Below are 70,732 nucleotides of genomic sequence, written 5' to 3'. Positions count from 1 at the left end.
ATCGTCATCAACACGCACCACCGCTCTCCCAGCACGCACACCATGCCTCCTTGGGTCCGCAAGGTATTATACTGCAGAGGGCAGTGTCACTCAGACTGAGGTCCAGTGAAATTAATAAAACTCGTGTTTTTTTGTGATGCTAAATCATCTTACGCAGAGTTAACTTTGGCCCACAATACGGCCTGCTCGGACTCCAGCTGCAGCCAGATGTTGAATAGTCTGATAACTTAAAACCTGGAACAGGCAAATAAAATTTTAATTAAATTTTAAATAATCGCCTGTCATTCAGTTCCGCTTGCCATAAGAAGTTCTGGAAAAGCTCGGCCGCAATCACTTAATTGCTGCTTAATTAGAAGATCAGGTCGATCTGGTCCAAGCTTTTTTTCTTTTCTTCGTCCAATCGCCTTGCGAAGGGGTATTTCAGCAAAGAAATTACAGAAATTCCTCTCATCTTTATATGGCTTCCACATCAATCACTACTTAATACATTAACTAACAATCTGCGGAGCGTTAATAAGACCCGTTGGGAATGGTCCAATCACATGAGCCCTAATATTTTAAAAATCAACAATGTGATTTGCTAAGAACAAAAGTGCGAGGGTTCGAGGCGCACAAAGCTGGACCCCAAGGATGATTTGAAAAAATCCAAGTAGAGCTCAGCCTCAAATCACATGCTTTTCAAAAATGTACGTGCCTACGTAGACACTCGTTTGTCCGGCGCACCGCATACACCAACACAGATGAACGTAATACAGTTTAGATTTTTTCTTTATTGTAAATAAATTATCTTAAGAAATACTTCTCTGCCTAACTTTAAAGGGGTGGCGCCCCAGTGCCCCTTATTGACCTGCCGCCACTGGTGGAATGTCATTTAGAGGATCTTACTGTACACTATGTGATTTGTATTACAGCAGTTAGTAGCATGGACTCACCATGGTAGGTCATAAGAGAGGAGAAAGGGAGTGACACCAATATTCTTGAACGAATGGATAATATTTTGCTACAGTATATTACAGTAGATGAAGAAATCACTTTATTCCAAAGTCCTTGTTTTTTTTTCCCCGCCTCAGATCTTCATCGACACCATTCCAAACTTCATGTTCTTCTCCTCCATGAAGCGGCCGTCTCAGGAGCGGAAAGTCAAACGGCCTTTGCAAGTCGACCTCGACATCTCGGACATCTCTGGAAAACCGGTGCCTACGTCCGTCACATTCCAGTCACCCATCATCAAAAACCCGGACGTTCAGGGCGCCATTGACGGTGTCAAGTACATCGCTGATACCATGAGGAGTGATGAAGAGTCCAACCATGTAAGAGCGATCTTTCTGTTCCTCATTCGCTCTCTTCTTTATTTTTTATTTTATACATGTTGCAATCATTTTCTTTCTCGTCTTCTTCTGCTTTTTTTGCTGCCCCCCCCCAACCTCCCCCGCCCCGCACAGACTTTAGACTTGCCCAAATTTCAACCTTAATGGAATTTCCCGTGTTCCAAACCACATTAAAATCTTTCTCTCCTCTGTAGCTCTTCCTTTTTTGACGCTTTCTTATGCGGTCCTTCTCTCCTCAGGCTGCTGCGGAGTGGAAATTTGTGGCCATGGTGCTGGATCACATTCTGCTCTGCGTCTTCATGGCTGTGTGTATCGTTGGCACGGTCGGAGTCTTCGCCGGACGCCTCATCGAGCTCAACATGCTGTGAGAAGGACACTGACTTGAGGCCGGAAGTTAAGCCAGGGGCTGGAGTTTAGCACCGGCTCCCCGTCTTACAGTGGTGTGCTGGGCCACACGGGCACCGAGGTCTGCTCGGATTGGATGCTAAAGGCACGTTAAGTTTGGTTTACTGACAAAAGCTCAGATAATAATGATAATAATGATAATAATTTTCTTGAACTGAAACATATTTCCAGGAAAAATCCACCCTGAACGCTGCCAATCTTGTTTTATATACATTGTCATGATCTTTAAGTGCGTCCACACTTTTCATCTGTAATGGCAACCTTGAGAAACCTTGTGTTTTTTAGTTTAAATGTCTTTCAGGGTGAACCCTCGCTTCATTTTTTAATCTGCACTTGTACACGATGCAGCAGCGCTACACCTCTCACCCCTCCTTACACTCGTCATCTCATAAAGAACCGGTCTAAAGTTTGGACACACCTTCTATTTTTTTGGTTCCGTTACTTAATACTAAAGATTTCAAATCTATGAAATAACACATAAAGGAATTATTTAAACCCATCAAGCTCTATGATGAACCATCTCTCATGAAGACCTTCCCACGTACCTCTGCTGCAGAGAAGTTCATTCTGTTACCAGCCTCAGAAATCACCAATTAACAAACAGCACCTCATTAAAGCCATAAAAAAGAAATTTAAAAAATCAGGAAAGACCATGGAGTTAAAAGGGGTGTACAAACTTTTGAGCGGTAGCAAAGTCCACAAATTCACCTTATATACTGTTGCATTATATAAATGAACTTTCACTAGTAAGTTTCCACCACTTCTTTTTTCTATTAGACTACCTTCTCAAAGGATTTGAGAAAAACAGCACAAACTGCTAAACGTGAGGGCTGAACAAAAAGGATGTTTTTAAATTTAAATCTAAAAGTAATGCAAAAGTTGTCAGAACTTTCTTTTAAATACCTGACATACACTATATGGACAAAGGTTTTTGGCCAGACCTGCAATGACATTGTATCCAAGTTCATCTACTTCAATATGGAGTCGGTCCCCTTTTGCAGCTAGAACAGATTCCACTCTTCTTGAAAGGCCCTCCACAAGATTTAGGAGGGTTTCTGTGGGAATTCATGCCCATTCATTCTGCAATTATGAGCTCAGGCACTGATGTTGGAAGAGAAGGCCTGGATGCCTGGCTCACAATCTCTGTTCCAGTTCATCCCAAAGGGGCTCAATGGGGTTGAGGTCAGGGCTCTGTGTTAGGGCCGGTCGAGTTCTTCCACACCGAAACCGAACTCAATAAACCTTGTCTTTATAAAAGTTGTGGACTGGCGCACATTCATGTTGGAATGGAAAAGGGAATTCACCAAACTCTCGCCAAAAAGTTGGAAGCATAGCATTGTCCAAGATGTCTTGGTATACTGAAGCATTAAGATTGTCCTTCACTGGCGATAAGGGGTCTGATTGATTGATTGAAACACATGTTCACACAACACACAATTCAATAATTAACAGGTTTAAACAAATACCTTTGCCCACATAGTGTAGGTGGTTGAAATTGGACATGTTGGTAGACGCTTCCTCTATACTAAGGTCCTACAGTACTTATCATAGTCTCCATCACAAATGATGCATTTGCGCTACTGTCAAGCCCAACTCTCGAATCCTCTTTGGAAATCCCCTTTGTCATAGTTCGATCTGCATCATTTGCTTTCAATGCTGATTTCCCCTTCTTTTAACTTCATCATCCATCCATCTGTGAACTTCGCTCATCAAGTCTTACTCTATCAACATGTGCAATTTGAACAACTTGCATCAGTTAATAAAAAAGTTCTGCCCATGTCTGCATGACTTTCCGTACAGCCGTCGTACTCCAACGTAAATGAGTTTTAAGCGTTTTTCTTAAATTGTGAAATGGCGTTTTTTTCTCGTGGTTTGGTCTGATTGGCATCAGTTTGATTTATCAGAAGTCCTTGGTAATGCTTCGACCACAGATTCGTCACATGTTCAGTCTGTGCCGAGAAAAATGAAGATGTCTGAAGCAGCACAGGAGTCTGCTTTGTGATGATTTACTGTGTAAAAGGGTTTCTTGTTGGTCTGGTTGGAGGATTCACAGGCGATGCACAATAACTGATGATGATGATGTGTTTTTCCTACAAAAGTGTTTATTTTACTTATTTTAAATTGTTTTTTTTTTCCCTACAAAATCATTGACGTGACTGAGTTCTGTGATGAAACAAAAACTGCAAAATGAAAGCCTTAAGATTTTGGGGAAACTGTATTTCTTTCTGCAAAACAGTTAACATGACAATGAGAGCAGGGAGTTTATTTTTTTATTCCGTGCTTTTGAGTTTGCATCGAGATATTGTATTTTATTAACTTTTTATACTCATCACTAAAAACAGAATTGAAGAAATTTCTTTTTTTTCTTTCTTTCTTTTTCTTCTTTCTGTCTGTTAAAGACTCTAATCGCAGAACTCCACACGTGTACACTCCAGAATGAAACCTTCCACTGTGTAATGAGCATTATTTGATTATCATATGATTTGATTTAACTTGTGTCATTAATGCAGATTTGAAAGTGTGTTTTAATAGTTTTTTTTTCCCTTTGATTATGAGCTTGCGAGCCTTTTTTTTTTTTAACAGCTTCTTTGTTTTCACAAAAGTGTGTGGACTGATTTGATGACATTTTTCTACCATTTGTGATGATTTGTGTATTTCCTGTTGGTGTTGCATGCAAAACATGGCAACAGCAGAGCCTTTGTATTGTCATATGAAGTATAGTTAGACATCAATGACTTCTCTGACTTTTAAAGGTAAACACAGGTTTGTAGCTTAAATCACTTTAATATGTGAATGAATAAAACCCTTTTTTCACCTAACGTGTGGTATAAATTGTTTTAACATGTTTATGTTTGTTCTATTTCAGTTTTGCAATAAATGATTGTCTTAAGCTGTTTGTTATATAAATGTTATTTGTCCAGAAATTTGTCCCAAAAGGGCCACGAGCACTTAATTATAATTTCATTGAACTAAAAAAAGGAATCAAACACAAGAAAAATAATAAAAGCAAAAAACAAATAATAAATAAATAAAAGTACTGTATATAAAATAAAAGAGTACAGGCATTTAGTCAGAGATAATATATACCACTTATCTTGTACAGGGTCTCAGAGGGCCTGGAGCCTATCCCAGGAGACTTTGAAAGTCAAATTATATTTTTTTTACATATCCCAATTGGTAAGCTGTTGGGTCAGAGTTCAGGGTCTGCGAGGATACAGCGCCCCCTGGAGCAGATGGGGTTAAGAGCCTTGTTCAACAGGGGCAACTTGGTGATGTTGTGTCTTGAACCCCCGATCAGGAACCCATGGTTTAGCTGAGAAGCTTGCACATTTTGACACGGATTTGCAGGTCCCACCGAGATTTGAACTCGGATCCAGGATTTAGAGTCCAGACATTCAGAGTCTATTACACCATGGAACCACCCTGTCTTGGCCTACACTGCATGTCCTCTGACTGTGGGAGGAAACCCATCAGGAACACGGAGAACATGTAAACTCCACGCACACAGACCCGAGGCAGGCCTGGAACCCTCAACCCTAGACATGGAGTCATAAAAGACGTTCTACAGATGACCTGAGCATAGGCTAAGCTACTATATGCAGATGCAGTGCTGGTCCAAAGCCTGGATAAAATGAGAGGAGTGTGTCGGGAACATGTGTGCAGATCGACCCCGGATAGAAGCCGGCGAAAGACTATCAATCTCTCATACAGATATAGTTTTTAGAAAAATCTAGAATAAATAAAATAAAATTAATAGGAGGTGGTGATGATTTTTTTTTTGTTCACTCAGCCGAATATTCTGGGACTAGCTCAAGTGATACTGGAAAGAGAGATTGAAAGAGAGAGGAATATTCTCATATTTTCATATTGATATATTGATAATGATAATGCACCTTAAATTTGACACAATTCGTATCTCATAAATGCACCTTAAATTGTAAACAGTGTTCATTAATGCAGCTTAATCTCAAACTTTTTTTTCTCCTCCCTCATTGCAATTCTTGAAATTCTTATTTGCTGCGTACTTGTTATATAGTATATTATGGGACCTGGCTGCTAAATATCTGTACTCTGTTTATTTGATATACATTAATTTATGATTACTTTTTCTAGCCGTTTTTTTCTTTACTATCTACTCCTGATATTTTCTTGTGACTTATTTCAAAGCTGGCGGCACGGTGGTGTAGTGGGTCTGGGTTTGATTCCCGGCCAGGCTCGATTCCCATCTCTGTGTTGCATGTTCTCCCCGTGCTTGGTGGGTTTCCTCCAGGTACTCCAGTTTCCTCCCACAGTCCAAAGATATGCAGGTAGGCTAATTGGCATTCCCAAATTGACCGTAATGTGTGTGTATGTGCCCTATGATGGATTGGCACCTTGTCCAGGATGTACCCTGCCTTGTGCCCTTGGCCTACTGGGATACTGAATACAGGATAAAGCGGTATAGAAGATAAGTGAGAGTGAGTAAGAGTATTTCAAAGCTTTTGTAATATAAATGTAAATATTTGTCATGTTTAATAAAGCATCCTTTGAATCTTGGGAGAGTGATAGAGAGATGCGAACAGAAAGACAAACAGTCATGGAGATGCACAGGGGAAGTGAGATAAAGAGAGGCTTAGAGAGATACTGTACATTTAAAAACAGGGACACAGTAAAAGAGAGACACAAGGACAGAGACAGACCAAGAGAGAGAGAGAGAGAGCACTGCATGGTCAAGGCGAGAGATATAGATACAGAGAGAGAGAGAGAGAGAGAGAGAGAGAGAGAGAGATGTACACAACATGAGGGTTTTTCTATTCCTTTAAAATTCATTTCATCCATAGTAACTATATATACTATATACTGCCCTGACTTTATCAGCTACATTGTATAAACCTGACAGAACTCTCTCTCTCTCTCTCACACACACACACACATACACACACAGATGTTGCAGCTCCACATCTGGAATCTGAGGAAGAAAAAAAAAATCCTCGGAAAACTGAACACGTCAGAGGCTCTGGATAAACCTCCACACACACACACACACACACACACTCAGCTTCCGCTTTATTCTCAGGCGTGTTTCCGTCCCTATAAACTTCTTTATTTTATTGTGTGAGGGAATTTTTTTTTTAGTTTAGTACAGGCTTTGGGCGGAAACTGTGAGTGTGTGTGTTTGGGTGCACGCGCGTGCGTGTGTGTGTGTTTTTGCGGGAAGGAGTGGCTCCAGCGAGGGTTTTCTCATCTCTTCACACACACACAGAGATGTCAAGCGAGCCTCTAATGGACTGTACCGCTTAAGTGTGAGGATTGTTTATTTGTTTATTTTCTTTAGAAGAAGGAGGATTGAGGATTAAAAACAAATAAACAAACAACCGGGCGGGATTTAAAAAGAAAAAAAAAACTGGTGAGTGCAAACATTCCTTTCTAAGGCAACTTTGTATCTTCTAGACCAGACGTTATAGATGAAACAGAACATCAAAAGAAATTTTAAATTTTTGTTTATTATAGAACTCCCCCCCCCCCTTTTTTTTTTAAATGTATCTTTTGCTCCTGTTCGCTTCCTGAGCAGCGTGGTGTGGTAGTTACTTCTCTCTCTCTCTCTCTCTCTCTCTCTCTCTTTAACACTGTTTAATCTGTAATCCACTCCAAACTCCACTGCTGTTTTTTTTCTCTTCTTCTTCTTACTGTTCTTGTGACTTTACTCTCATAATCATCTCATTCTATCTGGAAGCAAAAAGACACATTGTTTTCACAGCCTTGGCTCAGGTCCCTCTGATTCGCGCATGCGCAGGTTAGCCGAATCCTGTTGGGTTGATTTAACATTTAAAGTAGATATTTTGTCCCAATTTTTTTTTTTACATGTTTATGTGTGGAAAGTAGTAGTGTTTTATAAAGAGAGAGAGAGAGATGGACAGAAGGAGAGACTGACTGTCGCAGGGATGCAGAGAGAAAGTGAAATATACAGTAAAGAGGCTTCGAGAGACAAGTTTGTCAAGGGGAGAGACACATTGAGAGAGACATTTTTCATAATTCTGATATTGTGCCGATGGAAAGGACGAGAGAGACAGACCCAAACAAAGATTTATACTGTATTGTTAAAGATGGAGAGAGAGAGGAAGGAAGAAAAAGTCAAGGACAGAGAGAGAGAGAGAGAGACTTTTATTTTATATACATTTATTTATCATTGCTCTTTATATCCTTTTTTTTTAATTTATCCACTCCTGTTATTTTCTTGTAATTGATTTCTAAGCTTTGGCAATACGAATGTTAATATTTGTCATACCAATAAAGCACCTTTGAATCTGTTCACGACAGAGATACAGACACATACAATTTTTTGTAATCCTGATCTTGTGCAGAAACGTATCAGGATGGAGAGAAAGCGATGGACAGAGACATAAGGGGGAGAGAGACACAAACAGAGCCGTCATAGATGCAGAGAGAGAGAGAGGGGCAAAGAAAGAGAGATGCAATGAGCGAAAGACACAAACGGATACACAGAGAGAAAGAAGCACAGAAAGAGAGATACAGTGAAAGACAGTAGATGGACATGTAATGGCAAAGAGAGAGAGAGCTACATGGTGAAGGAGAAAGATAAAGACAAATAAAAATATTGACAGAGAGAGACACACATCGAGAGAGACAAATAGAGGGAGAATTTTTTTCGTAATTCTGATCTTGTGCAGAAATGTATTAGGGTGGAGAGAGAGAGAGAGACACACACACACAAACAGAGCAGTCATAGATACAAAGACAGAGATATTGACCTGGAGAGACAGTACGGTCAAAGACACAAATACAAGCAAAGAGAAAGAGAAAGACAAGATGGTGAAAGACAGAGTAGAGACAGGCAGTGAGGGAGAGAAAGAGAGAGAGAGCGCTACACAGCCAAAGACAGAAGGCCTAACAGATATATAGAGAGAGCGACGGACAGAAAGAGAGACAGTTATGGAGATGCAAGGAGACAAAGTGAGATATAAAGACCCTTGGAGTGATGCAGTCAAATTAATGGAAATTAAAAAGTATACAGACACGAGACACAAGGAGCGGGACAGACAGCGCTATAGACAGGGTGAGAGCTAAAGGTAAATGATAGATGGACAGAGAGACTCACACATCGAGAGAAACATAGAAAAGAGAACAAGAAACAAAATCTTTTGATCTTGTGCAGCCATGTATCAGGATGGAGAGAGAGAGAGATGGACAGAGACAGAAAGGTAGAGAAAGACACACACAAGACATAGTCATAGATGCAAAGCTCTAGACCTAAAGAGAGACAGAGACAGAAAGGTGGCAGTGGGAGAGAGTTACAGAGTCAAAGACAGAGGGACAAACAGACAAAAAAGTGAGGTTGTTTTCATAATTCTCATTCTGCTCAGAAATGTGTCAGGATGCATACCGAAGCACTAACCTGGGGGGAAAAAAAAACGCCCGCTGTATTTACCCTGGGGGCAGATAAAACAGTCACATGTGGCGATTAGTGATGCATGCTAACACGCTTCAGCTGAGTTTCTGACTGTACACTGGCTGAACACCAGTCTGTAACGGTGGCCAGCTCTGAACTCTGCGGCTTTCAGTACGACAGACCTTCACACACAGGCACGCATGAGGTCAGCGGGTGTCGGGGTGTGAGTGTGTGTGCGTCGTGTTGTGTAAGTGAGTGTGTGTTAAAGCTGCAGCCGATGCGCTGCGCTGCGCTGTGCTGTTTGAGGAACTTGTGGTTGTCTGCGCAATAAACACCTACATAATAACACGTACACACGCTTCCTCTTCTTCCACTGATTAGCGCGTTACGTTAGGCCTCCAAGTATGGCGATTATGGTGGAAGTCGTTATGAGGTCGGTGTAAAGTAAAAAAAAAAGTGAACCAGATCTGATGCATTGATTTGGATACTGATAAACAGTATTGATGCATAGTGATGCTAACTTTTGATCACTCAGGTGAGGTGATACAGTGTGTCAGGGTCTTTATTTCTGTTCAATAGCGGCCTGCTTTTTTTTAAACTCGGAATACAAGGGGGAGGAAGAGGGGGCGCAAACTTTTAAGCATTCACCTGTGATTAGTTTCTGAAGTCAGGCCGCATTCGTCGCTCGCTCTTTAGTAAATATAGTAAAAATAAAATAAATAAAAAAAACCTTTACCAGTTTCATCAGCTTATTCGCGATCGTTCAATCATAGAGATTCTGTGTGAAGGCGTATAACTGCTTTGCGTTACTCAAGAGCACTCATGACCTGACTCGTGTAGAGGAAGCGTAACCGTTTTTGTAGAGGAAGTGGAAAGAAATGTGAACGAAAGAAAGACAGAGAATCATTCGTTCCTACTTCCTGGCTGGTGTGTGCTGACGGTGCACTACCTGAGTGAGTTTTCAGTGTTGCTTCGGATGTGGTAAGCTACACCGGCACCCAGCGTTTTCTGCCCCCTTTTAAATGTGTGTGTGTGTGTGTGTGTGTGTGAGAGAGAAAAACTAAGGTTGAGGTTAAGATTATGCCACACTACATGGGTGGCTCTGCTTCTGTTATTATCCGACACCTAGTGATGGTCTGAAAGTGACTTGACTCTGAGGTGTGGGGTGTGAGGCTCTACCCTAGACATGGTCAGAGATAGACATCAAGAGACGGAGACAATGAGAGATATCGAGAAAGATATTAAGGGTGATTGAGAGACACTGAGTGAGAGAGAGAAAGAGAAATGAAACTGACAGGGACTCGGAGGTAAGCCTAGAGAGACAGCGTGATGGAAAGACACAGAGGGACAAATACCGTAGCACGGAAGAAGTATACAGAGAAGGACAATCGGAATGAAAGAAAGAGGGGACAAGAGACACTTGGGGAGAGATCGAGAGAGGGAAAGGTACTCTAAGAGAGACGAAGAAGGATAGAGAAAGAAAGAGGGAGACAGGGAGAGAGAGACACTTTGAGAGGGACAAAGAGCGAAACAGATTCCTTTAGACAGGGACAAAGAAAGAGAGTGTGAGAGAGAGAGAGAGAGAGAGAGAGACGCCTGTAGAGAAAGCAGGAGATCGAGACAAGGGGAGATAAAGAGGAAGAGTGGGAGAGATGCTCAGAAAGAGAAAAGAAGGGGAGGGGGAGAGAGACACTCAGGAGAGGGACAAAGACTAACATCGAGACACTGGTAGAAGTTTTTTTCCCCCTCATATGCTCTTTATTTTTTTAACATTGTCGCAATGGTTTAAATCAATAAACTATTTACATTTTTTCATCGTAACATATACCGTATTTAAAAAGCATTTGGAGAGACACCAAGAAATCGATTCAGAAACAAAGAGGAGAGACACTTAAAAAGGGACAAAGATACCCAGAGAGCGATAATATGGAGAGAGACACTCAGAATAATGATAGGGAACGAAGAAGACGCGATACAGAGGGACAGGGCGATGACGTGGGACAGAGGCAGATACACAGCAGTGAATTCAGGCATGAAGAAAGAAAGTGGACGAGAGAGACACTAAGAAAGAGAGAGGCAGAGAGACACGCAGAAAAAGCAAAGATAGACTTGGAGACAGAGACATTGTGGCATAATGTAAATCAAAGCGCTTTTATTAAGTTTATTTCATGCTGTTATTCTCGCTGTACCGTTACAAGATCCATACCGGCTGCTAGTGTTGAACCTGGGCTCAGCTTCAGTGTTTATATCCGTGTGTGTGTGTGTGTGTGTTCTCTCTATCAGGCGATTTCTTTCTCTCATTACTCGGCTTAAGTGTAACATGAGACAGGGAACTAACCCTACGATAAAGCGTCACGGTTTACTAGAATTCCCAGAAGCCATCAGGCTGTGAGCCGGAGCCCGGAGACCGTCCGGATAACGAGCACTTTGCGAGCGCAGGCCACGCCTTCGATCAATAGTGGCGTGAAGACGGATTACGGGACGGTACGAGCGGAGAGAAGAAAAATCGATGGAGAGCTTGATGAGGGGAGGAGCTCAGGCATCCAAATCAGAGCGATTTAATAACTCCAGCGTGTGCGTGTGTGTGTAGATGAGGGAACTTTTTTAATGGGAATACTCCGTATTTGTGTGCTCACGGCGCTTCTATAACGCCTCTTAGCTCTCGTTCCTGTAACCTGAACCTTTCTAACAGGTGAATCGAGTTAAGTGAGGTTCCCCGCTCAATTGGAGAAATATTGTGCAAGTGCCGAGCGCTGTTCCTGGTGTCACGTTACATCATGTTGCTGCTTAAGTAAGAGCTTTAGTTTAAAGGGGGATGAGTGCGTTTCCTAACAGTCTGCGAGGCAACGCTTGCGTGATGTGCGTTACCTCATCGGATCCCCAGCTCATCCCTAGCTTTAGTTGCAACATTTGGTGGCGTCATCGTCCGAAATATGACGCTCCGCATGGCCATTTTAACCGTTAATTAGTTTATTTATTTATTTTTTCAGCGTACTTAAATATTACGTTTGCGACGGAGGCTGACATCAAACTGATTTGGTCTGAAATATCAGAACTAATTCTCATTAGAAATCTTGCCACACTGACTCCAAAATCTATTTCTAAACAATACATTTTCTGTAAATAATATTTTTATTCAGGGTCGAGGATTAGATTTCCACCTCCGGGTACTCCGGTCTCATGCGATAATCTCCATCCTGTATAGGATATAAGGTAGAAGATGGATGAATGAATAAAATATATTTGAGGTGGTAAAAAGGCGCTACAGTTGGTGCACAATAATACAAATCACAGCAAATCCCCAACATACAAACGAGTTCCGTTTCTAAAGCTTGTTCGTAAGTCCAATTTGTTCGCAAGTCCAACAAACATTCTTTAGGTACTAGGATACTAACACAATTGTTTATACTCAGTATGAAACGAACATGTTCCATGATCTTGTCCTGTTTATGTTCATGATGTTTGCCATCTTTTCACCTCGCTTCCTTCTCTCAATTTTTTTCACTTTTATCTTCATTGTTATTGCTCTATCACTGCTGCTTTTTTACGCTAGCTTCCGGACAACCGAGGATGTGCGCTGCACGCTTGTGACAATGTGTGCCAGACATGTGATCAACTTTCATGATTTAACATGCATAAATGCTTGTTCGTATCTTTGAAAGTTCGTAACTCGAACGTACGCATGTAGGAGACTTACTGTATTTGCACGTCGGCAAATTGTTTACGAATGTTGTTTTGAATTGTTATGAAACCTGATGGACGAAAAAAGACTATAGAATCAGGAGATTTATAAAATCGCGATACTTTTAAAATCGGCACAGAGGTTTCGTGATAATATTGTATAAACCGTCTTCAGTATTGTGTCTATAATATAAAAATCAGAATAAAAACAATCGGAATAAAAGAATTAATAAGTAAAATAAAATAACAATATCATCGAAATCTGTGTGAGAGGTTTTTTTTTTATCTCGCTGTCGTACACAAGGCTTAATGATTGATGCTTCAGGTTTACTGTGTTTGTTTAAGCCGTGGTACAGGGAATCGTTTGATTACTTTGCTCACGGTGCATATTTTAATAGCTTAACACACACAAACACAGTCTGAGAGCCCACAGAAGACACACAAACACACTCTGAGAGTCCGGTATGTTTTATTTTTAAGATATCTAAAGAAGAAAGTTCATGATCTTCATGCATCAATCATCACTCCATCCAGCGAAGGTTTCATGCGTAGACATCTAGTGATGGACTTGACCGTGTTTATGCACGCCCGTTATAGAATCCCCGTCTCTAGGGGAATGACGTCGTGTTGAGGTGGTGTGGGCTTCAAAGATAGTCCTCGATGCAGAACCAAAAAGTCTGGGCGGTGGAGCTGGATGTGATCCAGGGCCTCATATAATAAGAATAATCACTAACTCGCACCACGAAACAGCACGTTAAACACTACAGCTGTGGCTCAGAGATTAGAGACTATCTTTTATAGTTTCTTAATGCTGTGTAACTTCCCGCTTCACACTCCAGGCCAGTAGGTGGCAATGATGCACCAACTACCCATAATCTCAAGAAGAAGAAGAAGCGGTACTTTATAAAAACATAACATGCGATCGCTTTATACATACAACACCTGGCCAAAAATAAATAATGAAAAGTCACACATTCTGTTAATTACATTAAGTTAATGTAATCACCTTCAGCTTTGATTACAGCACACACACTGTGGTGTCTACTTCCTGTCTAGAACCTGCTGAGATCTGGATGATTTCCGTGGCATCAGGAAAGAAAAGCTCCATGTGATAACCTGGTCATTCGGTACGTTCAGGTCGTCAGCTGACTTCATTTTATTGCCCCATAACGTTGCTGAGTCTCGACCTGAGCAACTAAAGCAAAACGCTTCCCGTCTGACCCTGACACGCCCCCTCGCTCTGGAATAGGGTCAGTCCGGACTCATCAGGTCACATGACCTTTTTCCATTGCTCCTCTTTGCTCTCTAGCAAATTCAACCTAACTCACTAACAGGTGGTTTTCTTATGGAGACACAGTGGTTCAGTCCCAGTCCTGTGAGTTCCCATCACATTGTGTGTGTACGGAAAAGCTCTTACTTTCGCTCTTAAACACAGGCATTTAATCTTGTTTTCTTCGCTCGATGCAGCCCAATAAGTAGATCCTTCTGCAATTTTGCACGAACTTATCCATGTCCGTTTAAAACACGCTCCATGTCCGTGGACCTTTGTATGTACGCAGCTGTACACAGTACCTCCTCAGGGAGCTCGAGCTCCACCCCATGTGGTGTTCTGTTCGACAGAGAGCGGTCTTGGCGAGGCACAAAAAAAAAAAGTGAAAACCACTAGAGTACGTTTCCGTCATAGACGGAAATGGGTTTGGCGTAACTAATCTTTTCATACATCATGACTAACTGAGAGACTCTGTCGCTATAACCGTCCTGGTTACTGCATGAGCTCACTGTAACAGTGTGAAGTATGAATATGTGATAAAGATCGGACTCATCAAAAATCATCAACAGCTTACACCATACATGAGCTCATAGACACCCACGTCTTTGTGATCGACAGGGAAACGACTGCCCCTCCCACCTGCCGGACACGCCCTTTTTACTTCAAACCTCACAATCTCCTGACATTAGGGGAAACTTTGCTTATTAATCTGATTGTTTTTGATCGGCCTTTTGACTAACCTGTTTTAACACCCGCCTACTACCTATTTACATTACATTCCAGACATGACCAAGATGACCTCCATGTTCGAGTCATGATACCGCACCGGGTGGGTTTTTTTTTTGTTTGTTTGGTTTTTTGTTTGTTTTTTTCCACATAACAGGGATTTTACCATCATGCACGTCTGATCAACCTCGTCATGACTGAAACAAAACCCACAAAACTTAACATTAGTTTCGTTTATACTATATGCAATGCGCTGGTGTGCAAAAGTTTGTGCCCACCATGCATGGTAACAATTGAATAGAGATAGGAGGAAAAAAAAATGATTCAGTGATGCATCGCCAGTGATGAATGTTTGCATTTGAGATGGTAAAATGTTGCAGTTCCTCTGAACTCCTGCAGGTGGTGCACTCCAAGGGTTCACATATCGACAGGCAGCGAATTATTCGTGCATTTTATTTGAAAATGTAACGAAATCTGAAATATTTTTTAATATTTATATGTGACATTTATAGAATCGTAATACATATCGAATCGGTACCCGGGTATCGTGATAATGTCGTATCGAATGCTCCCTGGTGATTCCAAAAACTAGTTTCATCACGTTAGCGTGAAAAATAAATTGGCAAAGACAAAAAGAATATTTATTCATTGTTCACTGTTAATATTTTATATATTCTCCAAAAACAAACAAAAAAACTCATTAACTGTTGCATTGAATTCTTCATTTTGTTCAAACTACGGCATGCAAACTTTTGCACTCAGTTGTGTAACCACATTAACAGTCAGCATAAAACATCACAGCAGGGAGAAAAAAAGAAAACAATATTCTGCTGTAGCAGTAATCAGGAAACCGAGGACGGCTTGGAAAGTCCTGTTTATCGTCCGAGATAAAGTGCTGAGATAAATCTATAATCTTAATCACGTCGGTATCTGATCATGTGATCGTTTCAGTGCGTGCATCGGAAAATAACTTTGCAGCCGTTTAAAGGAACGGACCGAGAGAGGGGGGAGCGTGGAACGGAACAGGAGACGGTAAGTCTCGATTGTCGTGGTGTGTGAAACTGAGAGCGAGGGAGCTGGGTGGAAATCCTGTGCACAGGGTGTAAACGGGGTCCTCGTGGGGTGAAGGGGGGTGGGGTGGGGTGGGGTGTGAAGGGGGGTGAGGATGTAGGTTTGGTTCTCTGAAATCGAGATGCAGTGAGGTGTGTTGGAGAAAAAAAGCAGAAATGAGAGCAGTGCTTGTACTGATGAACTCTCCACCGCAAGCGAGTGCATTGTCTTTTACTTCTGTTTAAATTGTTGATTTGCATGTGTTTGTAATATTTATCTATTCAAAAGTTCATGTAAGCGCGTCTAATGTAAACAAGATGTGTTAATACACGCTAGGCATGGGCGACATCTTCACACTGTTATTATTTTACAGTTTAAAGGATCAAACCAGTACAAAGCTTTAGAAACCAAGTATATATATATATATAAAGGATATTGCATCATAATTTATATTAAATTAAAAGTTAAATTGATTACGCCGTTTAATCGGTCCTTTGTCGTTCGATTCATTGTATCAATGGGCCGAGTCACACTTTTAAAATCATTCAAGCAATCTTTAAAATGCCTTAGAAATTGCAAATTTCCTGAAAAATACTTTACTCCTGCTGCTATCAGAACATACGGCCCGCCTGCATCTTTTGCAAAGTAGCAGCTAAATCGTCTCATATTGCAAGATTAGCTTTTTTTTCTTTTTCTTTTTGTTTTTGTGATCGGTTTGAGCAATACCACCACCTACTGGCCTGGAGTGGAGGATCAGCAGGGGAAAAAAGATTCACACGTCCAGCTATCAGAAACAACAACAAAAAAAATCCCAACATTGAACATCTGTCGATCGACAGTCTGGCTATGACTCGCAGCTCTATTATCTCGCAGCGTTTCTGATGCGTCAGACTGTTCTGTCCTTTCTCTGGAAATGCACAGAAAATCCGATGACTTGGTATGATAAGGTTATTTATTATGATGATTGCTACGGGTTAGTTATAAATAGATCGATGAATCCCTACGGAGAGACCTGCAGTGATGCGGACAGTACTATGCAAAAAATCTTCATTAATCAGTCAGTACAAAAGCATTTCTAATTTCAAAACATGATTATCTTACAGGAACAGATTTAAATTCAAATGTTATTTGTCACATACAGTCATACACAGTACGATATGCAGTGAAATGCTTGTACGACCGCCAGTGACCTTAAAAATAAAATAAAAACTTTATGTAAGAAATAAATATAAATAAAAAGAAATATGAAAGAAAGTAAATTTAACTAGTAAAATGAACTGTACAAATAAGGGTATAATAAAAATATTACAAAATATAGAAGTATAGGAATATAGGGGCGGGGAAGTATATATAAAAATTTTAAAGTGGCAATGGCTGTGCAAGATCTCACTCTCACTCTTACTCACTCACTCACTTATTGTCTGTGGTTGTGGGGAGCCTGGGCGGGGTTAACCCTGGACGGGTTGCCAATCCATTGCAGTTAGCCTAATCTTTGGACTGTGGAGGGGAAACCGGAGTACGCTGGAGGAAACGGGTAGAAGCAGACTCTGCAGGATGTTCAGTAAAACTAAGGACACGAAAGTGCTTTACTTCAGTTATTTGCAAGACTTTTGCACAGTACTGTACATCATTCCCCAGTGTCCACTAACTTACATTCTGTTACTGATTTTAACGTCTTAACGTTGGTACGATCCCGGGACCTCAACCTCCATGCAGTCACGTGACGTGGTGCCTCGTAATATGACTGGGTTCTGTATCCTGCAGCTCCCTTCGCTTGGCTACAGAATGCCGCACATCATTACTGTCGAGTGAGACCCAGTACGACACGATCTTACGCACATGTACAACAGACCTACAGCTAATCGGCATTTGTGAAACTGTTGCAGTTCAAGCAAACTCCATGAACCTGGGAGCTGTGCTGCAGTGCCCACACTGTCTACTGAGCATGTGCAGTGATGAGGAAGCCATAATGGATTGAGTTTAGCTGAGTGTGAATCGCTAAATTAATTCAGCGTTGGGGCCGAGGGGTACGATGATATCAGGTGATAAGTTACGGCACAATCTGCTTTTCTAATAAATTTTTTTTGTTAATCTTTTTTTTATATATATATATATATATATATATTCATTATTATATATTCATTTATTTTATATTCACTATATATATTCATTTATTTTTTTATATTAAAAAAACTAAACAAAAATAAATAAATAAATATATTAAAAAAAATAATAATAAATGAATGTTGGACATGAAAATTGTATAATTTTAAATTAATTAATTTATTGATTAATGATTCATAATAATACATTATAATAAAGAAAAGTATAAAAAAATCTTTAAATAGAAATGTATATATAAATTATTCAACCATATACATATTTATATATAAAAGTTTTTTTATATACATAAATGTATTATAAATGTATGTAAATGTTTTAATCTCTAAAATTAATTCATATCTTTAAGGGTTTAAAAAAAAAAAAACTTTTTGAAAGCACAAGCCGATGTCAAAATGTTGGACATAAAAATTGTAAATTAGTTGATTGATTTAAATATTATTAATAATAAAAATTCATTTTTATAAAAATATAAACATACTGTATATAAAACATTCATATATATTCGCCAGATAAAAAAGATAAAACCCTAGATAAATTATACTATATTATTATTATTATTATATTATATCTTTAAAATAATTTTAAAGAATAACTTTATATAGTTTATAAACAATTTATAAACAATTTCCCTCTGGGATTAATAAAGTTCTTTGAATCTTTAATCTTGAATGAGGTATTTTTTTAAAGTATTTTTAGGGCTAAAAATGTTTACAAAGTGTAACAATTTTTAAAAGAAAATGTTATGAAAATAACAAAATTTTTGTTTTATATTGTTAATTAATTTTATTGCGTTTCATTTAATATCATATAGTGTAAACAGGACAAAATGTTCTCACAAAAAAAAAACTGTTTAAAAAGTTTTTTTATTTAAATAAAAAAGGAAAAGATTTTGTTTTGGTTACTGAGATTAAGGTTGTTAGGGTTTAGGATGCAGACATATCATAACCGTCTGCAGTAATCTGTGCTGATGTGTGTGTGTGTGTGTGTGTGTGTGTGTGTGTGATGTGTTTAATGATGTCCGTGTCCTGGGTTTTGAAAAAACCTGCTTAAACGTCTACTGCTTTAGACATTAGGACATTTACATGTGTGTAAAATATTTGCTCTGTGTGTGTGTGTGTGTGTGTGTGTGGAAAGATTCCTTGTAGAAACGTGTCCCGAGTCAAGAGCTTACGACACTGGAATGAAAACAAGCTTCAGTCCAGACCTTTTAAAGGACACGCTGTCTTTTCTTGTGCACGCGCGTGCATGTGTGTGTGCGCGCGGCGTGTGCCTGCTTTAGAGCGCGTGCGTGTGCGCGTGCCTGACTGAGTGCGAGTGTGCGCGACTGAGTGTGCGTGTGCGCGCGCAAGCTCTGACAGCGTCCAGTCAGCAGGAGGGGAACTGTGTAAAAATAGTGTGTTAGTCAGCCACTGTGTGTGTGTGTGTGTGTGTGTGTGTGTGTGTGTGAGATCAGCCGAGGTTCTTCTGAACCGCTGCTATAAATAATGCCCCTGTGCTCCACTCAGCATCATATTTGCCCCAGCGTGCAGAAGTTTTGGCACACTCAGCGGATGTCCGCTGGCTGCAGTGAAGAAAAAAAAAGTGCTTCTCCAGAAAGACAGAGCGAGGAGTGGAGGGGGAGGAGTGCAAAAGAGGAAGAGGGAGACAGAAGTGATGTGGCAGGCTGGGAGGGGGGGGGGGACGCGCTAGTGATGAAAGAGCGAGTGTTTTACTGAGCTCATAAAAAAGACCAAAGGTAGTGTGTGTGTGTGTGTGTGTGTGTGTGGCGACTCTAACGACCAAAGTTTTCCACACTACATGCTGCACTGCTGCAACGTGCCGTGAAGTATCGAAAGGGAAGCAAGAGCTATATCTGTTTTATTGTTTCCTGTTTATGGCCTGCAGCGGATGTTAGCAAAGAAAGAAGGGAGAGAGAGAGAGAGAGAGAGACAGAGAGAGAGAGAGAGAGAAGAGATGCTCATGGAGAAAGAAACAGCTTAAACATGCCGAGAGAGAGAGAGGTTGATCTAGAGACAGAGAGACACAGAGTGAGACACACACACACATGGTGAGATAGATATGTAGAGAGAGGGAGCGGGCGAGTGAGATAAAGCCACAGAGAGACGCACGTGGAGAGGGAAAACGAAAGAGAAATGAGGGTCGGTAAGAGACGAAAAAAACCCAGAGAGACACGAGAGAAAGAATATGAGAGAGAATGAGATGGAGAGAAAAAGAGAAAGAAGGTAGAGCGAGACATGGAGAGAGACAGAAAGAGAGAGACCGACCCATTGAGTGACACGCATGGTGGGACAGATAGAGACTGAGACATACATACTCAGAAGGGATGAGGTGGAAGAAGAAAAAAAGTGAGAAACAAAAGAGACAGAGACACAGAGGGAGACACATACACATGGTGAGATGGATAAAGTGACGGACGCGGAGAGAGAAATAGATATAAAGAGAGAGAGAGAGAGAGAGACATGATGAAACAGGTAAAGAGACAAAGACAGAGAGAGAGAGAGACAGAAGCAGAGCGTACAAAGAGAAAAGGGAGATATAGGGACACAGAAAGAGTCAGGGAGACACGTGATAAAACAGAAAAAGAGAGAGAGATTCAGAGAGACTTGGCAGAGACAGAGATAGAGAGATGGGACTAGAAAGACAGAAAGAGTAAGAGAGACACATGCTAAAACAGGTAAAGAGAGAGAGAGTGTGCAAGACAGAAAGAATGGGGATAGGGAGACAGGTAGAGTCAGAAAGAGAGAGAGATGGACATGGTGAAATGGAGAGGGAGTAAGAAAGAGAGAGACAGAGAGACACATGTAGCGAGTGAGACGGGGAATAGAGAGACACATATTGTGAAACGGATGAAGAGAGATGCTCGAAAACAAGTAGACCGAGACAGAGAGAGGAAGTGAGAAGGGAGATAGAGAGACACAGAACGAGTCAGAGAGACACACATGGTGGAACAGATAAAGAGACACACACACACACACACACAGAGAAAAGGAGAGAGTGAGAGAGAAAGAGGAAGACAGGGGACAGGACAGAGAGAATCAGATGCATGTGTCCTAACGCTGCCCTTCATTCGCATGGTTTTGTTTAAAGGAGAGCTGCGCATACATCCTGATGTCCTCCCGCTCGTCCACTCCGGCGCTCAGACTCAGCACTTCAGCTTCTTCTTCTTCTTCTCCTCCATATAAACGTTCCGCACACTCCCGGAAACACACACACACACACACACACTGAGTCGGGTGTGACTTAAAGGATATATCTATGACATGGTTTTATAAATAACTTGGAAATTCTGAGATCGCCACTTACTTCCTGTCCTCTCAGGACTTTTTGTAACTCCGCCCCCTTCCAACCAGCCAGGACCGAGCTGATTGGTTAGACAGGGTTCGAACTAAGGATGAGGGAAGAGGAACGCGTGTTAGAGTCTTCAGTTTTCAGACTCGACACAGAATCCCTTTGTGACCCAAAGGATGTTGATGAATAATGTAAATATGTTTATTAATATGTTTGTTTGTTTGTTTGTTTGTTTGTCCTGGTGGCAGATGTTCGATTCTCTTACTTTTGTCTGCTGGCTGTAAGAGGAGACACTGAGGAGAGACCATGCCGGCTCCCCCGCCGCCCGCTCCCCCACCACCCCCGACCCTGTCTCTGGTAAACTCTCTCATACACGCACCACTTAAAGACACACACACACACACACACACACACACATAAATGCACATCTATAATTTATATTAAGTAGAACAGTGCTTTTGCACTGAAACGTAAATGATGCCAGTGTACTTCTAAACAGCACCACTAGGGGTCGACAGAGAGCAAGTAAGTAAAGACCAGTTGTAAGGAACGAAAATGCTGAAATCGTAGGACGTCCGTCTACATCTGGTTTAAATCAAATCCATGAACCAGCAGAGTTGTCAAGCATGTAGATGTCTGATGTATCGCACTCGTGTCCCACAGAAACATAAAGTGTGTGTGTGTGTGTGTGTGAGCAGGCCAACACGGAGAAGCCCGTCCTGAACAGGTCCGAGCAGCAGGGCAGGAACGCGCTCCTGACCGACATCAACAAAGGAGCCCGACTCAAAAAGACTGTAACTAACGACCGCAGTGCGCCTGTTCTCGACAGTAAGGAGCTACCCTCGCTTACACACACAAACACACACACACACTGTTTAAAGCAGTTCATGTTGCGTCGTCTCGTCTCGTCTCGTGCCTGATGCTCAAAACCCACTAACATCCCAGTGAACCCATATTATAACAGCGTGTGTTTTTTGTTTTCATAAAACGATCTTCATTTATTTTGTCAGAGCCCAAAGGAGGTGGAGGAGGAGGAGGAGGTGGAGGAGGAGGGGGCGGGTTTGGGGGCGGGGCTTCAGGAGGCCTTGGAGGACTGTTTCAAGATGGAATGCCAAAGTTGCGGTCTGCTAGGGATGGTAAGGGTTCACACCCATCCACCAACACACACACACATACCCACACACACACACACACACACTCACACACATAATATCATAGAATGCAATTGTGTTGCAGTATAATATAATAAAAAGATCTTTACTGTAGTGTAATAGAATAAAAGAGCTTTATTCCAGTATAACAGAATAAAGCTTTATCGCAGAACATTATAACAGAATTTAACTGTATTGCAGTATAATTAAATAAAATATATCTTTATTACAATGTAATAGGGCTGCGTTACCATATAATAGATTAAAATAATGGTTTATTAAGGAGAATTTGTATAATTAGCGTTAGAGTGCGTTTGTAGAAAGAGTTAAAAGGCTAAAGGCTAAAAATAGTCTGATCAGCATTAATGTAATCAGTGTTACAGTATAATAGCATCCAGTGATCCAGTATTGAACCTGAACCTTAATAATAGTTCAATAAATATAATATAGCTTTATTCACAGACAGTAGACTCGAGAAAATCGAGATATTAATATATTCATATATTTTTTTTCTCTCTTTGTTTCTCTTGTTTTCATCATTTCTAGACACTGGTGGCGTACGACCCCCCATTCTCCCTCCTGGAGCCCGGAGTTCCGGTCCGCGGCCGTTCGCGGGTGGTGCTAGCTCCACCCCACGTTTCTCCGTGCAACGCAACGGTCCTTCTGACTCACCCCGCCCTCGGATGACTCCTCCACGCTCCGATGGTCCGCCTCCACCCGTTCCGAACACTCCGCGCCCCAATCAGAGCAGCTTACAAAACAGAGGGCCTCCCCCTCTCCCTGGAGGACTCCGCCCTACGCCTACCCCGCATTCTCCGAACCCTTCTGGCAGGCAGATGGCTCCACCACCTGTTCCAGGCGGACGTCCCTTCTCCGGTTCCTCAGGCCCGCCCCCTGTGCCTCATTCCAACCGCCCTCCTCTTCCTCCAGCTCCTGGTCGAGGGGAGGACCGCCCCCCTCCTGTTCCCCCTGGAAACCGCCCATCCATGGCCCTCCAGCGGGACAGCCCGCCTCCTCCTCCACCTTCCGCTAACAGCAAGCCACCTCCACCTTCTTCTTCTTCATTCCGGGTCCCTGCAAGCTCTGCTCCTCCGCTGCCACCAGGACGACCAAAACCCAATGACGAGAACATGCCTCGGCTTCCTCAAAGGCACATGTCACTCACTCCTCATGGCCCGTCTCCTCCTACACCTGGCAGGTCGGGTCCACTTCCTCCACCTCCCTCCGAGAGACCGCCCCCTTTGGGTCGGAGTCCGTCCGGGCGAAGCGGTAACGATTTTATTTCAGGACGTCTTTTTTCATTTTTCATTGTGTTTTATATCTCTGAGATTGTTTTATTATCTGCGTGCGTGTATTTAGGTCCCCTCCCACCTCCACCGCCTGCTGGACGACCAGGAAGCGGAAGCGTGAGGTCCCCTGCGGCCCCGCCTCCTCCGAACAGAGTGGGCTCAGAGCCTCCTCGTGCAGGCAGCAGACCGCCCCTACCGCCAGACCGACCCTCTTCCGGAGGACCGCCCCCTCCGCCTCCTCCAATGGGCAACGGCTACCACAGTCAGGGTGCAGGTACGACACGTTCCTAGGCGTACATGTATACGTTTTCATTACCAAATGTCTGACAAATGTCTAAATGTAAATCTAACGTTTTTGGTATTTGGTTTATACAGATGAGTGGGAAGCGCGCTTCAGTTTCCGACCGGTGTCGGATTTCCCGCCTCCTGACCCGTACATGCCCTTTCAGAAAACGTATCCCAGCAGACTGTCCAGAAGTGACGGCAGAAGTAAAAATTCATGACCTTAATCTTTTTGTTGATTTCTAATTCTATAATATATATTCTCATTCTCATAGGTGTTCTGTTTATACCTGTTTATATGTGATTCGTAACGTCTCACCGTCACATGTAACGCTTTTCTGGCCTTTTTTGTGTTTAAGGTTCGATGAAAAAGGAGCGCGGTGCTCCCCCGTTACCGCCCATTCCCAGATGAAGGAAGTGGACTGGACGCTCAGGGAACACCATGACTCCTCCTCTTCTGTATTTGCCGTTTGTTATTATTATAATTTTTTCCCTTAAACATTATTTTTGCATGTGAGGCACTTCCTTGCTGTTTTTTTGTTTTGTTTTTTTTGTATTGTTTGTTTGTTTCCTTTTTTTGAACATACTACGCTATACGTTTACGTACGGCGAGGTCACGTTAGTGTCGGCGCTCCCGCCGGAGTTTTATGCAATTGTACACTCGTTGTTTTTGTTGTTGTTGATAAAACACCATGCAGTGCCTGATCTGTTCACATTGCTGGGCCAATGTGTGAGGTTTTTTTGTGGGTACTTGTAGCTCATAGTTTCACACACACACCTACTACACCATGTAACAAACGAATGATCTGACAGGGCCGGAAACGGGCTCCGCTGCTTTAAAAAAACGTCTACCATAAATATATGCCCTTATATACCTAATCTACTTTATTATTCTGTCTGTTTTAGCGTTTACTCTCTTACTTCCCATGTTTATTAAATTTGTTCATCAGGATCAGGTTTGATTGGTGGAAACGTTCGAGATGTTATATATGTTATATGTATGTATTGTTGATGGAGATATACTTCTATAGATTTCTATATACACAAGGCTCCAATGATTAGCACAAGCTCTACAATGCTAAAGTTCTTTTCCTTTATTGGTTATTGTTATTTGACTCTTAAAGGAATAATGCAGCATCTTTCCAACCTAATCTGTCTCGTAAACCATCAAACCTGTAGAACATGTGGGATTATTCAAATGTATTATTATTATTATTATTATTATATATAATACTTATAATCCAAGTCTAAGGGCAGATGTTTGGAATTTGGTCAGTAAGAATTTATGGTAAACATCATGGTTTAACAAAACTCCAACTTTGACACTATAAATGATGCACTGGGATGAAACAGAACCAGTACCGCTGTCTCCTATGGAGTTATGTAGTTTTAAACATTAATGAAATACAACTTAATTTCATCATAATTTATGTCTTGTTTTATTTCAGAAGATTTGGGTTTTTTTTGTAAAATAAATAAATAAATACAGTTGTTTACTTTAAAAAGTAACTTAAAAAACAAACAAACATAAAAAAAAAACACTCAAAAATTATTCTGTGATTCTGTTTTTTTTTTTTTACTTTGATAGTTAATTAAAAAAAGTTCTACAAAATGTTAAAATACTGCCTTTAGACTTGCATTATTTACAACTTTAAAGGAAACTGATTTTTTTTTTTTGTGGTCCATTTCTTTGCGTTTTTTTTTGTTTACATTTTTATTTTGATGATTTTTTTCGGTTGTTTTATTTTTTGTTTTGTTGTTGTTGTTTTTTAAAATATTGTCTTTTGTAATTATGCCCAAGCTATCATTTATGATCGATAGAGACGGGTTTGAAAATCTCTCGATTACTCCTTTAATCCCTGCATCCGTTTTGTTTCTCGCTGATGAGGCAGGAGTTGGAAATCAGGTGTGCACTTACTGCCTTGTCTGATTACAGAAACACGCCATACGATACTCTGTGCGAGTCTTTATTATATTATATTATATTATATTTGGTAATTTGATATAATGAAGGATGTGCCTTATTAAGATCATCGCGTCTACATGTATAAGGAAATTTGTCCAAAAGAAACAAAGAAGACCACAGAGTGCCTAAAACAAGTTTATTTTTAGTGCAATCCTTCATTTTTTTTGCTCCATGTTCATTTCTGTACGTTCAGTATTATTCTGACTTGTACAAATAACAATGTGTTTAAGAAGTGCAAATTTATTTTGTATGCACGTATCATATCCATAGACTGAACCATGCACTTAGTGCAGTATGTACTGATAAGCAAAGGCCATTTTACGTCAACACGTCACCTCTTGCCGCGGAATCTGATTAAGGAAATAAGCTTACATGTGTCGTGCGTTAGCTTTGTTAAGGCTTATGATTTTCATGCACTTGTTTACAAGCCATTTCTGTGGCACGAGCTTTCACTGAAGGATGAGACGAGAGTGAGCTACTTCCTCGGAATATGCAAAAGAGAGTGTGAACCTGAATCTTGTAATAATATTGAATATTGTCAGGCCCTGCGGTCTCCTCTGTCTAGAATCTACATGGGTTTTGTGGGATTTTTTTTTTCTGTAATTATGAAACTTGTATATATTTGCACAAACGCTTGTCACACAAAGTCATGAAGCAAAGACCAAAAATCAAACCGATCCTCTGGATGGAAGCGTCCAATTCTAAAAAGATGAAGGTTTATGAAGTTATTGTAAAAGGGCAGGATTACAGTTTCTGCCCGAGTACGTTTTTGCACCCGTGCCTGTCAGCGATGCCTCGATGATGTCACTGTGACCGAGGCTCATGCAGCGGTACTTAGAGACTGTTCTTCGTTTTTTTTTCTTCTTCTTCCCCATTGTTTTATGTGTGCTGTTCATTTTCTTGGATTTGTTACAGCTTGTGCCTTTGTTTTTTTTGTGTGTATGTGTGTGTTTGAAAATGAAGTCATGTTTAAAAGTTTAAGGTTTTCTAAATAAATGGACATCAAACTTTTATCTTGTCTTATGCATGTTATTGTTTCTGGAAAAAGGAGTAAAAGGAACAATCTGTCACCGTTTTTCTACAAATCATCAAGTTATGAATTAGTCCAGATTTTAAACACGTCCTGCCTGGATGTCAGCTTACGCAAACTTTATTACGCATGTTTATTTTATCATTTTTTTTATAACTGATTATCCTGCAGAACCAGACAACTTCACTCAGTACAAATAACATTACAGGAAAATATCCCAAGGTCAGAAAAGAAAACATCTTATGTAAAAGACCAAAAAAAAAAAAGGAAAAAAAGAAAACTTTTGGATTTTACTCCTTGAGAAAATAAGCAGGTGCGACATAGTCATCAGAAGGAATTTGATGGTATAAAAAGTAAGCCATGATTTGGTGTTACAGTTGTTGACGTCCACAAATAATTTTAGGGTTTACAGACACACAAGTTTTATTACAATAAATGACTGATAAACACAGAGTGTTTTTATGAGTTCAAAAAGGAAAGGATAATTCTTTAGTTATTAGGGTGCATGTGATGTTGACAATCATGTACTGTATAAGGGAAGAAATATAATTATGTTGAAACGTTTCATAATGTAGACTTACGTTTCCAAAAGTTGGACCAAAAGATAATTTTTTACATTTTCTTTCACTTTCACCACAGTGCTACTAATCACAGCCTACCGTTATTAAATGTATTATACATATAAATAATGTAATGTAAAATATTTGAATGATTTAAAGTGGAACAAAAAAATTGCAAAAATGTAATTAACATTATTTTTATTATAATAATTTATTTTTTATTATTCTTTTTGTAGAAGTAGTATTTTCTAAAACAAATTTAGGGGCTTGATTAAAATTATTTATTAACTGTAAAACTAATGCAGAACTTTTAATCTAAAAACAATACTTATGGAAAAAAAAGATTTCTTTATATACTATATATTTATATGTAATTCACATATAACTGGAATATATATATATTCTATTGCCCCTAAATTTGTTCACTTGTTTCTCACATTCTAAAACAATACTGGGGATTTTAAAATTATAAAATAACACATCCTGTATGTAGTTCTGTAATTATGTAACAACAACAACAGAACATATATACATTGAAATTTAATATCATATCATTTACATTATATTAATATAATACACATCATACTTTTTTTCTTTTCCTGAAGTTGTGTGTATACATTTTTTGTCTGACTCTGCGTGTATACTGTACTGTACATACTCACTCATCTATCAGCCCATCCCAGGAGACATAGAGCAAGAGAGGTGGTACACCCTACACATGGTGCCAGTCCATCACAGGGCACACCAACATACAGTACACACACTTACTTACGCACTCATTCAGATACGACGGGGAATTCGGGGATCTGCATGTGTTTGGACTGTGAGAGGAAACCAGAATACCCAGAGGACACCCACCAAGCATGGGGAGAACATGCAAACTCCATGCACACAGACCTGAGACGGGAATCGAACCCAGACCTTGGAGGTGCAAAGCCATAGTGCAAACCACTAAGCCACTGTGCTGCCACTATATTAATATAATATATTAATATCTTATATATAGTATTATAACCAGTTAAATACTGTTAGATACTGATTGTTTTATAACCAGTTAAATACTGTGTTAGATACCGATTGTTATATTAATGTTTTATATATAATATTATAACCAGTTAAATACTGTTAGATACCGATTGTTATATTAATATCTTATATATAATATTATAATCAGTTAAATACTGTTAGATACTGATTGTTATATTAATATCTTATATATAATATTATAACCAGTTAAATACTGTTAGATACCGATTGTTATATTAATATTTTATATATAGTATTATAACCAGTTAAATACTGTGTTAGATACTGATTGTTATATTAATATCTTATATATAATATTATAACCAGTTAAATACTGTGTTAGATACTGATTGTTATATTAATATCTTATATATAATATTATAGCCAGTTAAATACTGTTAGATACTGATTGTTATATTAATCTTTTATATAGAATATTATAACCAGTTAAATACTGTGTTAGATACTGATTGTTATATTAATATTTTATATATTATATTATAACCAGTTAAATACTGTGTTAGATACTGATTGTTATATTAATATTTTATATATAATATTATAACCAGTTAAATACTGTGTTAGATACTGATTGTTATATTAATATTTTATATATAGTATTATAACCAGTTTATAGCTCTGTTAGATACTGATTGCAATCTAAGTACATTTCTCAATAAGATCATAAAGTATAATATTATGATATGAATAAAAAAAACAGTTGATATTTATATAATAAACACTTTATCTGATCATTTTTGTTCATATTATCTTCTGACTAAATCATCCTCGACCAACCGCATACAAAAAGCAGCGGTTACGTCAGACAACCAATAGCGGAGGAGAGTGGGTGGGGCTTGTTGTTAGCTGCATGTTGATAGGCCAACTCTGCCGTCAATCAATCAATCAGCGCTTGCAATATAACGGTAACTAAGGCGGTGAGTAAAGATGGCCAAATAGCGACACATTCACGGTTAGTAAAGATAATTATAACATTCATAATGAGCGCGTGTAGATGTTTTTTACGGTGCTTTAAATGAGAAATAGTAAACGCTGTTTCTTGCAGGTAGAGTATATAAACCATATTATGTCACTGAGGTAATGTATATACTGTACAGGCGTCAGCTGTTAACTAGGAGTTAGCATTTTAGCTAACTAGATAACTTAACTAGCAAGTGTGTAAGTCAGGAGAGTGCGCGGGAAATAAACTGTAACATAAACTCTGTCATGTGTTAGAGTGTGTGGTTATTTCTACAATCATGAGTCTTTATATATATATATATATGATCTTTATATTATTTACTGTATAAATTAACTAGTTGCAAAATATGTTTAGGGGAAAATTCTGTCCAGTGGTCGATTTACTGATTCAAAACCGAACATGGGGTTTATAATCTGCCACGTAACTGCTCATAACTTGATTTCAGGTTTAACCTCAGGCGGGTATCAAACTAAACACTGGCAAATTTAATTCAAATCTGTCCATCCAGTTTTGCGTAACGCTGTGTCGGGTTCATTTCCTCTGGCTTTCATCAGACGTCCTGTGACTATGGAAGGAGGTCCTTATGTCACCATCCATGGCCAGAACGTTACCCACAATCCTCTGTCAGCGCCGGCCATGTCCATCGACAGACTGTTCCCGGCGCTGCTCGAGTGTTTCGGCATCATTCTGTGCGGCTACCTGGCTGGTCGCAGTGAGGTCATCAGCGTGGGACAGGCCAGGAGCCTGGGCAGCTTCGTGTCATGCTTCGCGCTTCCGGCGCTCCTCTTTAAGAACATGGTGCAGCTCCGGTTTGGCAACGTGGTGTGGGCGTTCCTGTGGAGCGTCCTGATCGCCAAGTTGTGTGTCTTCGTCCTGGTGTGTGTCCTCACGCTGCTGGTGGCGAGTCCGGACGGCAGGTTCGGCAAAGCTGGGCTGTTTGCCATCTTCGCCACGCAGAGCAACGACTTTGCACTGGGGTATCCCATAGGTGAGCGACTGACATCTCTCTCTCTCTCTCTGACACACAGTAATTCTTTATCATTGAATCCCTCTTCCTGTTTCATCTCCTTCAGTGGACGCTCTGTATCGCAGTTCTCACCCCGAATACACGCAGTACCTGTATTTGGTGGCTCCGGTGTCTCTGATGCTCCTGAATCCGGTGGGCTTCGCTCTGTGCGAGCTCCAGCGCTGGAGGCAAAGCCCTGACCTTAACCACAGCAAGCTGCACATAGTCTCTACTGTTCTCCTGCGTGTATGTTTGTGTTTGTTAATGCTTAACACACAAACAAATAACGCGTTTATATATCTTATACATGTGTGTGTGTTTTTTTGTTTTTTTGTTTTTGTGCTCAACAGGTGGCGAAGAACCCGATCGTGTTCATGGTGCTGATCGGGATCGTCTCTCACTTCCTGTTCGGCGGGCGTGTCCCTCTGTTGCTCGAGGAGTTTGTGGACGGATTGGCTGACTCGTTCGGAGGCGCGGCGCTCTTTTATCTGGGCTTGACGATGGTGGGGCAGATGGGTAGAGTTACCCGGTCGACAGGGGTCACCCTCATTTTACTCCTCACGGCTAAACTGTGAGTGTATCGTCGAACATTAAACTTTACCTAATGTTGAGAAGAAAAGTATGAGACTCAAGACAGGACGGTCTTTATGATCATAGCAACAAATCCGCACTAAGCAGTTTTGCTCGAGTCAAGCCCCACCAACTGTTTTATATATTTTTTTGCATGTTTTGTGTGTTTGTTTGCTCCAGTCTGGTGATGCCATTGATGTGTAAAGACATGTTGGATCTCCTGGACGCACCAGGCAACTCCAGCTCTGCGAACCGAACCGGTCTGTCGGATTACGCATTCCTGTACGGCGTCTTCCCCACCGCCCCCAGCGTGGCCATTTACGCCAGTCAGTACAACATGCAGCTGGAGGTGGTGAGTTTTACACTCGCCTCACACCACAAGTGACGCTTAGTGTAGGAGCGTGCTGCTGTAGGAAATTAATCAGCAACGGGGTTGGTGTGGTTGCATGATTTTCCTTTAACCAAGCAAGTTTTGACTAGCACATGATATATTTTATCCTTTCATGGTTTCATATGTATGTCTTATGAAATGCATAACGAAGATGCATCATCACATCATCATGTTTCCTGATGAATCGTTTCAGTGGCAGAAAAGTAAGAACAATATATTTGCATGTTAGGTCTAGTTCTACATACTATTCACTTTCACACTGTCTGTTTATTATTATTATTATTATTATTATTATTATTATTAAAATTATAAACACCCCCCTTCATCAACACATAAATAAAATTTATACACTTTATATAAATTAAAGGACTGTACTTTTTTCTAACCTAGAGGAAAGTTTTAAATCTTTCCTAACCACAATATCACCGTCTTTATTCTTTGCGTATACACTTTATTCATTAGGTACACCTTGATAGTACCGGGTCACACCCCCTTTAGCCTACAGAACCGCTTTAATAATTTATGCTATAGATCCAACAAGGTGCTGGAAACATTTCTCAAAGATTCTGGTCCATATAGACATGAGAGAATCATGCAGTTGCTGCAGATTTGTCAGCTGCACATCCATGATACGAATCTGCTGTTCCATCACGTCAAAGGTGCTCTTTTGGATTGAGATCTGGTGACTGTGGAGGATGTTTGAGTTCAGTATGGTGTCATGTCAAGGGTGCCCATGGTCAGCAACAATACTCAGGTACTAAGGGGGCTAAAGAAAATCCTCCCCATCACTAGGGGGCTCCACATTAGGGCTACTACTACCACTCAGTTGGGAGGGCCGCAGACTATCACGTGTTTCCTCTGACCACATGACGGCAGACGACCGCATCTTTTTGAACTGCTCGCTCAAGCACCCTTGTAACGTAACACGTCAGCGTAACACACTCGGAGGACAGCGCAATCTGCTCCTTCCGCTTGCATGAGCTCACAGACGCTCCTAATTGGCTGCAGAGTCATGATTAATGCTCCTCTTAAAAGTAAAGTTCCTCTCACCCCTTCCCTTTTGAGAGAGCTCGGCCAGTCAGCTCTCTCTAGACCTCCGGCTGCAAGAGGTTACAGCATCACCCAGGAACCGAACTCGCGATCTCCAGATGAGAGGGGGAGCGCTTTACCAGTGCGCCACTCGGAGGCCACGTGTTGTCCAATTTCAGTGAGCCCGTGCAATCTGTAGCCTCAGTTTCAGGTTCTTAGCTGACAGGAAGCGACGCCCGGTGTGGTCTTCTTCTGCGGTAACTCATCTGCTTCAAGGTTTGTCGTGTTGTGCATTTAGAGAAGCTTTTCGGCGGGCCCCGATTGTAACAAGATGTTATTTGAGTTACTGTTGCTTTTCTTTTAGCGTGAATCCGTCTCAACGTTCTTCTCTGGCATCAATATGGCATTTATCCACTGGATGTTTTCTCTTTTTCACACCATTCTCTCACTGTAAACCCTACAGATGGTTGTGTGTGATAATCCCAGTAGACAGCCATGCCAGGTTCAACAGGACTTAAACGATCTCCCTTACTTCAGCAGACTTTTTTGACCGTTTCTCCCTGCCTCAAATCATTAAGTTGCTGCCATGTGATTGGCTGGTTAGATATTTGCATCAAGTCGACCAGGTGTACCTAATGAAGTGTCCGGTTAGAGCATATATACATGGATACAAATGCACATATACAGTGTGTGTGTGTGTGTGTGTGTGTGTAGGTGACTTCCGGTATGGTTATCAGCACGTTACTCTCAGCGCCCATCATGTACCTGTCGGCCTGGTTACTCTCCATCCCCTGGATGAAGGCGACGCACCTGATCTCTGAGCTGCAGGAGGTCAGCTTTAACATCAGCATCATCAGCATCATCTCACTGGTGAGTGTGTGTGTGTGTGTGTGTAGGTGTGTGTGTGTCACTTGGGACTAATTTAAATAATTTTGTTTAAAGGTAAAGAATGAGAGTCAGTTATGTGGACGTGTGTAACTGTTTATTTAAATTTTATAATTTAAATTTGAATGAGGTCGTGTGTAATTGTATATTTAAATTTTTTAATTTGAATTTGAATGAGGTCGTGTGTAACTGTATATTTCGTGTCTGAGAACTGAGAGAATTAGTTCTACTGAAAGTCCCCACTTCCAGTCTCCAGTGTGTGTGTGTGTTTGTGGGGAACGATAGGTCTGGACCGTCGCCGTCATGGTGCTCGGCAAGAAGTTCAAGAGGTTGCCTCACATGTTCACAACGAACCTTTTCCTCGCTCAGGTGAGTGAACACAGCCTGCATCTTTTCAATGTGTTTTTTTAATACAGTGTGTGTGATGTGTTTCTTTCAAATTAAACTCTTACAGCTGTTGGTGTGTGTATCGATGAGCCTGTGGAAGTCAGTGGTTCAGTATGACAACGTACTGGGACAAATCCTCACTTTCACACTCCTCTATGGAGCACTGTATAGCACTTACATTTGGACAGGTAACAAACACACACACACACATATACAAAAATGTGACCATGAGTTTCTAGCCAGAGATTTATAGAGTAGAATATATATATATATACAGTGAGGTCAATAAGTATTTGATCACCTTGTGATTTTGCAAGTTCTCTTACTAAGAACTCATGGAGGGGTCTACAATTTTCAGCATAGGTGCATTTCCACTGCGAGAGACAGAATCTAAAAAGAAAAATCCAGAAATCCCATTGTATGTTTTTTTAACAATTTATTTGTGAATTACTGCGTCAAATAAGTATTTAAATCCAAAAATTTTAATATTTGGTACAGAAGCCTTTGTTAACAATTACAGAGGTCAAAGGGTTCCTGTAGTTCCTCACCAGGTTTGCACACACTGCAGGAGGGATTTTGGCCCACTCCTCCATACAGATCCTCTCTAGATCTGTCAGGTTTCGGGGCTGTCGCTAAGCAACACGGAGTTTCAGCTCCCTCTAAAGATTTTCTATTGGATTTAGGTCTGGAGACTGTCTAGGCCACTCCAGAACCTTGATATGCTTCTTATGGAGCCACTCCTTGGTTTTCCTGGCTGTGTGCTTTGGGTCATTGTCATGTTGGAAGACCCAGCCACGACCCATCTTTAATGCTCTGACTGAGGGAAGGGGGTTTTTGCCCAATATGTCACAATACATGGCCCTGTTCGTCCTCTCCTTAATAAAGTGCAGTCGTCCTGTCCCCTGTGCAGAAAAACACCCCCAGAGCATGATGCTTCCATCCCCATGCTTCACTGTAGGTATGGTATTATTGGGATGATACTCATTATTCTTTTTCCTCCAAACACGGCGAATGGAGTTAGGACCAACAAGTTCTACTTTGGTCTCATCTGATCACAGGTCTTTCTCTCATGACTCCTTTGGATCATCCAGATGGTCCCTGGCAAACTTCAGACGGGCTTGGCATGGGCTGACTTAACCTTCTGTGTGATGCGAGATTTTAAACCATGGGTTAGGAACGGGTTTTCTGCATTTACATTATTTTCGCAATGCAAAATTTCATCTTAAGAACTTGGCTCTGGAACGGATTAAACTCGTATGCCGAGGTAGCGCTGTACTGAGTTATATCTTTCAGTGGAAATTAAATAATCAGCAATTTTTATTACAGAAATAAACTGAATACAATCCTCTGAGCTTTTCACTTACCTCTCTATGTTGCAGTCGTGCCGCGCTGTCCGATCCGCAGGGTTTATTTCACACATAAAACGAAAAGCTGACGCTTTCATATTGTGATTAATAAGAACTAGAGATGTGGGGAAAAATCTATTCTGTTACTTATCATGATTCATTTAATTTTGAGAGAGAGAATTATTTGCTACGCTTGTTTAAAATTGTAACAAATTTTGAAATAAAAAAACATATCGAAATGGGATATTTAAGAAATCATGATACTAACAGATCCTCAACATGAATAGAGTCTGCACCTGGGTATCATGATGATATGGTATATCAGGTGCTCTCTGGGAACTGTGATTTGTCTGTGCTGTGACATGTTGTGTAGTTGTGTAAATTGTGTGTTGTTGTAGGTTTGTTAGCGCTCTCTCTCGCTCTGTTGAAGAAGAACGAACAGCTCAAAGTGCCACCCGTCATCTTCATCCTCTTCGGCTGGGGGTAAGTGTGTGTGTGTGTGTGATTTAATGCAGGATCCATTGCGGTATAACTCCTTACATGATTATGAATATTGTGTGTGTGTGTGTGTGTGTGTGTGTGTTACAGGCTGCCATTTCTGATTGTGGGCTTGTTGCTGGCAGCAGGTGAGAGAATGAGTGACACCGCAGATGCCGCTTTTTTCTACGGCAAGGCTCAGGTGTGTCGCCACTTTCACTCGATTTTTGCTGCAGTGTCTTATAAATCACTTCTTAAATTTTTTTTGGTTTAAAATAAAAGTTACTCCTTTTTCTATCACTTCATTCCTTCTAGCAATTTTTTCTGATTTTTTTTTTGTTTATCTTTACGTTGATCTTTTTTTCCACTCTCATGCTGTACATTACTCTTTTTATCTCCTTTTTTCTCCACATCTGTCTTTTCCTATGGCTCTATCTATGTCTCTCTCTCTGTCTCCGTAACTTTCCCTCTCTACATCTTTCTCTGTATTTTTCCATGCTGTCTGACTCTGATTCTCTCTCTCTGTTTCAGATCATCAGCAGCGCGGTGGTGTTGAGCTGTAGCATCCTCCTCAGCGGCGTGTCCCTCATGGGTCTGAGTCAGGGGTCTCAGGAGGAGCAGAATTACCAGATCCTGGAGCAGAGCTCGATGTCGGGCACCACAGAGGACGTCAGGATCCCGGCCCGACCCGAGGATCACGACTCGGCCCAGATCACGCCATCACACAGCAGTACGTACAGAGGGGCGTCTACGTATTAAATAAATGTTTTCCCACCTAAAGCCGACCTGCAGCGTCTGTAACGTCTTACCATAAACACGAACAAACCTCAGAGCAGTAAGAACTGAAATGAAGCGGTGTATAGTATATAATTAATAAAATATTCTCACTTTTCGTATCTATGTGCGATTTGGTAGGAAGTAAAGGTGTTTTATCCGCACACTACAGCGGCACCTCGGGATACGAGTGAATATTTCATATTGTGAAACACATTTTTCCATCCGAAATAATGTAAACTCAGATAATCTGTTCCAGCCAAAAATATTAGCAATATTACCAATTTCCAACACTATAATCATATTTTCTGGATATAAAAACTATCAAAACATTTAGAAAAGACGTGTAAAATGTGAAATGAATAAACATTTAACCTCACTTAACATTAATTTATGATCCTTCTCAGCACCAGCTGCTTTAAAAACCAAAATGAAAGTGGTTCTATTTTCTTCTTGATACCATTCTTGTTGCTATTTCTTCACTAAATCTTGCACAAAATGCAAAAAAAAAAACACAAGAAAATAAGTAAACTTGCTTTGCTTGATTTTCCACTGACGCAAAACAAGTAGGCGAGACTTAGCAAGCGTTTGGCTCAGTTCGGCTCAATTCGGCTCAGCTCAGTCACTCGTATGCCGAAAATGCTTCGTACACTGAGGCAATTTTCTTTCTACATTTTTTGTGAGGTGGAGCGCTCGTATACCAAGGTGCCTCTGTAGTTCATTCGAATTGCCATGACATTGGTAATTTGGTCTAAATTTACACTGCACATATTCAATTCAATTCAATTTTATTTATATAGCGTTTTTAACAATAGTCATTGTCTCAAAGCAGCTTCACAAAAATGAAAAGAAATTTTTTAAAAATTAAAAAAAGAAAATTAATAGTAAAAGGAACTAGAAAAAAAACTAGGAAAAAAGTTCCCTGAGGCATACAGTATGTAGGGCTAAGCGTGTACGTCATAAACTTTTTCATTAATGGGTTAGAAATACTACAAAACATTCCTAGGTGGTGCGTTTGATTCACTTCCTGCAATTTGATTCAGAGTCAATTCACATTCGAATCTTTTTTTTCCCCAGTTCATTTAGAAGCACATGTAAAACAGTTTGCTCAGGCGTTCTTGTTATTTTGTTCTTACCTGTTTAAAGACCCGCCCTAAGAAGGAGAACACACACACACACACACACACCCCTGAGTCTATTCAGAGTAAACTGAACCTGTGTGTGAAGAAGAAGAAGGAGTCTATTGCTTCATGTCTGGATACGAATATGCTTGATTAAGGTATTTTTTTAAAACAGTGTTTGTATGTGTGTGTGTGTGTGTGTGTGTGTGTGTGTGTGTGTGTGCTTTCAGGTCAGAATGACCCGACGCCTGATACGAGAGCAGACCGTCTGAACGACACGTCAGCGCCACCAACAGGCAAGATTAATGAGTGTAGAGTGAGTGTTTGACATGATCTGTGTGATGATGTGTAACTACAGTACACACTCTGCTGCTACAGTTTACAGTACAGTGTGGTGAGGTGTGTGTGTGTGTGTGTGTGTGTGTGGTAAATATATTCTCTACAGATGCAGCACTGAGTGAAGCGTCTATGTGCTCACGTGTGCAGGAGGAGAGACAGGTGACACGGCACGTGCTGCTCTGTTTGCTGCTCGCTGTCGGTCTGCTCGCCGTGAGTTTTGACTCACACACGCACACACACACACACACACACACAGAGCTAATTTAAATTTAATAGAATTTTTTTAGCTTTTTCAAATAAGTGTCATTTCTTTCTAAAGTGTCAGGGTCTGATCAGGAGACAAGTTAGGAATAAAACACTTGGGGACATGCGGTTATGGGAAAATCATCAGTGTGATCAGGCAGGGTTACTATTTTCCAATAGTCTTAAAGTCATTTGTTCCTCATATAAACTCAGCAATCTGTCCAAGATTAATATTCTACCTTAATTTAGGAACCAATTTAAGAACCTTAATTTTTTGTATTCTTTTATCTATCAGACAGAGGACATCATGACCTATTTCTTAATATGTACAGTAGGTATAGGTGAAAAAAATATATACCAGGGTGAGTCAAAAATGATCTGCACTTCAGCACTGTGGAATTTATTTGAATGAACTTTTAGAAAAGACAAATTTTTAATTTTTCAACAGAATCTCCTTGCTTTCTAATACACTTTGTCCATCATTAAATAATGTTTCATGCCGAGCTGCGAGCCACGAACGCACCGCTGTCTTCAGTCCTTCATCAGATGTAAATCATCGTCCCCATAGGGCCGCTTTCAGGGAACCGAACAGGTGAGAGTCAGACGGAGCGAGATCAGGACGATAGGGAGGACGCTTTCACACCTCAGTTTAGACTTCAGCTCTTTAGTATAACGGGTCTCACTGTAACGAGTGCTGTTGATTGTTGAACCTTTTTCTAAATGCTGTTCCAATACTTCTCTGGTGAGAATCCCAGAAAACTGGATGAATTTTCCAGCTGGTTGACTTTCGAACTTTTTTTCTCGGCCTGCGATTGAGACGGTCTACATTTCCGTTTACCCGTAGTGATGAATCCGTGTTTCAACTCAACTTTATTTGTATAGCACTTTAACAACAAGAATGCCCCAAAGTGCTTTACATAATTAATGAAATATTATTTTAAAAAAAATAAAATTACATCACACACATCTCTAATACAAACACAATAAATAAAATTAACGTCTAATTTTGAAAAAGAAGAAAAGAAAACGTATGAGTTTTTAGATGGCACTTAAACACCCTCAGTGATGTGGCCTCACGAATAGTCAAGGGTAAAAGTTTATCTGATGATCTGAGCGACCATATGGATGGTCCCATCACCAGTATTGATTCAGACCCCCATAAAAAAAAAATTTCACAAATTACTGCACGCTTTTTTTATTGCACGATTTTCTTATTAGTTTCTAATAAACAGGAGGAGGACAGGAGCCTGGAACAGGAAGCGCTGATGAGACCAACTGAGGTTTTAATATAACATGTAGTGCAGATCATTTTTGACTCACCCTCTCAGTTTAAAGAAACTGTACAGTGTAGCGAGTCACTACATTCTACTGTACGTTCATCTTAGTGAATTCTAATAGCATCGTGAGCTCAGTGCTAGTTTTTCTTTTTTTCGAGGGCAGAACCTGTCCAGCTGTCTCTGGTGGCTTTTAAACAGCGATCCCGGACGCCTTTACCTTGAGCTGCAGTTCTTCTGTGCAGTGGCCAATTATGGACAGGTACACACACACACACACACACAATCCTCAGAATAATATACTGCAATTATTGCTTAATTCTGTACGTTAGACGTAACCACTGATTCCTAAACTTCTCGTGCAGGGTCTAATATCTTTCGGGATGTTCGGGCTGGATGAGCATCTCATCATCTTACCATTTAAAAAGAGGTGGGTGGTCGAAAAGAAAGGTTACCATGGCAACACAAACCATAGCAACATTATTTAAGTTAGAATATAATGAAGCAATATCGAGTGCTATATCAGCTCCGCTGCGATGCGGTGGTAGGCACGAGGGCGCAAACTGGGTACTGAAGAAATCATTGCCGTGCCGATATTCAGCACGTCATTAAGTGTGATATCGCTTTTATACAACAGTTCCACACTCATGATGTATTCCGTTATTTCCTAAATAGTTAGTGTGCTATGTAGGGTGTACCATTCCTTGCTTCACACACCAAGTAGTGCCCTTGATCAGGGGTTACAGAGCGATTTGGGATTCAGCCTTGTGTTAGAAGCTAGTTAGCTTTAGCTTTCTACCTCACCTTAGGCGTCAATGAAACAACACGGAGGCGATTCTGAACGACTTAGAAGTAACTTTTAATGAGAAAGTGCTGTTTGAAATGAGGTAATGTTATTAGGAAGCTGACGGTGCTGCTGTGACTGGTTTTAAATGTGGGCTTTGAGAGGCAGCTGCTCTCACCTCAGTACTGTGGACTGTACAGACCTACTTTCACCCTCGCTAACCAACAGTTAGTGTAAATAACAGTGAAAACTCCTGTAACTCCACAGTCGTTCCTGATTTTTATTTATATGTTGTTTAACAACGCTGAAAGCATCTAAAATATTCAATAATCTCCTTTGAACAGTTGATTTTGAGATGTAGCTGCTCTTTATGCTTTATAAATCTTTCATAACGGCTCTAATCTGAGACGTTGTTTGTTAATTGGTGATTTCTGAGGCTGGTGACTCTAAATGAACTTCTCCTCTATAGTTGTTACATAATATCCATTTTATTTCATCTTTTTGAAATCCACAGTAAACAAAACCAAAGAAATTTGCAAGTGATCCCAAACTTTTTTCGCGGTAGTGAATCTAGTTAAACGTCCCAGTGCTGTTATTGCCTGTTATCAGCACTCATGTAAGGTCCAATCAGATTGCTTGGTTGGAAATAACTTGTTTAACAAGGAATAATGTGTTGTTTTGTGTGTGTGTGTGTGTGTGTGTGTGTGTGTGTGTAGGCTGGCAGCACTGTTGGGTGGAGCGAAGGAAACCAGTAGTGCTCCACCCAGCGCTCCAGAGGAGATAAGGCTGACATGCACGCAGCTGGTGCGCTACCATAAAAATCAGTGTGTGCAAGACATCGTGCACAAGACAAGGTCTGTATACAAGTGCCGAGAAAAAACATATAATGATACACACTTTTTTCTTCACTCGCTTTCTTTTTCTTTAACCCTCTTTTTCTCTCACACTGTGCATGGACTTTGCATGTCTTCTTTCATCTTTTGTCTATTCCTTTTTTTTTCCCCTTCTCCCCCTCTCAGTGGATCAGCCGAATCTCTTACGGGATCTGTGGGTGAATCGTTGCTTTGATTGACAGGTCTGCTGTCGGTCGCTTCCCGGCCAGCGAGCTTGTCGATTATGTACGGCGTGTAGGCGTGGTCAGAGACAGAGGCTCCGAACAAGTCACGTGTCGGATCGGTTTCCGTGACGACGGCAAGCGGGACGTCACCACATGCACCGGGAGGCGTTTGACTGGAATGTTTGTTCTGACATCCTTTTGCATGAAGTCCCGGAGGTGAAGGAGAACCCATGCTCCCTTTATTAATAAACCTGTGTTTGGTGTTGCCGTTGTGCAAAGTTAGCATGAAGTTACTACTGAATTTGCTGTATGGCAGAATCTGATGAACATGTTAATACGTATTTAAAAAGTAAATCGTGGCGTGCTGAGCACATTACCAATGGATCATGTACGAATCGCTTTCAATTCTGAATCTGTACGATTATAGAAAACTCGTGGTGAAACTTGGAAAGGCTCATGTTGTTGTGCAGCGTAGCACAAAATTCATGCAAAAAAGAAAAGAAAAAAAGGACGATTCGACATGTGCACACTTGGGTTTAAACCCTGCAGGTATTGTGGCACTGGGAAACATTTAACATGGTGCTCTCTTACTGATTTAATATTGCAGATGGAAAAGATTTATTTGTATTTTCCAAATGTACAGTATAAGTGCTGTTTGTTTGTACACTGAAATGACGAAGTATGCACTTTGACTTTTGGATTTTGTAATCCTGAGCTGCTTGTTTTTTTTTTTTTTTTTTTTTTTTTTTATTTTAATATTTCCTCTCATCAGGGTTGAATTCTGAACATTTCTGTCGAATTTTCTCAGAGCTGTATGAATGTATTAAAAATACACATCTGTTGTGACTGAGTTGTTCATTTTGCAAACCTACTGTGCAGATTTTATTTGCCTGATTTTTTTTTTCATAGACGCTGTTGTTCTTGAACATGTAAGCGACTATATCAATTTTGTGATATATATGCACAGAGATGGATATAGGATTGTGTAAACTTCAGATTAAAGCATCTTCCAGAATCTGTGAACATTTTTGTTCATGTAAAAGCAGGTGTTTCTTAAATTATGCAATAAATGTGAAACATGACTGTGTACTAGTTTTATGAATTTAAACGAACAAAAAGACAGAATTCCTTTTATATGCCTGGGAGAAACTCCGGATTCATCATGACTCTGATCACATGTTAACCATGGATGTCCAATCATATCAATGTACATATGCCTGACACATTAGTGTGTCAGTATAACAAGAAAATTAGACATCAACTCTCTTGACACTGTTAACCAGGTATAAAAATCAGGAAAAAAAAGAAAAAAGTTTCAACACACCTTCTTATTCAATGGCTTTTCTTTATTAGGGCCCAAGCACTATATGGTGCACAGGACCTTCTTGTTTTCCTAAGGATTTTTCCCCCCACATTTTGGGCTTTTTGTGTGTCTTAACATGCTCAAAAACTCATGAAAATTGGCAGGTAGTTTGAAATCTGCTGCCATTAGGATGCCTGAGAGTAGCGTGGCCCTCAGGGCCCCCCAGGGGCCTCCACATGAGATTTTGCTGCATAGCTCATACACACTTTCACATATGCACATGAAACTCTGTACACAATTAGAGCTCATCGAGCCGAACAACTTTCGCACTGCATGTGTGTGTGTATGAGTGTGTGAGCTCAACTCAACAGGAGGCCGGTTATTATGGGTCGTTTGCAAAAACGCACCCGAGGGATTTTGATATACTCCTCTCAGGGAATTTATGCGATTGTCACCAAACCGGGCCGTTGTGATCTAAAGACATTGAGGACACAAAATTGCAGAGGGATTTTTGATATCTCCAACGGGTCAGCCGTGATAATGTCTAAAACTTATGGTGAAAAATAATGAAAAGCTTCCTGTTTGGCATTATATTGAGTGACACCACAATGCGGAACATCAGAGTGTGAGGCTTTTCTTCCAGCATCTGTGGCCTATTAAACACACGTACACATCACAAATGTTAACACTCACACACACTCAACAAATATTTAGGGCCCAAACTGACATCGTCCCTGTATAGTGTGTGATGTGTGCAAGTGTGTGCGGTGCAACCGAGTAGCGATGTCTTTTACGAGGTGTTAACACACTCAAATAACACACAGGTTGTGCGGTGCCCCCGGGGGTGGCGATGGCACAGTGTGCTTGGGCCCGTCATCGTTGCTTGCAGCTATATTTTATATTGTTTTTAAGAGGTCCGTCACCTGAAATAGTTTTCCAAGGATCTTTAATGAGTTCCCAGAGGTCACTCTCCCGTCCAACTGATCTCGGGTTATTGTAGAAGCCGGGTCATCTGATGCAGCAATCCATCTCTCTCCTTCTTGGACAAACTGCTCTTACTGTACATAACCTAGAGGTGTATTTGGAGTCATTGTCCTGTTAAACGTGTGTCCCACTACAGTAAGTGCAGAACAGATGGCATGGCATGTCGTTGTGAAATACTGTGGTAGACCTGCTGGTTAAAGTGTGCTTTGAATTTTGACTAAGTCACCAACAGTTTCACCAGCAAAGCACCTCAAACCATCACACCATCTCCTTCATGCTTCACAGTGGAAACCATACATTCAGGTCGTGTCTGTTCACTTTCTCTATGTCTAACAATGACACTGCATTAGAACCAGACTTTCTCAAATTTGGACTAATCAGACCAATTTTACTGTTTACTGATCTAACCTACGGTTCTTGTGTTTCTTGGCTCAGCAAGTCTCTTCCGCTTTTTTTGCCGCAGTTCGACCATGAAGTCCTGACTCACGCAGTGTCCTCTGGTCAGTGGATGGTGAAATATGTCTGTGGCTCAAATTCTGAGAAGCATTTATTTGTGCTGTAATCTAAGTTGTAAATCGGCAGTTTCTGAGGCTAGTCGTTCGCATAAACTTCTCCTCAGCAGAAGAGGTAGCTCTTGGTCTTCCTTTCCTGGGCCCTCCGCATGACAGCCAGTGTTATCATGGTGTTTTGATGGTTTTACCAACTACACTGGGGGATACGTTTACACTTGATGAGATTTTTTATATTGACTGATCTTCATTTCGTGAAGTAACAATGGACTTTTCTTTTTACTTTACTGAGTGCTTCTTGCCATAATATGGATTTGTGCAGCTGTTGTAGGGCTATTGACTCTGTCCCCACGCTTCCTCTTCACCAGACAAATGACAGTCTAAAGCACATTAAGAAGATAAGCAATGTTGAAACTGAAAACCATTCCAGGGGACTACCTCATGAATCTGGCCGGAGAACGAGAACGAGAATGAGTGCGCCAAGCTGCCGTCAAAGCTTTTGGATAATCTGGGTTGTTAAACACTTTTTTGTTTACTCCATAATTCCATACGTGTTGTTTCATAGTTTGGATGTCTTCAATATGGTGAGAGTAATAACGATAATGAAAAAACAGTGAAGACGAGAGATGTCAAGACTTTTGACATAATATAAGCAGTTTAAAAAAAAACATTACACAGTAGTAAATACTTCCACTAGTGTCTTAATCCTTGTCAAAGATCAGTGCTGTCATTCAGTCCAAAACAAGCATGACAATATATATATATATATATATATATATATATATAGGTCAGGTATATTATAGGTCAGGGTGCCAATAATTTTAAAGTCAACTCTTTATGTAAAGAATTGGACTACTTTAAAAAATTCTGTGTGAACTAATTAAGAAGATAACAACATATACAGTAAATAAGCATCAGCATTAAATTCTATGATGGGTGCCAATACTTTTGGATGGCTATGTGCATGTGAGGTTAGACTCAAAGTACCCGGATGCGAGTTGTCAGGACGATTATTACGTGGCTCTAATGACTACGTTTTTTTTTTTACTTATATATTTTTTTTACCCATATAAAAAAATATATTTTAAAACTAATTAAGATAATCTTTAAGAATAATGAAAATAAAAAAAACAATGATAAAAAAAAATTACGTAACCTCTTGAGTTCCCCACCACCACCTAACGGCTAATACGTCGTGACGCATTTCACAGCGTCATGACGTCACGTCTGATCCCGACCAATGGAAAGAGCGCACAGTTTTTACGCTTCCTGATTCCTTTTCGTGCCGTCGCCCGGAGTGTGCAGAGCGCGTGAGGCGTCCAACACACTGCAAATTCTCCTTCATAATAAAACTTAGCCTTAACTCAAGGTGATACAAGCAAATAAATTCCTAAATTCATGTTTTTGCACTTGTACGTGAGTTTAATTTTAAGAATATACACGCTTTGTTTGTGTTGTTTGCGCTAGCAGGGGCTGGGAAGCTAACATGCTAACTGTGTAGGAATGAATGGAGGTAGTAGGGTATGTGTGTGTGTATAAATAAATAAGGATCTGGCTTTGACACTGAGTCAGGAGGGAGAGAGAATGTGTGACAGTGGTATCAGGGTTAATGATACGTGTTATTAATGAAATCTGGGTTATATTTAGCCAGGCAGGCCAGCCTGGTCATCTTACACCCCACCTTATCCACCTCCCCCCACTTTAACTGTGGTGTGGAGGCTATTTTTGGGCATCAGGTCTCCTCCTCACAGTGTTGAGATGAAACACAGACCAGAAAGAGAGGATCACACTTAGTAAACATTTAAAATTCTAAACATTTATTATAGGTTAATGAAGGAAAGAGCGCTGAGATTTAGCTGAGTTTAGTCATGGCTCCCAAAAAGGTGTGCTCATCATCACCATGATCGTCATCATGTGAAGGGAACTCCAACCTCGTCGTCTTGTATTCGTAATGGGTTCTGAAGACGTGTTTGCTTTTTTTTGCAGATGCCTCCGAAGAAGGGAGGAGATGGACCAAAGACGCTGCCTCTCATTGGACGATTTGGGACCTCACTGAAAATCGGGATTGTTGGATTACCGAACGTGGGGTGCGTGTGTGTTTTACTTCGATTTACTGAATTGTGTAACATTTTTGAGGCGGCACTGGTGGCGGAGTGGTCAGCACTGTCGCCTCGCACCTCCAGGGTCCGGGTTCGATTCCCACCACGAGTTTGTGTGCATGGAGTCTGCGTGTTCTCCCCATGTTTGGTGGGTTTTCTCACACATTACAAAGACATGAAAATTGCCGTTCCCGAATTGCCTGTAGTGTTTGAGTGAGTGCATGTCTGTCTGCCTTGCGATGAATTGGCACCCCGTTCAGGGCGTACCCCGCCTCGTGCCCCAAGTATCCTGCGATAGGTTTCAAGTACTCAATTAAAATTTAAGAAAAAAATAAAAATCTTCGAGCCAAGGTCTAAATTTCATGCTTGTTACGATTCAAATCTCTAATGCATATCCATATGCAGTTAAAGTGATTTAAAATGTCAATAGCATTTAAATAATATTTATTGCCCATTTTCAGTAAATACATTGAACAGTTTGATCTTTTATCGTCTTGTACCTTTCCCTTGTATTTTTATTCAATACAAACAACAATCTGTAATCAGTCTTTAGTGAATCTTTATTTGGACGCTGCTGGACTGTACATGTAGGTGAAAAGACTCTGGTTGCCCTTTCATACCGGGCTCTCAGTTCAGGTATTTTACACACACTCAACCCGGGCTGCTGCAAGTATTTGTTTAAATGATCTGTGTTTTGTCTTACAGTGGTGCTTCACAATACTGCTTTTTATTAGCGCCAAGGTTTCGGAACGTACGAAACAAACTGGTTTTAAACTTCGGTTCGGTTTTCATAGTCTACTTTTTTTTTTTTAGTTTTGGAGTAAGCCACGCTGTGTTGCGCATTCCTGTTTCTTCTGAACACTTCCGCCATTATTGATGTCTGCTTTAGGAACTCAAATCTGATATTTTGCTGTTGTGATTGTTTTTAGTCTCTTTGTTTTGAAAGCAGAACTTATTTCGTCTTTGCTGAAACCCTTGTTTGTTTCTCTGTGTTGTTCTCAGAAAGTCGACCTTCTTTAACGTGCTGACGAAGAGTCAGGCGGCGGCAGAGAATTTTCCCTTCTGCACCATCGAGCCGAACGAGAGTCGCGTGCCTATTCCGGACGAGCGCTACGACTTCTTGTGCCAGTATCACAAGCCTGCCAGGTACCTACACACAGAACACGCGCCTTGAGCCTCAGAAACTGGCGGGACGACTCGCGAGAGTTAGAGCGTTCTGACTGCACTAACATCACTGCTGAACTGTATATGTATGTATCAGAGCACAATACACACCTGGTGTTGCTGTGTGTGTGTGTGTGTGTGTGTGTGTGTATGTGCGCATGCAGTAAGGTCCCAGCCTTTCTGAATGTCGTCGACATCGCCGGTCTGGTGAAGGGAGCTCACGTCGGTCAGGGTTTGGGAAACTCCTTCCTCTCGCACATCAGCGCCTGTGACGCAATCTTTCACATGACACGTGAGTCCACATGCGCACTCTGGTCTTTCACACACACCTGCAAAAAGCATGCAAACATTATTATGTGTATTATATGCATTGACACACTCCTATAGAACTGAACATTCCAGGGCACAGGGTTAGGAAACCGGAAAACTAATCCTGGTTGTCATGGTAACAGTAACGCCTTTTAATCAAACCAGAAAATTAAGGATTTATTTCTTAAATAAATTATAAAGGAGGACAAAAAATTAGGATGATGTGTAAAATATGTGCACTATCAATATTAATCATAAATAATAAGCATGTAATGTGTGTGTGTGTTTGTGTTTGAACGAGCAGGAGCCTTCGAAGATGAGGACATCATCCATGTGGAGGGCTGTGTGGACCCGGTGCGGGACATCGAGATCATTCACGAGGAACTCAGGATGAAGGACGAGGAGATAATCGGGCCAATCATGGACAAGCTGGAAAAAACGGCCGTGAGGGGCGGAGACAAGAAACTCAAACCCGAATTTGTGAGTGAGATCCTGTTTACGTTAAGTTTGCTTTGTACTGACTCTCACAAAAGACCAGAGCGGAGGTTATTATTTCGACTCGAAATGAGCGATCAGATTAAAAAGACTGGAAAAAGAAAAAAGCAGGATTGGATTGTTGGTGTTTCAACTCAATGCTTCAGTGCTCCTTGAGAGGCTCCGCCCCCGAGCCCACAGCAAAACCAACTGAATAAAGACACAACTAGGCTAACTGGCCAATGTTAATACAGCGCTGCCTCGGCGTATGAATTTAATCCGTTCCGGAGGCGAGTACTTAAGTCGGAATTTTGTATTGCGAGATGTATTTTCCCATCGGAAATAATGTAAACGCGGATAATGCGTTCCAGCCACCCCAAAATTTTACCAATATTATTAATTTCCAACTTCCAATGTTACCAATTTCCGACACTATAATAATATTTTTGCATTTAAAAATAATCAAACAATCAAAAGAATTGTTAATGAAGTAAAATATTAAATAAATAAACATTAAACCTCAAGTAACTTTAATTTCTGATTCTTCTTGGCAACGGCTGCTTTGAAAACCAAACTGAAATGCTGCCACGCCAAGATTTCAGTTCTTAAGGTGAAGATTTATTTATTTGTTAGTTGTTTTTTTTGTTCGTTTTTTGTGTGCAGGGATTCAACATTATCTGGCAACCAGATAACAAAGCACTGGCACGAGCATGTACCCACACTTGATAAAAGTTGTAGGGTTAAAAATATCCGGAATGAGATCTGAACTGATCACAGATCGACTACAGTCTGTCATCACTAGCTCAAGGAAATTTACTAAAATGTAACGACTCAAAATCATGGTTTATTATTAATTATATATATAGATTTTTTCATAATAGGCAGAAATCAAAATCGTGACTGAATGTAAAATGTGATTACTCGCACAGCCCTACCTCACACAGTGCACAGTTAGCAGAACCTAAGGGGATATTTGCTTAAAAAGTGTCGGATAAGGATCTCTTGACGTCAGGTAATAATAACAATAATCGAGCTCTAAAATCTCTCGTCCGCTGATATGTTACTTAGCCGTTTATACGCCACTATTTCTTTTGTCATAATAAAATGATTAGTTCTTGTTTACCTCACATTATGCTTTTGACTTAATTATTTTTTTCATTTGTAATCTATTGCTGTAATATCAAGCAATTTTCCTCTTCACAAAATGTTCTCGATGCTATTCTTAGTCCCCGACTGAGTAAACTAGCACGAGGGTGTGTTTGTGATGGAAACTCTGAAGCGATTTGATCTGCAAAACACCGTAAATGTAATAAAAGCGAAAATTACAAACTCTTCAGAAAAATATAAAATCATGTTAAGACGAGGTTTGTGTTCGATATGGATTCTTATGTGGGAATTTATACAGCCTGTGTGGGAAACAAACATTTGTTGGGAATTTATCATTTTCATTGTTGTTGTTTGTTTTTGTTTGTTTTGTTTTATAAATCAGGACGTCATGTGTAAGATCAAGTCGTGGCTGGTCGACGAGAAGAAACACGTCCGATACTACCACGAGTGGAACGACAAAGAGGTGACCTCCTTTTACAATCATTCTACAAACTGAAATATAGTTATACACTTTCACACACATTAATATTTCATTCAGGTTCACACAGTTCATGTGTGAAAATGATTCCTCGTGCTCCCAGAACCGCTCTTTCACAATCTGCGTCCTGGAATAAACTCCATTCAATCAGGGAAGAAGAAAAACTGCATAGATGTGATAACCTGGTCATTCAGTACATTCGGGTCGTCAGCTGACTTTATTTTATTTCCCCGTAACGTTGCTGAGTCTCGACCTGAGCAACTCCAGAGGCTTGTACGGTGGACACTATGCATGATGGGTACATCACTTCATGTGTTTCTCTACTTACCCTGACACGCCAATCACTCTGGAATAGGCTCAATCTGGACTCATTAGGTCACATGACCTTTTTCCATCACTCCAAAGTCCAATCTATCTGTCAAACTTTTTGCTGATGAGTCTCACTGGAAAGTGGTTTTCTTATGAAAGTTCTCATCATATATCACATGAGTGTATGGAAATGCTCTTACTTTCATTATTATTAAACATAGCTCTCAGTTCTGCTGGACAATTTTTTTCCCTCCCCCTTAACAATGAAACTTCACCAAATGTTTAAGTAATCACATTCGCCCCCCGCTCCCCAATTTCAGTCATTCTGGCTTGATCTCCTTAGTCGTTTTCTTTCATTCCTCCAAAAGGCAATGCATGCTGGGTAGTTGATGAAGGGAAAAAAATTGCGCAAACTAAATCCAGTTCCGAGCAACGAAAACAAAAACGAAAGCCTTCATCATGAGTTTATTAGACCATTTTGAAGAATCTTATCTTATGTGTTTCATCTGTTTTGGTATACAGTCTTTTTTTGTTGTTGTAAAGACGCTTCATTTCAGATGGTGATCTGTGATGATAGCAATAATCAGCCTGAATGGCGTTAATTTATTATTATTTTTTTTTTTGTGTCATCTTCGTAGATCGAGGTGCTGAATAAACATCTCTTCCTGACGTCCAAGCCTATGATTTATCTGGTGAATCTCTCGGAGAAAGACTACATCAGGAAAAAGAACAAATGGTGAGTCGTGGTGATGTAGGATGAGTTCAGGTTCACGGCGTTAAACCTGTTTAATCTCGTTCTCTGCGTCCTCCTTTACTTGTCGCTCATTTGTCTCAGAAAACAGCTCGCGTGAGAGAAGTCAAACAGCCGGTTAAGTGTTTTCTGTAGACCTGAGCTGCTGAAATGAGCCGTGGATCAAAGTGTTCTGTAAAAATCTGCAGATCTACCCTGTATTTTGGATATTTTAGACCTTTTTTAGCTGTGTGAATGTACAGAATAGGCCAACAGGCTTTGTTGCAGATGCTACAGATGAAAAAAATAGAATTTTTTTTGGACAGGAAACAAAAAAAAAAAGCACTCGTTACATACACCACAATGTTTTAAACTGTCAGGGTTGGGAATCACCATGGACCGCCTGATACGATATTATGATACCCAAGTGCTGATCCGATTTATTTTGCGGTTCTGTAAGTATCACAATTTTATAAATATCTCGATACAATATAATTTTTTTTCCCGATTTTCTTAAAACAAACTTTGTAAATAATTTGCTTCTTCCACACTGTGCAGATGCTGTGCTGCCTGTCAATGTGAGAATAGTGTAGAGTGCACCACCTGTAGGTTTATAGAGGAACTGCACATTTTACTGCAAACATAATATAATACTAGTTGTGCCAGTGACTTAATTCGCGTGGAATTTAAACGCAAATGTACGGCGCTGTACATCTGTCGCGGAATGAAGGTGTGAGATCGTGTTTATTAAGTAGATTTTAATTGTACACTTATAAGCATGTATTTTATCGAATTTTGAGTTGAACTAATGATTTTAGTCCCCCTCCGTATCTCTATAAACACTTACATAATTAATATTTCAATCTGTCTGTTTTATTTAGATGAACGAGTAATTAATACTCCTTTCTAAATAATGATCAAAAAGTTCCTACAAGCACATTTCTTCTCTCCTTTCCTTTCCTTTCTAATTTCTCTCTCATTCAGCTTCAGCAAACAGACTGTTACGAATGAAAACACGCTTGGACCCTACACTGAGCCGCCAGTTCAATACATACGGCTTGTTCTCTTCATCTGTGTGTCTAAACACATACTTTTTACCACACTAACCAAACCTTATCAGCTGTAACGCCGTAGTAATGCCGACGTCTTTCTCCCCTCTCACAGGCTGGTGAAGATTAAGGAGTGGGTAGACGCTCACGACCCCGGCTCCCTCGTCATCCCCTTCAGCGGAGGCTTCGAGAGCAAATACCAGGACATGAGCGATGAGGAGAAGCAGAAATTCTGCGATGAAAATAAAACCCAGAGGTCAGCTTCCATTTTACTTCACAAGGTTTCCAACTTCGCTTTTAGTGTGCAGTTAGTGGGAGTTTACGAGAAGGCATTCAAGTCAAACCGGGACTAAAACTCCTCAGCCTTTTCTACTGGATGTCCAAAAACAAGTTGACAAGCAAATCAACATGTTAAACTTTTAGTCAGCTATTTAAGTGAAACACCTTGTGTACTAACTTTACAAGTTTTCTGATTATTTTTTTTGATGATCATGATAATTTATTCATTTAAACTGTATTAAATGTTTTGTTTTTGTTGCATTTAGTCTGCCCATCCTTCAGTTGAGATAAAAGAACACAATATATTAGCTTTATTAGTAGACTTAGTCCCTGACTAACAAACATTCGAGGTACGAATTTCCGCAGTTACGAACGGACCTCAGTTCTATGCGAGTAGAACAATATTATATGCAATATTTATAGTGTCTAATTAAATGTATAAAATGTCTTACGTGGGGGGGGGGGGTGCGGGAGAAATAATGGAGAATCGCTGTCCTGATGGTAAATAACCCTCAATAAAACAAAAAAAAAGTTCACAGTCCAATACAATGGAAAACAGCTCGGAGACAGAATAATGTCCAGGATGCCACTCGCAATTCAAAGGCGCAGAGACAACATAGTTTGAGATTAATTTGATTAGGCACAGTACTTGTTTTTGGCCACATGATGGCAGTGTGGTGAAAGGGGACAGAGATTTAGATAAGTTTATTGGTATGCCTCACAATTGTGTATTCGTGTCAAAGGTGTATAAGACTCACTTTGTCAGACTTGAGAACAAACCCGACTTACGAATGTGCTCCCGAAAAAGAACTCATTCTTCAGTCTGTGAAGTCATTCTTAAATCAACTTTAAAATCCACTCACACTCTTTGGACCTTTTCTAGTCAGCAGATGTTAAGAGGTGTACAATGTGATGTAGGCTACACCAGAATAATGATTGTGTGCAAATGGAGTAGAGCTGCACGATAAATTAGGGGGGAAAATGATCACAATCTCGATTCAGACATACATGCGACTTAATTTCTGAATGACAGCAACTCAGTTGTGTTGCATTCACTTATTTACTTGACGACAATCTCAGTGCTGCATCAGTTGCACTCACACACACGCAGTGTAACACAAAACACTATTAATTCACCGACCAGGCCTGAGATTTGAGAATGATTCAGTTGTACAATCCGATCACGTCTCAAACCGCTTTAATGGCGTTGGGATATCTAGTGTGCGCTCAATATCACAACACTTGCTTGCTCAATTCCAGCCAATTAGAAGATAGATGAGGGACAGTACCAGCCAATCAGGTGGAGGGACGGTCCATTCTGACGACCTGCTTCTGATTGGCTCACTTTGATGCATCTCTGCATCCCCTCAATGTGCATGCGACAAACTGTTGCGTTTTCCTCTGTTCTTGTATTTAGCAGTGAGTATATACTTCATCATCGTATGCCTTCATTTGTATTATTGTTTTATTTTATCAGAATCAGCTAAATGTTAAACAGGCACACTTTTTTTTCATGATTCAAATTTTAGCAAGAATGCTAACGTGTGCAGCGCTTACCTTTGGTTTGCTAATTGTGTTCATGCTTTAGCGTGTTGACCAAGATCATAAAGAGCGGCTACGCAGCACTGCAGCTGGAGTATTTCTTTACTGCGGGACCTGATGAAGTACGCGCATGGACCATAAGGGTAACTCCACACACACACACACACACACAATATTTTCACCTCCATCATCTTGGTGGTTGTTATTGTGCAACTCTGCAGCATATGCCATATTTGCTTGTTTTTTTTTGCTTAGTTTTTTGAAATCCTGTGTTTGTGTGCTGTTGTAATCTACAGAAAGGCTCCAAGGCGCCACAGGCGGCGGGTAAGATCCACACTGACTTCGAGAAAGGCTTCATTATGGCTGAGGTCATGAAGTTTTCGGATTTTAAAGAGGAAGGCAGCGAGACTGCCGCTAAGGTAAGACGCTGTATCTTACTTCTGTTATCGCGTCTCGTAGCTGAGAGGATCGGAAAGATGTTCGTACGATTTTAGATTAGGATGTGCCGAAAGGAAGGTTTTTTTTTTTTTTTAAAGGGCATCGGATATTGTTTTAATATCGTCTCCCTGATCTCTGTGTGATTGCAGGCTGCAGGAAAGTACCGACAACAGGGACGGAACTACGTGGTGGAGGACGGAGACATCATCTTCTTCAAATTCAACACGCCCAATCAGCCGAAAAAGAAATGATGTCATTCTTTTATGCCTCGTCACCGATTGGCTGGACTGTACCATGTGGAATTGGGAGGAGGGGGAGGGGGGTAGTTATACTGCAGATGTGAGGAATTACCCATGAGGTTCATTTACGGCTGGCTTTGGAACATTCAGTTTATATATATATACACACACACACACACAGCAACATCTTTGTGTGTGTGTGCGCGCGTGTGTGGGGGAGTTTTTTTTTTTGGTATTTGTTATTTAACCCTGATACTCTGCAGGTTATTTTATGGCTTCACGATTACATGCTGCATGTCACACAGCAGAAGCAGACGCCCAAAGCTAATAAACACTTCTCCAGACCAGAAACCCTGCGCTTGCACGTTGATTTTTGTGTCTGTTTGTCTCGACTGTAATGAATATTGACCTAAAAATAAAGAGAAAGAGGGGGAAACATGTTTTGCACATTCTGGATCACAAAAAATTGCGGTGAAAAATCTGAGGAACGCTGTTGTGGAAATGAAACATGATTGCGTCACACATTGGTAATACAACGCCAGGCGGTGCGGGTGGTGATGCTTTAGAAACTCCTTAAACAGCCATACACACACACACAGACTTGTCACTGCATTATTATTTTAACTCTTAATTTAATTATATCTCCAAATCTGGACATGACTAATTCCAAGATGATGTAAGATATTTTCCTGTGACTAAAGCGAGAAGATTATTAGTATAACGCCGTGATTGTAAGAAACACAGTAGGGGTATGTTTATTTCATAAATAAATAAATAATACAACTAGTAATATTCAGTTACATTTTATTTATATAGTGCTTTTAACAATGGTCGTTGTTGCAAAACAGATTTACAAAATTAAAAGAAAATTACTAAAATGAGTATGAAATGTGTTTAAATCATAACGATAAGATTGTCCCTGATGAGCAAGGCGAGTTGAAGGTGGCGAGAAAAAAAAAAAAACAACAGGAAGAACCCTTGAGAGGAACTGAACAGGGAACCCATCCTCATTTGGGTGATAACAGACAGCAGGGATTAATCTGCAGTCATACTGTGTGTTAGGAGGCTGGAAGTTCAGTAGTAGTAACAGGAGATGTGTTTAAGTTAATATGGAGTCCAGTCTCATTATTGGAGGCTCAGGTAGAAAAACTGCTTTTGGGAATTTCTGTCTTCAGAAAAACAGCTGTTTGCATCAGCCGAGTCCAAGACCGTCTTCATGGTCAAACCGTCCCCAGTCACCACACCATGCGCATATCAAGCAGACCACACGTGTCCTCCGTGGATTGAGATATCCAAGCAGAAGCGGGTCTGGATCACTGGCAGCTCAGGAGTGCCCTGTGTAGATCACACCCTTTTCAACAAAGTGAACCAGATGCTAGTTGGTAGAGCTGGATTAATAGCAAACCTCCTAAGAACTTGCTTTCTTTTTCCATGGGTAAGAGAGTCACGTCTTTACGTCACTGTATAAGTCTGTGTACGTCCTAGCAATGCTCGCGGGAAAAAATAATGCTAGCAACAAGCACTACAACAACTTCAACATGGCTTCGTGAGCAGTTTTCCTGGCTTTATTATTACTAGAAAGCATTTAAGCTTCCCACTGCATATTAAGTCCATTTCTTAAGGATGGCGGTCACAAACCTTTAGGTGGTTGTGATAATCTCGTTGGTGCGGCCATGGAACCTGTTTTTTTCTGTCTGATGGTCAGTGCTTTGGCTGTCTGAAAACAAAGACCTGATTTGAAAGTGGGCATCGGCTCTAAACAAGCTCCAGAACTGGTTTGGTTTGGTAGGAGAGGAGAGACAGTTAGGTTAGTAATAGTAGTAGTTTAAATAAATGAATACACTATATGATTAACAAAAAAGTTGGCAGACATCTAACCATCATCTGCTTCTTACTCAGACTGTTCCCTCGAAGTTCTAACCACAAAGCAGCGAAGAATGTGTATCGATGCCGTAACATAAAAATTCCCCTAACCGGTTCCGTGAAGACACGGTGTCGTAAGGTTGGAGAGGAAGAACTGAAGTGTTCAACCCTGACTCAACAGCTTTACAACGATTTGGAACTGGAGCTTTTTCGACATTCCAACACCAGCGCCTGAGCTCAGTAACACTCTAGTAACTGAATCAACACTAATCCACATATAGACATTCTCCAATTCCTAAAAATAGTGAAAAATGCCTTCCATGAGGAGATGAACGCTTATCATAACAGCAAACACATTCATTCATTTATTCATCTTCTATACCACTTACAGTGTACGTGAGGTACGGGGTCTCAGGCAATGAATTTGGGTACGGGGAGGGGTACAACCCGGGCAGGGTGCCAATCACAGTCCATCACAGGGTAAACACATACCCACACACACACACTACGGCAATTTGGGAAGACAATTAGCCTAATTTGCATTTCTTAAGACTGTGGGAGGAAACCGGAGTACGTCGGTAAACCCACCAAGCACAGGGAGAACATGGAAACTCCACACAGACACACCTGAGTCAGGGATGCTTAGCAGGCACATAGGGATGTTCTACTTTGGTGTCCACATACTTTTATCTCTGTTGTGTTTCTGTAAACAATTAAAAATATGAAACTATAAATAGATCAATAAAGAGCAGTTTATGAATACTTAATGGTCTGAGAAAAAAAACATCCGGGTCCTGCAGCTGTTTCCGCAAACTAGTGTGTTTACTCAAGTGAGTAAACTGACACCTCCGGGGCCTAAGGGTGTGTGTGCGTTCTAAACGGCTGTTACTGTGCAGCAGACAGAGACAGCTTTGGTCCTGTTTTTAGATGGCTCCTGAAACAAAGGTTTTACATGTTTTTCACTGACATTTCTTTGATCTTTTTTTTCCCCTTTGAAAATGTGTTACTTTGTGTCTGATGTAATACTTAGGACACATTATTTGTTTTAGTTTTAAGACTGGGAGACTTTAACTCTGAATGTCCTGAAAAACAATTCCACAGAGGTAGCTCTCCATCCATCCATCCATCCATCTGTCCCTCATCTGTCTCTCTTTCTGTCTCTCACCAATTCCCTGTCTCACTTTTTGTTTCCCTATCTGTCTCTCACTCTCCCTCAGACCAACAACACTGCTTTATGTTTTAGGTTAGTCTGCACGTTGAGAGCAACAAACAGCTGGAAACAAATTCCTTGTGTGTGTGTATGTGTGTGTGTCAACACACTTGGCGAATAAAACCGGATTCGGATTCCGATCCATCCATCAAAGCGAACAACAAACAGGAAAAAGGTTTCTGGTGCTAATTTGACTGACAGGCGCGTCTGACCAATCAGCGATCAAGGAGTCTCATCGTGCATCCAATTGTTTCAAAAAAAAAAAAGGGGGGGGGAGTAAGGGGGCGGGACTTCCTGTACGTGAGGCGACTTCCACGGTCCGCGCTTAGAAGCCCCACCTTTCGCGTTTCCCGCACCGTCAATCAAAATAGAGAGGAAAAAAAAGAAAAAGAAAGAAAAGAGAAAAAAAAAATCGTCCCGAATCTCGGATCGCAGCCCGCCTTCGATTAAAACAACCATGTCCGGAGTTTAGGTGAACAGATAGCCGTGCTGTTCGCTAGCCCCTCAGCGCTATGACTGGTACGTAGCACTTAAAGCGATCGAAGCTGAGCAGCGCCGGTGAGTCTGGAGCTTCCTTTAGCACAGTTAGCTTAGCCAAAGTCTTTAATCTGTTTTTCACCTCAGCAGATACGCTAGCGCTTAGCTAATGCTAGGCTAGGCTAGGCTAATGAGTTAGCCTGACTTTAACAAAAGTACGAACACTTCTCTCGAGCGGGAAAACTCCGTGTGTATTCGTGTGTGTGTGTGTGAGAGAGTGTGTAAGTGAGGAGAGCCGCGGATTTAAGCTGAGTGTCTGATGTAGTTGTAAAACGCCTGCTTATTTTTATCTTGTCTTGTGTGTGTGTGGGGGTAAGTCCCAGAGAAATTACACTCTCCCCTGTTCTCTCTCCCTCTCTCTCTCTCTTTCCCTCTGTGTGTTTTCCCCCCGCAGCCCCAGAACAGCCAGTGAAGCAGCAGGAAATGGCTGCCTTGGACGCGGACGGCGGTCACAGCGACTTTCTGCAGCCCGCCGCAGGAGCCTCCGCCTCGGACCAGGTAACGTGTTTCCTCCCGCCCTCAGAGCTCCGAGCTTCGCGTCCTTAACGAGCCGCCGAGGGCGAACCGCTGAGCGCTCGGGGAGCCGAATGTCACCGCCGCTTCCCGTGAGCCTCCGGTCTGTACGGCCACCCACTTTCTCAGGCTTTATAAACCCGCCCACTGTGGGTCGGACAGCCGCGGAACACCGGCGCGCTACAGCCGTCTACACCTGACTGTCTGTCCGCCCGGGCCGCGGGGTCGCGCGCACACGCACGCACACACGCGCGCGCACACACCTGCACTTCACTTCATCTCTCTCTCTCTCTCTCACACACACACCTTTACTTTATTTCTCTTCTCCCCTTTATTTCTCTCTTTCTCTCTCTCTCTCTCTCTCTCTCACTCTGCCTATCTTTCTCTTTCTGTCCATCTTCTTTTATCTCTCTGTGTTTCAGTCCTTCTGTCTGTCTATCTACCTTTTACTCTCTCTCTATCTGTCTCCCTTTCTGTCTCTCACTCAGTGTTTCTCCCTGTCTGTGTCTCTCACCTATTCTAATTCTGTCTATCACTCTCACTTTCACTCCGTCTGTCAATCTCTCTATCTCTCTCCTTTTCTCTCATTCTGTCCGTCTTCCTATCTATCCTGTCTCTATCTCGCTCTTTCTCACTCTCTGTCTCCCTTCTCTCTTTCATATTGTCTGTCTCCCTATCTCTCTTTCTCTCTCTCTCTTTCTCATACTGTCTGTCTCTCTCCCTCTCTCTCTCTATTGCTCTTTTGCTTTGTCTATCATTCTGCTTTCACTTTCCCCTTCACACACAAACTGAAGCCAGACAAATCCCCTAAACTTTTGTTTGTCGTCTTATTATAATTTCTAAATTATTCCCTGATGGTTTTCAGTCTCTGTTTGTTTGAAAGATTTCCAGATTCTTTATTCATGACTGAACATACTTGTTAGTTTAGCAGAACACACTGTGGGTTGATGTTATGAAACGTTAATATTCTAGTATACAGTTATAATGTTGTAACAGCGAAACGCAGCGTTCACTTGAGCTGATGAAGAACAAAGTAGTTCATGATTTTTTTTAAAAACCCAATACTTGGACAGAATTTATACTGGTTTATACTGTACTGCGATTTTAAAATAATGTCATATGAACAAGGGTTTAATTACTCCTGCGTCTTTATCACGTCAGTCACGAGCAGACAGACTGGAACACGCAGATCTGGTGATGTTTATGCAAAATACCTTATTGTTATTACTAAATATTACAACACTTTAGCAGTATTTAGTAGTTTGCCCATGAAGTGACATTAGAGTTAAAAACATTCATTCTAAACAGACATTCTAAAACCTGCACTATCTTCACTGAGGCCTGACAGGGTAGGACCTGTGTGTATAGTGTACACACACACACACGCGCACATGTCTTTATACCTTGAGGTAGCTCTTGAACTAAACCATGTCTGCATGTAACATACATATGTTCACTAGGGGGCACTAAACTGTGTGTGCACCAAACCAATTATTATTATTTTTTTTTAGGAATTAGCCATGGTATAATAAAGTATATACTGTGTGTGTGTGTGTGTGTGTGTGTGTGTATATATATATATATATATATATATATATACACACACACACACAGTGGGCCAAAAAAGTATTTAGTCAGTCACAAGTTATGCGAGTTCTCCCACTTAAAAAGATGAGAGAGGCCTGTAATTTTCATCACAGGTACAGCGGGGGGAAAAAAGTCTTTGGCACATCAGCATTTTTTTTCAGTAAGGGGATTTCTAAGTGACACAAAAAATGGCTGTCGACACAAAATTTCCAGCAGTTGTGGCCATCAAGCCAAATATTGAATTTATACAAAGAAATCAGAACATTTAAGTATACAAGTTGAGTCATAATAAATAAATTTAAATGACACAGGGGCGTATTGAACACACAAAGATCACAAGGATGCAAAATGGCATAGAAAGCCAGAAGATCACCCGAAATCTGTCAGTATTGAGAGAGAAACCCTGCTCTCTATCAGTACTAATTGATATACACTGCTTTAGTCCTAATTGATAGCCCACTTAGAAATCCCCATAATGATAAAAATGCTGATGTGTCAAATACGTATTTTCCCCGCTGTATACCTCAACCATGAGAGACAAAATAAGAAAAAGTAATCACATTGTAGGATTTTAAATGAATTTATTGGTAAATTCCTCGGTAAAATAAGTATTTGGTCACCTACAAACAAGCAAGATTTCTGGCTCTCACAGACCTGTAACTTCTTCTTTAAGAGTTTCCTCTGTCCTTTACTTGTTACCTGTATTAATGGCATCTGTTATCAGTGTAAAAGACACCTGTCCACAACCTCAAACAGTCACACTCCAAACTCCACTATGGCCAAGACCAAAGAGCTGTCAAAGGACACCAGAAACAAAACTGTAGACCTGCACCAGGCTGGGAAGACTGAATCTGCAATAGGTAAGCAGCTTGGTGTGAAGAAATCAACTGTGGGAGCAATTATTAGAAAACGGAAGAGATACAAGTCCACTCATAATCTCCCTCGATCTGGGGCTCTACGCAAGATCTCACCCCGTGGGGTCAAAATGATCACAAGAACTGTGAGCAAAAACCCCAGAACCACACAGGGGGACCTAATGAATGACCTGGGACCAAAGTAACAAAGGCTACCATCAGTAACACTGCGCCACCAGGGACTCAAATCCTGCAGTGCCAGACGTGTCCCCCTGCTTAAGCCAGTGCATGTCCAGGCCTGTCTGAAGTATGCTAGAGAGCATTTGGATGATCCAGAAGAGGATTGGAAGAATGTCAAATGGTCAGATGAAACCAAAATAGAACTTGGTGTTTGGAGGAGAAAGAATGCTGAGTTGCATCCAAAGAATATCATTCCTACTGTGAAGCATGGGGGTGGAAACATCATGCTCTGGGACCAGGTCGACTGATCCGTGTAAAGGAAAGAATGAATGGGGCCATGTATCGTGAGGTCTTGAGTGAAAACCTCCTTCCATCAGCAAGGGCATTGATGAAATGTGACCGGGTGATCCAGCATGACAATGATCTCAAACACACCACCCGGGCAATGAAGAAGTGGCTTTGTAAGAAGCATTTCAAGGTCCTGGAGTGGCCTAGCCAGTTTCCAGATCTCAACCCCATAGAAAATCTTTGGAGGGAGTTGAAAGTCCTTGTTGCCCAGCGACAGCCCCAAAACATCAACGGGAATGGGCCAAAATACCAGCAACAGTGTGTGAAAACCTTGTGAAGACTTACAGAAAACGTTTGACTTCTGTCATTGCCAACAAAGGGTATATAACAAAGTTATTGACCAAATACTTATTTTCCACCATAATTGCAAATAAATTCTTTAAAAATTCTACAATGATTTTCTGGATTTTTTTTTCTTATTTTGTCTCTCATAGTTGAGGTATACCTATGATGAAAATTACAGGCCTCACTCATCTTTTTAAGTGTAAGAACTTGCACGATTGGTGGCTGACTAAATACATTTTTGTATTATATACATATACGCATACATACTTTCGGTAGGTCCTGTGCACTAAAGGTTGCAAAAACATCTCACATGAGCTGTAGTTCAGGAACTAAATGTTCACTTGCTGCCAAATATACATGCATACAGAGTCAGCCAAAAAAATGCATATACTCTGCAACATGACAAATCTACGCCCCTCTTCTGACGGTCACATGAAAGCATCAGCGATGGTGCGACATCTTTAGAGGAAACTACGCAGTAATACTACACAGTGCTGACATAATTCAATTCGAGGTTTATAAAAGGACATGGATGAAAACTGATAAAGTGTGTATACATTTTTTTGCTGACTCTCCTTAACTCTGTCTGTCTCTCTCTCTCTCACTCTCTGTCCTTTTCTCTCTCTCTCTTTTTCCTTGTCTTTCACACACACATTAACGACAGACAAATCCCTTAAACTTTTTTTTTTTTTCATTGTCGTCTTATAATTATAATTTCTGGATTATTTCCACTCTCTATGTTTGTGTGTGTGTGTGTGTGTGTATATATTAGTCAGCAAGAGAACATTTTGTTCCTGAACATTGTAGCTGATGTGCGATGTTTTCTCGGTCTGCAGGGCACAGGACGTACCAAAAGTTGTCTGCGGAAGAAACGCCCAGTGACCCGGTGACAGGGTTGTGGTTTGATGAAGTACGATCCAATAGAAGAGCTACTGTAGCTCAAAGTCAATTCAGGTTTCCATAAAGAGGGGAGAGAACATTCAGTGCATCTCAGAAACGTCCTGCTGGGAAACCTCAGGTCCTGCCGTTCACGTAGAAGTTTCTTTGACACACGTGACATGTTACCACGCATTCTGACACACACACATTGTTCAGGAACGAGATGGTGGTGGTGGCCCGGTCTCCAAATTCTTCCGATCCGGTCAGGCGGTGGAGTCCGTGGCTCGATGTCTCAGGGTTGGTTTGGCTGATCGGAGAAAGTTCTCACCGTTACTTGTGCGAGTTTAACGATCTGTAAAAATCTCAGCTTCTGTATCGTACTGATCACGTAATTTTTTTATTCTCCTCCACAGCAGACGACAGACCTCACGTCCATCCAGCTCACCGGCTCGTCCGACCGCTGGGAGGTGCTCACCTCGGTCTCCGGTGGTAAAGAGGACTCGGGTGTCGTCCACTTACCCAGCGCAGGGATTGTGGGCACCAACGGGCAGTATGTCGTGCCACTGCAGACTCTACCCGGGCAGAGCCAGTCTGTTTTCGTCACCGCCGGGACCGATGGCACCAGCGCCAACGGCATCCAGTACCAGGTCATCCCGCAGCTCCAGAGCGCGGACGCGGCGTCACTGGGTTACACTACGTCCACCGGCGACGGAACCGACATCGCCATACTGCCGGACGGAACGCAGGGCATCTCTACGGCGACAAACACCAATGACCTGCAGGGTTTGCTGGCGCAGACTGGACACATGCAGCAAATCCCGGGTGTCTCGTTGGCAGGAGGCGGGTTTGCGGGTCAGGGCCAGGTGGTGGCCAACATGCCCGTCGGATTGCCCGGAAACATCACGTTCGTGCCAATTAACAGCCTGAGCAGCGCCGACTTGGAGTCCCTGGGCCTGGCAGGCGCTCAGACGATCGCTACCGGCATTACAGCCGACGGGCAGCTCATCATGACGGGCGACACCGCGACCCAGAACACGCTGGATAAAACCAACAGCGCCAACAACACCTTCGTGCCACCGACGTCTACGTCCTCCTCCTCCGCCGCCGCCACGTCGCTGCCCGAAACGATAGACGGCACCGGGGTTCTAACCCAAGCCACGGCTGTTTCGGCCGGCCATCAAGATCCGTCCTTCGTCCATCAGAACCACGTGCCTGTCTCCGTGCCTTCTGCCATGCCTGCGAACTCCGAGCCTGTGGTCCAACTGGTGCCTGCGCAGACGGCAGACGGCGCTGCGGCGCAGGCGCTACAAAGCGTGCAGCTGCTCAACGCCGGCACTTTTCTGATTCAGGCGCAGACCGTCTCGCCTACGGGACAGATCCAGTGGCAGACCTTTCAGGTGCAGGGAGTGCAGAACCTACAGAACTTGCAGCTCTCCGGCGCCGGCGGAATGGCGTCGCCACAGCTCACAATCGCGCCTGTGCAGACGCTGGCGCTCGGGCAGCCTGGCACCAGCATGTCAGCGGGACAAATCCCCAACCTGCAGACGGTCACAGTCAACTCCATCGCGCAAAACGAGCACACCATGGAGAGTCCCTCAGGTAAACACACACACACACACACAGTGCATGTTTCTGTCAATGCTTTTCTTTTCGTTTTTGAGGTTTGAATTGACTACAGATCATTTAAGGATGTTGCATCATGCTGAATTTGTTTATTTATTTATTATTAATTATTTTCCTTGTAAACATGCTCATAATATTTCTTTAAAATATTTAAACCACACCCAAATGTTAATGGCTTCAGTTAAAAGTTTTTTTCTATATTCCTGCGCATGAATAGTCCATAAGATTTATTTATTTATTTATTTATTTATGTTAATGGAAATTTTTACATAATATGCACTTATAACTCATTTTTAAAGCATTTAATTTTTAAACTAATAAAATTAATACATTTAAGAATGAGTTGAATTACAATTACAGTGACAGTAATGCTGATTTAAAGGGCAGTACATTTTAGACCTTCAGATTTAAGATGTGTGTACACAAAAATATATATATATAAAAAAATACTCCATGTTTTTTTATTATTATTATTTTTAATATTGTTAAAGATATAATACAAGCTGATTAGATTTTCCCTCTGTTGTGACCTCGTATAAGAAGATCTTTCCCTCTCGGGTTGGAGAAGGAGTGAAATAAAGGAGTTTATATATACAGTATCTAACAGACACCCATGCACGCACATAGGGGAACCCTGAGGGGACCTTTAATTCCTCTTAAACATATTTTTAAATGAAGTGAATTTATCATCATGGGGTGATAAACATTACATAGTACAACTGTTGGAATGATGGTAAATGGAATTCGTGCAAAAGACTAAGCTCTATAATCTGCTATAATCCTGGGTGTCCTAAAACTACTAATTTATCCTAAATAAATATTAATATATATATATATATATATATATATATATATATATATATATATATATATATATTGATATATGATATAAATCGATGGTTCGGTTCTTGCTTCGGGACTGTGTGCATGGAGTTTGCATGTTCTCCAGGTGCTTGGTGGGTTTCCTCCGTGTACTCTGGTTTTCTCGAATACTCCAAAGACATGCACATTAGGCTAATTGGCGTGAGCCCTGTAATAGATTGGCACCACAATCTCCAGGGATTATTTTTATTTGTTATACGGTACCAATAATTTTAAAATGGTACCAGCGCCTAAATTACAATTTAGGAAAAAAATTAGTCCCAAAAACAAATGGTGGATAATGTTAAAGAAAATATTTTTAAATAAACAATACACACTCACCTAAAGGATTATTAGGAACACCATACTAATATGGTGTTTAACCCCCTTTCGCCTTCAGAACTGCCTTAATTCTACGTGCCATTGATTCAACAAGGTGCTAAAAGCATTCTTTAGAAATGTTGGCCCATATTGATAGAATAGCATCTTGCAGTTGATGGAGATTTGTGGGATGCACATCCAGGCCACGAAGCTCCCGTTCCACCACATCCCAAAGATGCTCTATTGGGTTGAGATCTGGTCACTTTGGGGGCCATTTTAGTACAGTGAACTCATTGTCATGTTCAAGAAACCAATTTGAAATGATTCGAGCTTTGTGGCATGGTGCATTATCCTGCTGGAAGTAGCCATCAGAGGATGGGTACATGGTGGTCATAAAGAGATGAACATGGTCAGAAACAATGCTCAGGTAGCCCGTGGCATTAAACGATGCCCAATTGGGACTAAGGGGCCTAAAGTGTGCCAAGAAAACATCCCCCACACCATTACACCACCACCACCACCACCAGCCTGCACAGTGGTAACAAAGCATGATGGATCCATGTTCTTATTCTGTTCATGCCAAATTCTGACTCTACCATTTAAATGTCTCAACAGAAGTCAAGACTCATCAGACCAGGCAACATTTTTCCAGTCTTCAACTGTCCAATTTTGGTGAGCTCGTGCAAATTGTAGCCTCTTTTTTTCTATTTGTAGTGGAGATGAGTGGTACCTGGTGGGGTCTTCTGCTTTTGTAGCCCATCCACCTCAAGGTTGTGCGTGTTGTGTCTTCACAAATGCTTTGCTGCATACCTCGGTTGTAACGAGTGGTCATTTCAGTCAAAGTTGCTTTTCTATCAGCTTAAATCAGTCGGCCCATTCTCCTCTGACCTCTAGCATCAACAACGCATTTTTGCCCACAGGACTGCCGCATACTGGATGTTTTTCCCTTTTTACACTATTCTTTGAAACCCTAGAAATGGTTGTGCGTGAAAATTCCAGTAACTGAGCAGATAGAATACTCAGACCGGCCTGTTTGGCACCAACAACCATGCCACGCTCAAAATTGCTTAAATCACCTTTTTTTCCCATTCTGACCTTTAGTTTGGAGTTCAGAAGATTGTCTTGACCAGGACCACACCCCTAAATGCATGAAGCAACTGCCATGTGATTGGTTGATAAGATAATTGCATTAATGAGAAATTGAACAGGTGTTCCTAATAATCCTTTAGGTGAGTGTACAGGGCAACCTTGGATTGCAAGCATAATTCATTCCAGCAGCGTGCTTGTATATCAAGGCAAATTTCCAAATTAAAATGAATTCTAAGAAAAATTTCTCGTCTTGCAAAATGCTCACAGACCGAGTTACCATGGTTCAACTGTATTAAAAGTTTAAGGGAAACATAAATGTAAGTAAATACTAAAAACAACAAATTTACATCTTATCTAACCCACTGCAATAATTTAACACCAATTACAGCAAAGTAGTATTTATTTTCAGTACGCTTTTGGAGAAATATGACCATATTTTCCTTATGTGGCAAAACACGACACCTCTAATGACTTTGCTAGTGTTGGTCTGACCGGGGCCAGACATACACACACACACACACACACACACACACACACACACACACACTCAGACACCGCCAGCTAATGTCCATATGCTGTTAAACAGAAGATAAAAGAATGAAGAAACAAACGAATTATCGGTGGATTGATTCCATCGAGTAGTTAACTGCTTTTTTTTTTTTTTTACCCTTTCCAAACATTTATTATTATTTAATAAATCATTTTATTTATTCTCCAGACATTCACATCAAGGAGGAACCTGACTCGGACGATTGGGCGCTAAGCGGAGACTCCACCCTGAACACCAGCGACCTGTCTCACCTCCGCGTGCGCATGCTGGACGAGGAGACGGAGGGGGTGGGGCAGGAGGGGAAGAGGCTCCGGAGGGTGGCTTGTACCTGTCCTAACTGCAAGGAGGCAGGGGGGAGGTGTGTGTGAGGCACGCACGCACGCACACACACACACATACAAAGGCTCATACAAAGACAAATGATTTCTCACAGTGATGAGGAAGATGGGAATGTGTAAAAGAGGTTATGAATCATTTTAGTGATGTAGATCATTCTTTAACTTGCTTTGACATAAATTATTAATGTTAATGATTAAAATGTATAATTAGTGTTTTTATGTGTTCATGAGAAAAAAAACTGTTCACTGAGGCGTTTCAGTGGTAAATTTCAGTTAAATTTTAACGTAAAAATTCAGTTAAATTTCAGTTAAATCAGTTGAATTTCAAATTTTAAAACGTTCACCACATTGTTGTGTGTGTGTTTTTGTGTGTAGAGGCTCAGGCACGGGCAAGAAGAAGCAGCACATTTGTCACATCCCCGGCTGTGGGAAGGTCTACGGTAAAACGTCTCACTTGCGCGCTCACCTGCGCTGGCACTCGGGCGAGAGGCCCTTCATCTGCTCCTGGAGTTACTGCGGCAAGAGATTCACACGCAGCGACGAGCTACAGCGCCACCGCCGGACACACACGGGTACTGCGCGGAAAAATTCATTTAAAAAAACCCTCAGTGAATGCTGATAGTAATATTAATAACTATTGAATTTTTATAATCATGTTAGATGTTAAAGTTATACACCAGAAACGACCATAAACAAATATAAACTAATTGTTTAAATATTTTATTAGAGAGAGAGAGAAATGACAGTGCCATGAAAAAGTATTTGCCCCCTTCCTAAAGCTATTTATTTATTTATTTATTTAGCTTGTGATTCACACTTAAATAATTCGGATCATCAAACACATTTCAACATTTACACAAAGATAACCAGAGTAAATACAAAATGCAGTTTTTCAATGATGAGTTCAACTGTTAAGTGACAAACGCTGTGCAAACCTGCCTGACTCTGTGTGGAAAAAGTTATTGCCCCGTAAACCTAATAACTGCTTGTTCCATTCATTACAGCTTCAATCAAGCATTTGTGATGAGAGTCTTTCACATCGCTGTGGAGGAATTTTGGCCGGCTCTTTTTTTTTTCAGAATTGTTTTAATTCCAGACTTTAAATACCACAAACTAATGGCCAGACATTCTCTTTCAAGATTTTTAGATAAAGCGCAAAATTAATGGTTCCATTAATTATGGCCAGTTGTCCTGGTCCTGAAGTTGCAACTCAGCCCCAGACCATCATGTTACCATCAACTTTGACTCATCAGTCCACAGAATATTTAACCAAAAGTCTTGAGGATAATAAATGTGAAACGAGGCTTTGTGTTGTTTTCTCCGTTTGTCGTTAGCTGGAGTCCCAAAGCCTTAGAAACGTCTCCGTAAGCCTCTCCGGACTGATACATTCAGTCAATTACTTTCTCATCTGTTCTTGAACGTCTTTAGATCGTATTGCCTTTTTTTTTTTCTTCTTTTTTTAAGATCTAGTCGGACAGGTTGTATTTAAGTCATTTCTTGATTCAACAGGTCCGGCAGTAATAAGGCCTGGGTGTGGCAAAATAAATGTAACACAAAGCTTTCATAGTAATGCACAGTTTTTTTATGATTTAGCAAATGAGGCCAGGTACAGTGGGTTTGGATAGCGTTTTTTTTTTCTCTCCTTAATAATTGAAATCCTCCTTTAAAAGCTGCATTTTATATTTACTCGGGTTATCTCTGCGTAATGTTACAATTAGTTTGATGATCTCAATCATTTAAGTGTGACAAATATATGAAAAAAATTATAGGGAGCAAATACTTTTTTATAACATAGTTTTTTTTTTTTAAACTTACCTTTAAGCCAATGACTGAACACCTAATCCCAGCCCCTTCACCTTCACACATTGAATGTTGATAACTTGGGTACTTATTTATACAAAAAGTAGTTTCTTTACGAATGCAAAAAGCTGCCACTTGATCTGTCACTAATGGACAGGGCTTAGCATCGATTAATCAACTTTCACAAGCTTTTTTTGTCATCAGATAAGAAACGTATACCTCGTCAATCTGATCTCTGTTTGTTTTTGTCGTCCACAGGAGAGAAGAAGTTCATGTGTCCGCAGTGCTCTAAGCGCTTCATGCGCAGCGACCATTTGGCCAAACACATTAAAACTCACCTGAACAAAAAAGGGTTAAACTCGGCGCCCGCGGCAGGACAAACCGAGCCCGTCGGCGGCACCGCCCCCCCTCCGGACAGCATCCTCCCTGGGGGTGGGGCCACGCTCATCCTGACCAGTGTACCCCAGGGTGGCGCCCAAGACATCCTCTCAAACTCTGACCTCCCGCTTCAGCTGGTCACTGTGTCTGCCAGTGAGGTCATGGAATGACCCTCGCATCCCACAAACAAAAACAAAACCCTGCCCACTTTCACAGCTGGCTTTTCACTATCAATTTTTTATATATATATAATAAATATAAATATATATATATATAAATATATATTTTAAAAAAATGAATTATCAATTTATGCTCTGTAGCATTTTTTTGTACAAATTGGGGGGGGGGGGGCAGGAACATTTAATGTGCTTGTTTTTTTTTTTTTGGTCTGCACACACACACACAGAGGCACACATTCATATACATGCATAAACAATATATATATAAATACACACTAACACAGAAATGCCTTATTTTGTATCAATTGTGTGAATTTGGCAGCAAGAGACGGAAGCAGTGTCCTCAGAGAGGAGAGAGATATTTACCATCTGTCCATCTTCAGTCCTTCTGTCTCTCTCTCTCTCTCTCTCTTTCTCTCTCTGTCTCACAGCTAGCCTTGGTCCAAACGTGTCTTCACTCTATAATTATGTTTCATTTCAAGTATTGTGTATTGACTCTGCGCGTCTCTCGCACCCTTTGTATCATTTTTTTTTGTTTGTTTCTGAGACTTATTTTCTCGTCCATATGCAATTCGGGGGACATTGGCGGTCATGTAACACCTTTTTTTTTTTTTGTCCCATTGTTTTCTCTATATCCTTGATGTGTTCCCTTTGTTTTCCATGTTTTCTTCCCCCGCTCCACTTCCCGGGATTTGTTTATAGCCACCATTTATTTTAGTATATAACTGATTCTGTTGTATCATGGACTCCTCAAATTAATTACTTTTTAAATGTGTAAAATTATGTTACTTTTATACTTTTTTTTTTTTTTCAAAATGGAACACAATTAAAGTTTCAAATCCTTCCTATAACTTTGATACCTACTGTGTGTGTATGTGTATACGTTACGTTTAAATTAACCGAATGCTTCAACAAAGCCAGTGGTTTTATATTTTACTGACTTGAGGGCATTTGCAAATCATTACTTTTAACAACAGTGTTCATTATTATAATACTCTCACCAAACGTCGACCAGAAGAAAGAAAGTACCGTGCAATATAGCGAACAAGGAATTCACTAGCGGTGGAAGGGGACATCGATTCAGTTATAAATTGCG

General features: G+C 40.9%; 5 protein-coding genes across 13 annotated transcripts in view; all 5 read left to right on the top strand.

Annotated features, from left to right (window-relative positions):
* The window catches only part of chrna1 (cholinergic receptor, nicotinic, alpha 1 (muscle)), an 11,832-nt gene extending 7,209 nt beyond the window's left edge, over window positions 1-4,623 (top strand). Inside the window, exons 7-9 of the mRNA XM_053499141.1 lie at window positions 1-63; window positions 1,071-1,310; window positions 1,568-4,623. The exon at window positions 1-63 is cut by the window's left edge and continues 161 nt beyond it. Of these exons, the coding sequence (XP_053355116.1) occupies window positions 1-63; window positions 1,071-1,310; window positions 1,568-1,696 (432 nt within the window). The 3' untranslated portion in view covers window positions 1,697-4,623. The remainder of the gene's footprint in view (window positions 64-1,070; window positions 1,311-1,567) is intronic.
* Window positions 4,624-6,845: 2,222 nt separating this feature from the next.
* On the top strand, window positions 6,846-26,958 carry wipf1b (WAS/WASL interacting protein family, member 1b). Of its 2 annotated transcripts, none has more exons than XM_053498376.1 (8): window positions 6,846-7,119; window positions 21,508-21,616; window positions 21,958-22,087; window positions 22,270-22,395; window positions 22,957-23,679; window positions 23,770-23,973; window positions 24,075-24,188; window positions 24,341-26,958. In XM_053498376.1, the coding sequence occupies exons 2-8, from the start codon at window positions 21,566-21,568 to the stop codon at window positions 24,391-24,393; spliced, it is 1,401 nt and encodes a 466-aa protein (XP_053354351.1). In that variant the 5' UTR covers window positions 6,846-7,119; window positions 21,508-21,565; the 3' UTR covers window positions 24,394-26,958. The 2 variants fall into 2 exon arrangements, with proteins under 2 accessions (XP_053354351.1, XP_053354352.1); XM_053498377.1 differs by lacking the exon at window positions 6,846-7,119 and adding an exon at window positions 19,706-20,363.
* A 2,513-nt stretch (window positions 26,959-29,471) lies between these two features.
* On the top strand, window positions 29,472-42,304 carry gpr155b (G protein-coupled receptor 155b). Of its 3 annotated transcripts, none has more exons than XM_053499476.1 (17): window positions 29,472-29,536; window positions 30,054-30,533; window positions 30,619-30,797; window positions 30,902-31,122; window positions 31,302-31,473; window positions 33,256-33,411; window positions 33,712-33,795; window positions 33,881-34,001; window positions 35,558-35,642; window positions 35,748-35,838; window positions 36,168-36,366; window positions 37,762-37,827; window positions 37,977-38,080; window positions 39,554-39,649; window positions 39,753-39,817; window positions 40,888-41,025; window positions 41,247-42,304. In XM_053499476.1, exons 2-17 carry the CDS (start codon window positions 30,113-30,115, stop codon window positions 41,446-41,448), a joined length of 2,400 nt encoding a protein of 799 aa, XP_053355451.1. In that variant the 5' UTR covers window positions 29,472-29,536; window positions 30,054-30,112; the 3' UTR covers window positions 41,449-42,304. The 3 variants fall into 3 exon arrangements, with proteins under 3 accessions (XP_053355451.1, XP_053355452.1, XP_053355453.1); XM_053499477.1 differs by having other exon boundaries at window positions 29,494-29,536; window positions 30,100-30,533; XM_053499478.1 differs by lacking the exon at window positions 29,472-29,536 and having other exon boundaries at window positions 29,944-30,533; window positions 41,191-41,386.
* Window positions 42,305-45,262: 2,958 nt separating this feature from the next.
* On the top strand, window positions 45,263-54,592 carry ola1 (Obg-like ATPase 1). Its single transcript, XM_053498087.1, has 11 exons — window positions 45,263-45,393; window positions 46,011-46,111; window positions 47,126-47,269; window positions 47,452-47,579; window positions 47,901-48,076; window positions 49,560-49,640; window positions 50,603-50,700; window positions 51,859-51,999; window positions 53,611-53,707; window positions 53,861-53,983; window positions 54,152-54,592. The coding sequence occupies exons 2-11, from the start codon at window positions 46,011-46,013 to the stop codon at window positions 54,251-54,253; spliced, it is 1,191 nt and encodes a 396-aa protein (XP_053354062.1). The 5' UTR covers window positions 45,263-45,393; the 3' UTR covers window positions 54,254-54,592.
* Window positions 54,593-57,611: 3,019 nt separating this feature from the next.
* Window positions 57,612-69,915, top strand: sp3b (Sp3b transcription factor). 6 transcript variants are annotated; one of them, XM_053498082.1, is made up of 7 exons: window positions 57,612-57,833; window positions 58,246-58,349; window positions 62,914-64,096; window positions 65,918-65,974; window positions 67,110-67,299; window positions 67,655-67,851; window positions 69,338-69,915. In XM_053498082.1, the coding sequence occupies exons 1-7, from the start codon at window positions 57,827-57,829 to the stop codon at window positions 69,625-69,627; spliced, it is 2,028 nt and encodes a 675-aa protein (XP_053354057.1). In that variant the 5' UTR covers window positions 57,612-57,826; the 3' UTR covers window positions 69,628-69,915. The 6 variants fall into 6 exon arrangements, with proteins under 6 accessions (XP_053354057.1, XP_053354059.1, XP_053354056.1 ...); XM_053498084.1 differs by having other exon boundaries at window positions 57,612-57,872; XM_053498081.1 differs by having other exon boundaries at window positions 57,613-57,833; window positions 62,911-64,096.
* Window positions 69,916-70,732: the final 817 nt, after the last annotated feature.

Source organism: Clarias gariepinus, chromosome 6 (genome assembly GCF_024256425.1).
Source record: "Clarias gariepinus isolate MV-2021 ecotype Netherlands chromosome 6, CGAR_prim_01v2, whole genome shotgun sequence".
NCBI classification, from domain to species: Eukaryota; Metazoa; Chordata; class Actinopteri; order Siluriformes; family Clariidae; genus Clarias; species Clarias gariepinus.
The sequence above is the reverse complement of the archived record's forward strand: the minus strand, read 5'-3'. Positions and strand labels throughout refer to the sequence as shown.

What these genes read in the sequence shown, in the direction of transcription:
- wipf1b (XM_053498376.1), top strand. Translation starts at nt 21,566, where the DNA reads ATGCCGGCTCCCCCGCCGCCCGCTCCCCCACCACCCCCGACCCTGTCT. An exon ending in GAGTCCGTCCGGGCGAAGCG is followed by an intron (nt 23,680 to 23,769) that starts GTAACGATTTTA and finishes GCGTGTATTTAG; the next exon opens with GTCCCCTCCCACCTCCACCG. An exon ending in GTCCAGAAGTGACGGCAGAA is followed by an intron (nt 24,189 to 24,340) that starts GTAAAAATTCAT and finishes TTTGTGTTTAAG; the next exon opens with GTTCGATGAAAAAGGAGCGC.
- sp3b (XM_053498081.1), top strand. An exon ending in GAGCCTCCGCCTCGGACCAG is followed by an intron (nt 58,350 to 62,910) that starts GTAACGTGTTTC and finishes TCTCCTCCACAG; the next exon opens with CAGACGACAGACCTCACGTC. An exon ending in TCTTCAACTGTCCAATTTTG is followed by an intron (nt 65,975 to 67,109) that starts GTGAGCTCGTGC and finishes TTTATTCTCCAG; the next exon opens with ACATTCACATCAAGGAGGAA.
- gpr155b (XM_053499476.1), top strand. Translation starts at nt 30,113, where the DNA reads ATGGAAGGAGGTCCTTATGTCACCATCCATGGCCAGAACGTTACCCAC. An exon ending in ACAACATGCAGCTGGAGGTG is followed by an intron (nt 31,474 to 33,255) that starts GTGAGTTTTACA and finishes GTGTGTGTGTAG; the next exon opens with GTGACTTCCGGTATGGTTAT. An exon ending in TCATCAGCATCATCTCACTG is followed by an intron (nt 33,412 to 33,711) that starts GTGAGTGTGTGT and finishes GGGGAACGATAG; the next exon opens with GTCTGGACCGTCGCCGTCAT.
- ola1 (XM_053498087.1), top strand. Translation starts at nt 46,011, where the DNA reads ATGCCTCCGAAGAAGGGAGGAGATGGACCAAAGACGCTGCCTCTCATT. An exon ending in ATCAGGAAAAAGAACAAATG is followed by an intron (nt 50,701 to 51,858) that starts GTGAGTCGTGGT and finishes CCCCTCTCACAG; the next exon opens with GCTGGTGAAGATTAAGGAGT. An exon ending in TACGCGCATGGACCATAAGG is followed by an intron (nt 53,708 to 53,860) that starts GTAACTCCACAC and finishes TGTAATCTACAG; the next exon opens with AAAGGCTCCAAGGCGCCACA.